The 68,880-nt window shown below is 27.3% G+C and overlaps 5 protein-coding genes across 9 annotated transcripts; all 5 read right to left on the reverse strand.

Annotated features, from left to right (window-relative positions):
- Positions 1–3,910: 3,910 nt before the first annotated feature.
- LOC112599752 (decaprenyl-diphosphate synthase subunit 2-like) lies at positions 3,911–11,284 on the reverse strand. Of its 4 annotated transcripts, none has more exons than XM_025346810.1 (5): positions 10,392–11,283; positions 8,253–8,583; positions 7,312–7,653; positions 6,437–6,601; positions 3,911–4,157 (listed from the first exon to the last, which is right to left on the reverse strand). In XM_025346810.1, the coding sequence occupies exons 1-5, from the start codon at positions 10,706–10,708 to the stop codon at positions 4,092–4,094; spliced, it is 1,221 nt and encodes a 406-aa protein (XP_025202595.1). In that variant the 5' UTR covers positions 10,709–11,283; the 3' UTR covers positions 3,911–4,091. The 4 variants fall into 4 exon arrangements, 2 of the variants coding, with proteins under 2 accessions (XP_025202595.1, XP_025202594.1); XM_025346809.1 differs by having other exon boundaries at positions 3,911–4,179; positions 10,392–11,280; XR_003114963.1 differs by having other exon boundaries at positions 4,072–4,157; positions 7,338–7,653; positions 10,392–11,284.
- Positions 11,285–17,822: 6,538 nt separating this feature from the next.
- On the reverse strand, positions 17,823–22,247 carry LOC112599663 (alpha-(1,6)-fucosyltransferase). Of its 2 annotated transcripts, none has more exons than XM_025346665.1 (9): positions 22,011–22,247; positions 20,182–20,406; positions 19,530–19,926; positions 19,273–19,459; positions 18,955–19,192; positions 18,678–18,854; positions 18,462–18,612; positions 18,138–18,398; positions 17,823–18,066 (listed from the first exon to the last, which is right to left on the reverse strand). In XM_025346665.1, the coding sequence occupies exons 2-9, from the start codon at positions 20,385–20,387 to the stop codon at positions 17,980–17,982; spliced, it is 1,704 nt and encodes a 567-aa protein (XP_025202450.1). In that variant the 5' UTR covers positions 20,388–20,406; positions 22,011–22,247; the 3' UTR covers positions 17,823–17,979. The 2 variants fall into 2 exon arrangements, with proteins under 2 accessions (XP_025202450.1, XP_025202449.1); XM_025346664.1 differs by lacking the exon at positions 22,011–22,247 and adding an exon at positions 21,362–21,616.
- Positions 22,248–25,952: 3,705 nt separating this feature from the next.
- LOC112599781 (alpha-(1,6)-fucosyltransferase-like) lies at positions 25,953–34,324 on the reverse strand. The gene is given in 10 exon segments (XM_025346842.1): positions 25,953–26,027; positions 26,123–26,383; positions 26,475–26,625; positions 26,712–26,888; positions 30,844–30,875; positions 30,877–31,082; positions 31,167–31,350; positions 32,797–33,144; positions 33,618–33,642; positions 34,122–34,324. Coding segments are annotated over 10 exon segments (1,662 nt in total).
- A 6,847-nt stretch (positions 34,325–41,171) lies between these two features.
- LOC112599738 (alpha-(1,6)-fucosyltransferase-like) lies at positions 41,172–47,290 on the reverse strand. Its single transcript, XM_025346788.1, has 9 exons — positions 47,211–47,290; positions 47,096–47,117; positions 45,485–45,835; positions 44,257–44,458; positions 43,585–43,849; positions 42,752–42,915; positions 42,537–42,694; positions 41,322–41,585; positions 41,172–41,249 (listed from the first exon to the last, which is right to left on the reverse strand). Exons 2-9 carry the CDS (start codon positions 47,114–47,116, stop codon positions 41,172–41,174), a joined length of 1,503 nt encoding a protein of 500 aa, XP_025202573.1. The 5' UTR covers position 47,117; positions 47,211–47,290.
- A 7,687-nt stretch (positions 47,291–54,977) lies between these two features.
- Positions 54,978–58,197, reverse strand: LOC112599701 (extensin-like). The gene is made up of 3 exons (XM_025346727.1): positions 58,050–58,197; positions 55,879–57,741; positions 54,978–55,485 (listed from the first exon to the last, which is right to left on the reverse strand). Exons 1-3 carry the CDS (start codon positions 58,059–58,061, stop codon positions 55,267–55,269), a joined length of 2,094 nt encoding a protein of 697 aa, XP_025202512.1. The 5' UTR covers positions 58,062–58,197; the 3' UTR covers positions 54,978–55,266.
- Positions 58,198–68,880: the final 10,683 nt, after the last annotated feature.

The following is a 68,880-nucleotide window of genomic DNA, read 5'->3' on the forward strand; positions in this document are numbered from 1 at the left end:
TAGTTTGGTCAATCATAATAAACTTAAATACTTAAATATCTGATACCAAAAATTATCTATTTTGATATGCTTTATAAATCTGATTTATTTAATTAAAATGTTCAAATTTTTTCCACGAATGAAATTTTAAACTTTTTTCGGTTACCAAAAAAAAATTGATTTTAATCGTTATAATTTATTTAAAGGTATACATAACTTATTGTAAATTTTATATATAGAGATCTAAAATGTTTAATACGATGTTGATAAAAATATTTTTTATGAGTGTGAACGTACTATTTGTATAAAATGGTTAATTTATAGTGATTTTTTTAGAAAACAATGTTCGACAATCGGCATCATCTAAAACTTGCCTAGAGACTTTCCCTTTATATCCGTAAATACCTATATGATTAGTATAGATAATTTTTTATACTTACTTACTTTGAGTATTATATATTTTAAAATACATTCGTATACTGTTGCTACTTATAGTATTTAGATGCCTACGCATACAGACTACAATTAACTGAAACGATAGTTATAGTTGTACTCATAATATGTATTTTTATTTTAATTTATTTTATGCGTGTTTATATTGTTATGAAAGCGTATAATAATTATTATGAATTGCATTGCACTTGTATCCAAATTTCTATAATAATACGTGGTAAAAAAAATAATAATAACAACGTTAAAACATTTTATTTGCACATATATGTGATGTAAACGTGACTAAAGCATGTTTACACTTTCGCTTTTCAGTTTTATTTTTTGTTAATTATTTTCATATTTTTTTTTTTTTTATTTCATTATTTAAACCACATATACTTTCCCTCCGGTTGTAATTCGATCGGCTGGCGGTCTGACTGACGACATTCGGAAGGATTTAGATCTATATAAAACATAACACGTTATTAGTTCCGCATATAGCGAACACACGCTATAGCTGTAAACATTGTTAGAATCAAAATGTATTTTTACATATCTATAAGTTATAGGTACCTACTACCTAGCAAGAATTTATGAATAGAAGCTTTCATCATTTCTAACGGTAAATATTATTTGGCATTTATGAAAATAATTTCTTAGGACTCTATTTCTATATTATAACTTATTGTATTTTTCTTATATTTTATTATAATATGGGTAAATATTTGTTTAATGTTTATTTCTCAAACTTTTAGTATAATTTACTGAAAACAAATCGATAGAATAACATTGGGTTGTTATATTACGTCTTATATGTAATAAGTTATTACTAATAAATAATAAGTAATAACTCTTGTATATCTGTTCAGTTCCTATAAAATACATTGTAATGTATATAATGTTCTATCTAATTAATTATCAGTGATTATAAGATTCTTACAAAATATTTTCTTAAAAAAAATATTAGATACCTAAGTACTTAATAAAATGTAAAATCGTTCAATATTCAATTAGAAAATAAAAATAAATATAAGTACTAAATATTTTACTAAATATATTACTGTTTGAGTATTTAAAAAAAATATATGTTATTTACGCATTTCCGCATTTATTATAATTTTTGCAGCTATTAATTTATGATTATGATTTTGTTAATTATAATATATAAAAATAATACTTCTTGAAAATAATCCAATTAAATTATTTATGTATTTAAGGAATTTAAATTTATTTCTGATAAATATAATAAGCTAATGATATTAATAAAAATATACTGATAAATTACATTTATTTTATTTTATTCCAAAGAACTTTTTCACAACATACCTATTTTATTTTATTCAGATAATTTTTTCGCGGTTTGTCTCACAAAATAATCAAGCCAAGTAAAAGTGATAGGCACCTACCAGCTATTTTTCTCATACCAACGAATATGAATGACAATCGTTCTAAATAAGGGGGGCTGCATTCTTCATAGTACTACGTTTAAAAAGATTGTTCACAACGGGGAGACAATGGCCTTGAATATATTACAACTGGTCTATAACCTACTTGATGAACGAAACCAGCTTCTTTTATAAAGAACTAAAAACAACGTAAATGATGATCAATTCAAATAGTTTTGTACACATAATATTGTGTTTATTTTCACAATTAATAAATATTTATCAAAAGACAAGGTTAATATTTTTTTATTTTCAAAATGTTGCTAGATTGAATAAAAAAAATATTTTCTTCTTATAAGTTATCATAAAAAATGCATATTTAGCTAACTGTACAATTTGAGTCATTGAAATGTGATGGTAAAGGTATAGTGATACTATGTATAGAAAGTAGGCGAATTGAGAACATTGTTGTAAGTCTACATTGTACATAGTATGAGCTTCATGTGTAATAACTGTATTCCTATTGTACTTGTAATTTGTATGTATCACAAGAAAAAATATATTCAGGTCATGTATATAATGAAAAAATAGTTCATAGGTAGAAATAATATTATAAATGGCGATGTTAAACAAAACTACTATTTCATATAAAATAAACGAGAAAAAGTTAACAAATTTTAAGTTTCCTTTTCAATACCTATTTATTTAGGCATACTTTTATATTATATCATACTCATTACTTATTTAATATATAGGTATTATAAATACCTATGTAATTTTCATGTTTCTAATTTTTTAAATACTTATGTAAATAATTTGTTTTTACTAATATTATGTGTGTTCTATGCCACTCATTTTTGATGTTATGCGTAAAACAAAAATGTTTATGTTATAAACTTATGTTTATTGTATATATGCTGTGACACATACCTTATACAACATGCATAACGAGTTCCAAATAAAATTAAGCAGTTTTGATCAAATGTTACTTAATTTTTAATTGCAAAAATATTACATAATTCCTATCATAAATCATCATGCTTATCCATAAATCATTGGTGCTAATGCCGGAAGAATATATCAAAATACTTTGCCAGTCATCCGCAATTATTAGTGAAATCCTTATGACCTGTCTTTTAGTTGTGTTTAGTATACGAGTATACATTACACTTATCTACTATTTAAACGTCTCTATATAGGATGTTTATTGATGTGTTTTAAGATATTAACTATTTCAACATTTTTAAACTATTCTATTTAATGCATGGATATTATGGAATTATACATTTATGCTTTTCAGATAGTTAAAAAAAATCAAAATTATATTATTTTATTTTGAATATTTTTAAAATACTTATCTCTTCTTTTATTATAAATAATACTTTATCTTAAAAACAAATAGCTAATTAATTTTAAATTTTAATCATTTTAAGTTTAAGGTTATGATGTTGCTTAATAATACAACATATTTTGTTTGTGATGCAAATATAATTATATTTAAGACGTGTATGTCTTACCTATGGTTATTAATTATTATATTATATATAATAATTATTACTCAGGTATTTACTTTCACATTAATACAACAACACTTACAATGAAGTATATCATATTCGACATTCTGAAATGTGTAAACATATTAAAATTTTAAAAATTAATCGATTCATTTAATATTAATATATCTACAATAAAATTATTTTAAGTAAAGTATAAATAAAAAAGATGAAACATGATTTTTTTATCAAAACAATTTTTAATGTATAAATACAAATAAACAGCCATTTATTTAAAACTTAAATTTTAGACAAAATTTAATAAGTTTGAAAAAAGTTATTGAATAATTTCGAAAACGGAACAAACACTAAGTACTTAAAATACTGTAATCGTAAATCAAGGATAGTTAAAATACACTTTATAAATATCAAAAATTGATAAAGTTAAGAAATTAATATAAAATAATTTAAATTAGAAAAGTAGAAAATTACTAAAGTAATGGAAAATTTCAAAATAAAATTTAATGATAGATGTTTTAAAAGTAATTATTCTAATAAATAATAAGGTGTAAACATACAACATTCTATAAAATGTATAACTACAATTAAAATTTGTACAGCTCATGTTTATGTAGGTATTATAAAATTTAGTATACCTATAACTATAGTCTATAGTTATATTTTATATTATTTTCCACAGATGTTCAAAAAATTTGAGTCAGTTTTAGAATACCTTATTCGCGGTCCATAGCAACAATTATGTTAGATAATGCTGTTTTGGCATCACTCTCTTCGAAAACGTTCAACATTTCCATAGCTTTTTCTGAGTGCTCCTTTTGTAATTGTTTTGTGTAATTAATTCCTGGACCTTTAATCACAACATCATGTACCTAGTGGTTTAATATATAATACATTAAAAATGTTGATTGAAATACATAAATCAAAGTACCTAGTCATATATTATTGTAAATCGTAATTTTTTTTTAATTCGTAAATATATGCGGCTAATATGTAGTATTAGTTATTTATTATTACTAATAATATGCTGTATGAAGCACATAATAATAATTTCAATGTTTTGAGGTGAAAATCAAAGTATCATAGACTATGGTTATAAAATATATAATAGTGTGTGTAATACAATGTATTCCTAAGTTCTAAAATGGTTTAAACTGTTTATATGTTTGATTATACTTACAATAAATTAAATGACCATTAAAAATACATGCGTAGTTTTATCAACAATTAAAGTAGGTAAAAATAAAACAAGTTGTTACAGTTATACTCTGTATATAGGAAAAATTGTAGCATGTAATATATTTTTTTAGCTTTAAAGTAAAAATACCTAGTATAGTGTATACATACTTTAATAGTTTAAATCTATTTATGTTTAAATATAAAAAAATATATAAATAAAACAAAATAAAATGAAATGTTTTGAATTTTATTACAATAAATCAAACACTTTTAAACGACTGACAAAAAATATGTTAAACTGGTTGTAAGTTGGAGTTTAAAAATTGTTTTTTTTTTTTATATATATAATGATATATACTGTTATTTGCTCTATTCGAAAATTAAAAAGAAATAACTACGAAGAAAACGTTTGGTTAACTTTTCCTCGATATAAATATACCTATATTAATTATTAATAAACTAAAAATTTCTATAGTATTTAAAAAAAAGTTATTAAGTTATAATAGTAAAAAAAGTTAGTTATAATGACTTTTTTTTTACACTAAAACACATACTTCAGACATCAATCTTTTAAGTCTAAAGTCACACAACATGTAATTTTAACTACCTATTAAATTCTTCAAAATGTGTACACTTTATTATTGATTAACCTAATTTAACAAATATTAATTATCAATAAATATCTATTTTATTTATTTTATTTTAATAGTAGGTATTAGGTACGTTTTGATGATTATATTTAGTACATAATATTATACATTATATTATGTAGGTACTACATAGGCCACATAACTTACACATGCGTGCAATTTTAATTTATATAATATTATCTTAGGACACTTAGGCTATCAAGTAATCTTAAAACAATAATTTATTGTCTTTTATATGCTGACTTATGGATATAATTTTATCTTTTCACAATATTTTTTTTTTTTATCAATATTGATAATATTTTATGAATTTGATTTGTGATTATATATTATATTGTTTATTTATTACCTATATTAAATTATAATTTTATTTTCATTTTCACTAATTATATAATACATTTGTCAAGCCATTAATAATGTTTAAATATTTATTTTTTTTTTAATGTGTCCTAAATCTTAATTTTTCGTAAAACTAATATTTTATGAAAGTATAATCTTTGTTTTATCTATGTTATCAGTATTTTTTGTATATGTGTAGATTTCACATCTTAGATCACACTTTAAGATTTTTATATTTTTTTTTTTGTTAATATTTAGCTGGTACGCCTATTTATCAAACTTCTATGCATTAGTGATCATTCTAAAAATGATAGGATTGAAAAAAAATATCTACATATTTGTTCATTTATAAATGCTATACAAATATGTTTATTGTGATTAATAATTACGTGAAATAGTTAAAAATTACTACTTGTGTTAAATAAATTATAATATTTTTAATTAATTCCAGAAATATACTAACTGTTTAATATAAAACAGAGAATGATAGATATTAAAATATGGTTGATAGGTAATTGTTATGTTTTATAATATTTTTTATATAAAATTATATTACGCAGATACCTACGCCTGGTTGAATGTTAATTTTGAATGATAATATAAGTTATTTCATAGAATATTTAGTGGTTTATTTAATTTAATAAATGCAAGTAGGTACCTAATTAATATTTTTCATTTTTAGTTTAAAAACAAAACAAAATATGAGCACATAGTTGAGTTGAATTAAAATAAAAAATATTTAAATTATAATAGAAAAATTCATAACATGTTATTTGTTTAAATTATAATAATAGATTACTATATACTCGCATTAGTTGATAATATAATTTGTATGTACGAGTAGAGCGCCTGTTACTTAGAATATAATATTAATATAATTTTACTCCTATTACTTTGTTGTACTTTAATATGTTTAAGTAATTTTGTATTTAATAAAATTAATACTATATGGAAAATTTACTTTGACATAGTCGACGTCTTGAATTGAATTAATGCCCTTGTCAATTTCTTTAAATAATGACGAATCATGTTCGAGGTGGAATATAACTGGTGCTGAAGTGAGGTTGAAAGACATTCCCAATGAGTACATTGAACCAGACAAAAATGGTTCCAAATCTAAATATGCCTAAAAAAAAAAATCATACACGAACTTTTAATACTTATAAGTAATAAGTTATATTATCGTTTTTTTTTAAAAGAGACAAAATAGATAACTGTTTTAAGTTTTTCTGTACACTATACAGTAAGTATCTTATGAGTGTACCTCGTTATCGTGTCTACATCATTGTGATGTATGTGTTAAATTTGAATTCAATGATAAATCGTTCGATTACTGTATACGATAGCCGATTTCATACTAATTTATACTTATTAATACTGAGTTACACGCTTATTCAAGTGCAACTTAAAAAATATAATTTTGACGTCCTACTCTGTACCTATTTACTGTCAGGTAAACTTTATACATATTATTAAGTATTGTTTATTAAACTGTTAATTCTATGAGGTTTTATTTAATTCATTGGCGTGTATATAAAACATTTACAGTTTTCAAATGTTATGCACGCTTTGAGAAGGCCACAGTCGGTGTTGAACAACGTCCAATTGGCAATTAAACGCATATTTTATACGTAACGAATTTACCTTTAAACTCGATTGTTAAAGTTTATCGAGATAACCATAAACTAACGAAACGTAAACTCGAAGCGTTGAACGTAAATCGTTCGCTTTACGTGCGGCCCAAAGACAAAATCGATTATAATAAACACGAACGTGACATACACTCTCGACAGAACATTTCGAGTGGTGGTTGCATTCAAGCCACAAGTAGTTTACCTGCCAGGCTAGCGACAAGTGTTTACCGAACAAAAAGCCCTGTTTCTGTAGCTGCTCGCCGTGGCCGGCCAATAGGAGCGCGCCTTGACAAGATTTTCCCAGCAGGCTGCCCACTGACAGTACGTTGCGCCTGGTCCAGTCGTGCAGGGCGGGCGTGAGTGGCAAGTCGCCCTGCAGTCGTTCGGACGATGACTGGAGCGGGTTGAACCGCAGCCGAGTCAAGTCGTGCACACGGTCGAGCGGTTCGAACGGTGACGGCAGTGGATTGTTTTGCGAATCTCTGCGGCCCAAAAACTCGGCCTCGGACAGGTCGCGTAGGGCGCTGCTGATCAGTTCCATGAGCTTAAGGCGAAACAAAACAATTGTCATTATATAAAAGCCATACCTATACATAGCGATATTATTTTGATGTTTTTATGTTGCAGACAAATAAAAAAAAAACGAGTGCACGTATACCACGATAAGTTCACTTTTTTTATTCCAAAAACTATATACTTAAAGTATCCTTTTTAAAAAAAAAAAAAAAAAAATGTAAATTTGAAGTCTGTCAATTTATAATAATAATAAATGCTCTCAATTATTTTTTAGTTATTATTACTTTAAAATGATTATTGACATTTATTATAATAAAAAAAAATAGCCATTAAAATTATTTTAAATTCAATGAAACTTGCTAAATCTATAAAAGTATTTTTGAATAATCTTATGACTTGTAATAAAATGGCGAGTCGACTGTGCAGTCGAAATTATATTTAACGATATAACTACATTGTAACATGGTAATTACGGCCGTAGCCGTTAAGTCAAAAACTATGCTGGCTTAATTTTTTGTGTTGGGGATCGGTTTTTTCTTCTAGTTTTCTAGTGTTGTGGTCTGAAAACGATTTTCACGGTTTTACACGCAACAAATTAAACATATTTTCTTTTACGGAATTACTCACGTTTTGATTTTTGAGCATCGACAGTTCGTTGAAAGAATTGGCCAGGAGATAGTCGCCGCTGAGCAAGCCGATTTTGTTACCGAAACTCATGTCATTGTGGTCGATAGGTTCCGAGGATATTTCCGGACATATATTTATGAGACCATTGTGCATCAGATGGCTAGTTCGGATCATTTCTGCGATCTCAGCTAATGCCCTCTGACTGCGCAATACGCCCGACTTATCTTCGTCCGCTGAGCTATCCACGTTCGTATGACCGGCTGCTTTGGATACGAGTAACACGATCAGCCCCCAAGCTTGCATGGTATTCTGGCCTTTATTTAGCAACCCTCTATGTGTAAGTATGACAATTATAAGTAGGTTATTATAATATTATACTAAAACGTATAAACATTATACAATAACAAATTAACAGTGGCCTGGCGCCGCCCGTCGGTTGGCCTCAGTCACTAATATGTTCTGAGGTCAAGCACCGGCTGGCATCGCTATAGCTCTCGGATGGGTGACCACCCAAATTCTCGGTGATGAATTCATAACGCTCACACATACACACAACACACACGTGTTCTAACCCTCTACTAAATAAACCTTACACAATAAAATAACCTACTGTTCTTATCCATAGTTAATGGCCTTAGTTACCGGGCTTAATTAAGATAAATAATGAAAAAAAAAAATAAATAAATAAATTGACAGCATTCAACAACGCTGTAGTTTGCTTCCAATACTATCGTTGTTCTATAATTAAATCTATCAGGTCACTTATTCTCTTTTCATATATTTTACTCAAACCTATCACATACTGGTTTTATTTGATATTTTAATTTTTAAGATAAATATTCAATGATGAATCGGTATTGAAATTGTATTATTTAGAAAATAATATTTTAAAGGTTTATTTTAGATACGTCCTTAATCCTTATACCTGCAGTTAAGTGAACGGCTAATATTATAGTATTTTGATTTGTTACTATATGAGTCGTACCTCAATTATTATAGTAATATCGATTTTATTTACATATAAACATATTATACGATTTATTGTACACAACTAATAGATTTATCATTATAACTAGGACCTGAATTATATACACTAAAAACGTACTAAATATGCATACATTTATGCACTGAGTATCGTTTAAATATGCGCTCTAAATATGCAAAAATATGTAAAATAAAACTTTATATTATTAGGATCTATTGACTACAAATCAAACTTGTAGCTTACCTAGCTATTTTTCAGACTATTTAGAGAAAACAAGCAAATGCATATAAATCCGGGCCCTAATTGTAACTATTGGAAGATTGTCTTACATAATCCTGTATCGCGTTAAGTTATTAATGTAATATGAAGAACGTCGAACAGATACGTGTGACGAATATGAAAAAATAAGATTATAAAATGTATAGTTAATATGGAATAGTTTTAACGGAGATGAATAATAATATTATCAAAAAAAAAAAAAAAAACGGTCGAGAAAGGTTATCTATAGGTAGGTACTTAAATTATATATTTAAATTATTACGAATCGCGGTAAAATAAACTTCAAACCATAAAAAGCCAAAAAGTCTATTAACCTTACTATATATAGAAGTAATTTAATTAAAAACAATATATATTCATAACAATTTATAATCAATGGATCATGTTCCAAACAAAAAAGTTGAATTATTCATACAAAAAAATATGTACAAAATGATCTATTTAAGTGTCTATATTCATCATTTTGAAAAATTTTAACTTTTTTGATAATATTTCTTCTACGTAATTTAATGTCATTTCAAAACAAATTTTTGGAAAAAAATTATATACTCATCATCATTATTACTTTTTAACTTATTATTCCGAAGCAGAATATTTTTTAAAATTTTTTGATACTAATTATATTTTTAAATGAGTGTTAAATTACTAGGTAGGTAGTTATTTTTTTATAAGTGATAAAAGTACAGACTATAGTCAAAAAGTGAACAGTAAATGACTATTCGGTTTAAGTAGTTATGCGAGTGGTCGGTTGGAGGAAGTCAGGAATATCAGATTATAACTTCTGAAAATTTTCAAGTTCGCCATGTTCCTGGGTATATCTGCAATCTGCATGCAGGTGAAGACGTATTACGCCGAAGTAAGGTTTATGCACTCACTTAACTGTCTTCAGTAGCGGGTGATTGGAGTTGACCATGCGGCGTAGGTGCAGCGCGATGTTGGATATCTCGTCGCTGAACAGCCATCTGAGACTCAGGAACGACGACGGATAGCCAACAATTTTCTCTGCTTCGGATACCGCACGATCCCAATTGGGTTTCTGCAGCCGATGGTTGCTGTTGAGCTGGGTCGTCGCAGTGATTGCCAACGACGATGTGTTAAGTTGCGGCGGCAGTCTATCGCCAGGACTACGGAAGCAGACGGCCGGTCCGTTTCGCAGCATCCGGATTGCCGTCGGCGACCGTGTGATCTTCATAGCGGCAGTTGGTTCAATATTTTTGACGAGTTTACTCGCTGGTCGATTTTTCCGATGTGTAAGACTGCACGCGCAGTGTACTATAATAGTTGAGTAACCAGCGAAAACCACAGGCCAAGAGTGAATACATAAATCGTTAGATTTTGAAGAAATTTTTTATTAGCTGTTCGATTAATTGATATATTTTATAGATAGGTAAGTAATAACTAATATGCGATCACCGGTACACTAAACGATTTATATATTTTCTACGTATGACGTTAAACGAACTTTTAAACGATTTTAATTTGTTAAAATTATTATTTACCTTGTATATTTTTGTCACGTTTTTGTTTATTTTTATAATTTGTTGTGCTCTACTTCTCTACAACACAATCAGCACTGTCACTATTCGGGTCTTTAGTTTTTCTGTGCTCGTTGATTTTATTTTCAGTTATCTCGAAATAAATTATGTATATGATCATAATTTTAGTCAAGATTATTTATTTTTGCGTTACGTTAACATTCCATGACTAATCAACTGAAAGATTATAGCTTTGACCTAAAGATTTATAAGTCGGTTTATCTTCAGATTTAATGATTTTTATTTTATCTATAATTTTCCTTTGTCAATTTAAACTGTTTTTAATGAATCGTTATTTAAAATAATAACATTGTACTTCTAGGCTATAATATATAGTAAAGATAAATTATAAATACGAAATAAATCATATTAAAAATAATATGTTTCAAATTTATATCAAAGTATACTACATTTTTCTTAATTTACAATTTTTAATCGCTTAATTTGATGATGAGATGTATTATGATTTATGAATTATAAAAAAACATTATATTAAGTATTTAAAATTAGTAGGTAGTATGTATATATTTATGAGTAGAGTACAGATTTTAATTGTAATAAAAAACTAAAGAAAAGCACTAAAAAAAGCAATAAAGCTGTTTAAAGCTTCTAAAAAAGTTTAAAAAAATATTGAAAATGGGTTTAAAATAAAAATAAACATATTTAACATAAAAAAGTATTAAAATTATTTAAAAAAAATTTTGTTACTGACAATCTGTAAGGATAACGAATTATAAGGTATTATAACAAAAACTAAACTGTAATTCTGAATAGACAATTTCGAAAGAGCATATTTTTGTGTTTATTGTCGTTTCAAAATAAGTTAATTTACTATGTATCATGCTGTACGTAACAAACTGAACACACGAGGAAAGGTTGTTAAGAAATGATTGAACAAGTAGGTACTTAGGTACTTTTAATACATGCAATATCATTATCTAAATTACATCGATAAATATATCCATGAATCAAACATAACGAGATAAAATCGATTGAGCCAGTCATGACCTTAGAATACATCATATAATATAAAAATAAATATTAACATTTTAAATACGTTTTTTTAGAACATATTTTGAAAAAATATAACTTAAAAACAAAAAAAAAAAAATTCCCAAAATACCCCAAAAAGCATAAATATACAGAAAACACAAAAAAACAAAATAAAATGTCATGCATTTTATTTTAAGTATGTAGTATAAATCAAATTTGTAGTTGACATAGCTTTATTAGAGCAATAGAAAAATAGCAAATGTCATCAAAATCCGTACTCTATGAATTATACAGGTAGCATAATATTATAGATACTCATAAAAAATTTTTTTTTAATTTCTAGCAGTTATAAAAAAAAACATTGAAAAACGCAAAGAAACAATTTCCATGCGATAATTTACAACGATGTTGCTTTCAAATTAAAATATATCTATCTTAGTAGGTAGTAGGTACCTAGCTGAGTAAATAGCCCATTAAACTCTAGTGCGTCATCATTATTTTATAAATTATGAGTACAAATTTTTAAGTTTTATGGATAAATTCATTATTAATTATTGTAAATCATCAATAATGAATAAATTGTATTGAATGTACACATTTAAACAAAATATTATTGTGATGTTAAATTTGATTTGTCCTGCGTTTTAATACAGTGGACTGACTGGACTGTTATGATTACGCTACTTAAAATTTGTTATCGATAGAATTATCGTTTAATTGTTTTATAATTATAAATATTTTAAATTAATCATCAATACTGATGTACTATGAAATAAGTAGTGTAATTTAGGATCATAAACTGTTATAACGTTGTTCAAAACATGTTACATAAAATGACTAAAAAAAAAAAATGCGTTTTGTGATATACATGCGTACAGAGTGGTTATAGCGAAAGTGTATAAAAAAGATTAGAAAACATGACCATCGTAGTTCGTCCGTAGTTCTACGGATCCAAATTTTCACATAATAGAATCTGAAAAATAGTAACTAATTGAGTCCAAACAAAAAAAATAAATATTCTTTCCACTTCACAAACTTAAGGTTATCGTGTTAGTACATAATACGGCAAATCATTAAAATAGGTAGTTATCAAAATTATTAGAGTATTAAATGCTAAAATAATAATAATTAATTAAATACATATAGGTACTATGTTTTAACTTTTTTTTATTAATTATCATTGTTACTATAAATATCTCATAACTCATATTATTATACTCAGTTTATGAATGAATAGTTCTAGGGTAAGATACAGTTAAAAAAAAAACCGTACCTCTCATTTTACTAAGCGAATTATTTTTGCCCTCTTTGAGCGATTGAGAATAAATATTATAATATTTATAACCATAGTTACAGATTGCTTATAGATTTGGTATACAAATTTATAATTATTTTCTCAAATATTAGATTAAAATATCATAATATTATGTCTGTGAAAAAGCCTTTATGATAAGCACAGTAAACTCAAAATATAACGCAGTTAGATCTATTATTTATTTATTTATTAGGAATAAAGGTTTCAACTATTACTTATTAATTTATTAGCTTATATTTACATTAGAGATGCATTTTTTTTTTTTTTTTTATATCTTTAATTATTTACTAATAATAAATTAAGAATTGTGATTTGTAAATTAATTTTTTTTAAAACTTAATAGAATACTAGGTATAAGCATTTTAAACATAATATTTAATTATATATATATATTTTTAAAATTAGTTTCAAGTAATAAACTATTACAGCTCAACAATTAGAGAACAACTTAAGAATAGTAACATAGCATATTAATTTATAGATATTGAAATTAAATTTTGAATATGGAAAGTGACGTGAACATAATAATTTAAACAGTGATAAAATATAGATACCGATAACATATTTAGTTGTATATGATTTTAATGAGATAAAACAAATTTGGACTGAATCAGTTAATTATATTTATTATTATAAAATTTGATATACAATTATACATTAAATTATTTGATTATTATAAATTATAAGTACCAGCATGCATAATATTTTTATTTAGTGTTTAAGCAGGCAAGTTAATAAATTATCTTGAGTTGTAATTGGTTATTACCAACTTTACTACGAAAATTCACATTATTCTATGGTATATGATTCTGACTTAGGTTAAGTTTAATTTACATTAGGAACACTAATGTTTTATATAATATTACAATAATAATTAATATAATTTATGCAGTGTTTTTGGATAAAATAAATTCAGCATACTGTAATACTTATTAGTACCTAACAAAATACATTTTTAATACATATTTAAAACGAACTAACTATAAAATATTCTTAGAAAAAGAAATTAATATATCACTTATATTCAGAATCATTTTTTGTATGTAATTGAATTCAAATTTAACACATCTATTATTGTGACCTATTCAATGCAAGGACCACTCAAAACTTACTATATAGCAGTTATCTTTTCTGATTATCATTAATTTCAAAATTAAAATGTAAATACTAATTTTGAATTTTGAGTCTAGTTTCTTTAGGATTCTCTTAGATTAGTTGCAGCCTTATTCGCAAGTAAATAGATGCTATGCAGGAATACCTAAGATGGTTATAATAAAATTAAGCATTTTTATTATACAAGATTATACTTGTAATTTGCAACATTGAAAATAAAAATATAATAAGGACATAAAAAAATATAAGCAAAATATGAAAAAAAAACTTTAATACAATGTAATACACGTAATATAAACAATTTATTTATCATAATACATAAAATACTGTCATAGTTTAAAAAAGTAGTATTGATCAGTAAATGTTTATACAATTACAGTAATAGAAAGTAAAATAAATTACATTATAATCAATTATTTTTTGACACAAAATATTAGTATAACAGAAATTATTTGTTCGAGAATGATAAAATTAAGAGATCAGATGTATACAAATGTAAATATTCATAAATATTATAAACACTACAGTTTCAGTAAAATCAGAAAATACAATTTTAAATAAATTTATCACATAATGCGATGTGTATTCATAGATTGACATTTTAATTATTAAATGGGTAGAAGATAACTTTAAGAAAATAAAGATGTATTTATAAAAAATTATTGTAATATTTTAAACAAAGAACTATCAACCACCCATTTTAGTTATAAATAAAAACATACAAATTACATAAACAAAAAACATCTACATAAATTAAATTTAAGAATAAACTAAAATTATAAAGAAAAAATATTACTGAACATGAAACATAAAGTCAATAATATCAATAATATGCTTTTTTTTATTTTTAACACTTTTAACCGTGTTATACATACATAATGAATATATTTATTAAAGTTCATATTTTCTCAGTGTTTTATTAAGTCAGATTGAATTTTTTAAAATAAATAAATTTAGCAAATTAAAAAAACCATGAACTTTAGCTAATACAATATAAAAATAACAGTACAATCTCAAAAAAAAAAAAAAAAAAATAAATAAATAAACATATCATATTCAAAAAGCAGAGCTTGTATGTTTGTGTTAAAGATATGATATGATGAAATATACCAAATAGTTATAGTATATTAGTATCCAAAAGTTGTAGTTAGAATAATTATTGAATCAATAATCACATAGTGATTTATATTTTTTTTAATTTTCTAGTAAACAGAACAATTTAAATATGAAAATAAACAAAATGAGTAAAAAAAAAAAATTACGTTAATTAGAAGACATTCCTGTTTATCACAGATTATTATTTTTCTTATTAGTACAAGAATACACAATCCGTATAATGAATTTTATTAGACTGATATTACAAGATGCATGTCTCTTACGGAAATTTTTAAATTAATACAGTTTTTTATATTTAGGGAAATAAGTGTTTAGGGAATGTGGGTTGAATCACATTTATGTAAATGACACTATTTATTACAAATAGTAATAGTTTGAAAAATAATACTTAGAACTGCGCATTGAAGTAATTTTTGTCAACTAGTTAAAAATAACTAACTTTAACATAAATTCTAATCAACTTAGATAAAATATTAGATCTTGAAATGTTACTTAGCTAGAAGTTAGTGAGTGAAAATAATAACTTAAGTTAGAAGTTACTTTTTTTATAATTTAAATATCTGTTTCTTAAAATATTAAGTGTAACTTTAAATTAATAATTAGGTACTAAATATTTATAACTATAGCTTTGGATTAAACTATGTATTACAAAAAATATAGGGATTGATAAAAAATGTATATATTTTAACAAAATATAAGATATTAATTACTATTTAGTTGGCACATGGCAGTTTTACATTTTAAAGAACATTGAAATTTTTGTAATAAAAAAAAAAATACAATACTTAAATGAGTTAGATAATATTACTTTAAGCATTCATTTGGAGTTATCAAGTTAGGTAATTATTTTTAAAACAATTTTTTAACTTAACTTCAACTTTCTTATAAGATAGTGCTAAGCTTTGATAACACCATGTCTTGTATATAGGTTATAAAATAAAGTATAGAAACTGTATTCTACTTTTTCATATTTTTTAAAAACAATAAAAGTGCTCATGAAATAAAAATATAATCAGGTCAAGTATTCATAAACAAATCAGAAATTATTCAAAAAATGTTTGGTAGTTTATGTAAATTATCGAAACACTATGTCAATAATTAATAATATTGTAGCATAATTAATTAAATATATTAAGTTAATCGACATTTAATAAAAATAATTAGGTAACAATAGTTTATGCACTTTTATAGTATTTGCACTAACATACAAACTCTGTTTAAAAACATTGAAATTTGGCAAATATTGTTTTTATAATTGAAACATATTATATTTTATAAAAAAAAATGTATATTAAACTATATACAAATACAAAATAATGTAAAAAGCATAATATATTTTCTAAAATAATACTTGGTTAAAATACTAAAGATTAAGAATAAGATAAATAAGCTGCTAATAAATTTTTATTTGAAACTTAAGTAATAAATTTTGCTTCAAAAGAATATAACACGTATAAAATAAAACAAACAAATTAACAACAAAAAAAAAAAAAAAGAAAATATTAAGTTGTTATAATGTATTGATCATGGTAAATTGTGTAGACACTTAAGTATATGCTACTCTACCATCAATTTAGGGTGATATGTTATTTATAAATATTAATGAGTCACAAACAATGATATATTTTGTCAAAACAGTTTTGATAGATTGGCAATTATCCAAGTATTAAAGTAAACTATCAAGCATTTCTTTATTACAATATTACTATTGAGAAATTTCTTTAGCTAAATTTTTTTAATAATAATCAATATTGGGACTCAAAAAAACAAAAAAAAAAATGAGATCAGTATTCATATAAATAGGTTAGTCAATCGGTGTTGGATATTTTCTATGACTGTAAGATAAGTAGTTATCACAAAAAATAAATGTTTGATAGGTTACTTCAGATATAGATTACTAGAATAAATTAATATTTATTTTTACATGGATTTAAAAATTTGTGACAATTTAAGAAATAAATATCAAATATAGTTAACTATTTTTCTAATGGTTTGTTAGGGAACAAATAGCATATGACCATAATAATTTATTGGTAGATAGCATAACAATACAAGTGTCATTTTAAGTAGCATATAAGGACTAGTCGATACAGTAGAGAGCAAAAAATAATTAATATTTAATATTAAATCAAGAAACGATCACAGAAAAATTGAAATTAATTTAGCTGTAATATATATAAATAACATTTAGTTAAACTTCATTGCACTAAAATTATTTGTACCTAATTAAATAATTAAAAATGTTCAAACATTTTTAAATTATTCTATAATACATATATATATATATAATTATGTTACTTATCTGGTAGAATATAATTGTCCAAGCTTTGGGCTATATGAGCACATAACTGTTACCTATTTGTGTAAGTCTATATATTATCAGTATTGTAGTTACCTTTTTTGTTCTTGTAATTCGTTAGTACTTAGAGTTATACCTGGATAACTGGCGAAAGGTGCGGTTTCAATTTTTGGAGACACCTGAAATGAGAAATTTATTTAAATATTTAAATACAATTTTTCATGAGGAATTGTTATTATATAGTACAAACCTTAAATGTAGGATACAAGCCACTTTCTTTTGTTCTTAAATTTGTTCCTTTTGAATAACCATCCCAATGGTTACCGGCAACAGCAATTTCATCGCCAACTAGTAAATTCATTTCATGTGGTCCATTTGCCTTATGAGGTAATACAGCTACATGAAGTCTGCGTTTTTGACCACCATAATAATATATGTCGTCTAAAGATTTATACAGAGTTGACGCATCAGGATGAAGACTGTTCATTATTTCATAGGCTACTCGACATACCTGTAAATGACAGGAATATAATTTAAAATCAATTTAATAAATAATCTCTACTCTGTCTATTACCTGTGATGAAAAAGTACATACTAAGTAGTCACTAAGAGACAAAAAATGTATGTCAGTTATGATACCACTTAATGATTGATCAGAATAGCGTTTGCTGATTGATGCAGTTTTAGAAATATCTTCATCACCAACTATTTCATATTCAGGATACCTAGAGTATGTAAAAAGTAATTATGCAGATAATTATTTATATACACATTTTAGTGTTTTACACACTTGCGTTTAGCTTCAGAAAATAGTTTTGGTTCATCTGTAGCTAAATAAACTCTTTTTTTATCGACTTTATCAGTTAGTTCTTTATATTTATAATACTGTTCAACATGGACCATATATTCATCTAGTTTATGGAATGCAGCTTCAGTACCAACTTTGTCGGTTCTTCTAATGTGTACTCTATACAAAAATATTATGTATATAATAAAGACAACCACAGTAAACAAGTTTATAATAATAATTAACTTTAAAAAACATTAAAAATTAAATAAAGACTTACCCAACAATTGGTTTTTGGAACTTAACTTTTTTGGCATATTCATCTAGTTTATTACTTGTAGCTGGTTGTGGTCGGAGCATATACTTAAGAAATTGGCCTATCCACCAAACTACAGGATCTCCATGTAATACATTCAATCTGGGGGCTAAGTCTTCAGGTAATGCAAGAGGAAGAAAAGGAGGTCTTGGATTGATTGAATCAATTATAGGTAAAGTAATAACTTGAGTATTTTGATGACCTAAAATTTATGATATTAAGTTATCTTAAGTTAATAGATAATTCAATGATACAAATTCAATAATTGTAATTATTAATTACCTGGCCACCTGTTAGTTGTTTCTCCATTTGGTAAAAGACACGTATCACTCAATGGTAAGAATACATCTTGCCATCCTCCTTTGGAATACCTCCAACCTTTAGATCTCAAAATTAATGTTCTTTCTGTCGCATATGCAACGATAAAACAATAAACTACATGATGTAATTGACAACCATATCCACAACCCTGTAAACATAAAATAAATTATTTAGATTTTTAAAATAAAAAAAAATATGAAGAATTTAAAACAACAAACCTTATTTAGGTCGCAAACTAGTTTTCTTGCTTTGGCACAATCTGAAGGGTTTTGTAAATGTTTTAATCTTTTTTGAACTAAATTACTTAAATTTTCAGATTCATGTTGTCTCCATACAGCATGACCATCAACATCAGCTAAGCTTGTTATATCTTTTAATAAAGATCTATAGTGTTCACCAATAATATCTTTTATTTTTGAAATGTGTTCTACTCTAACACCATCACTTTCTTTGACTAATGATTGTAATTCAGAGTTAACATAATACCAAAGTTCATTAGTGTTTGAAAATATACGGCGACGTGAAAGTTCATATTCTTCAGATGGACCATTTAACCCACTTCCTTTAGAATTTTGGAAATAAGACAAAAGAATTTTCTTATTATCTATTCTTGGACTATAAAAAAAAAAAAACAAAAACTGGAGGTTAATTTTTGATAATAGTATATTGAATCTGAAAAAAAAATAGTTAAAGTATAACAATTATATTAAATCATATGCTGTAAAATATTATTACAACTATTGGCAACAGTTCAAATGAAATTTAAACATACTTATTAAAATATAGAAAACAAAAATAAAATAGTTTCAATATTGCTTATTAAATTTAAGATTTAAAACGTTTGTTATATATTATAAAAATAATTAATACTTGTAATTCAAATCCAATACTAAAGCATTGAGCTCAGCATTGCTTTTATGTAATTTTTCAAGTTCTCGAAGAGCTCTGGCCAGTCTTTGAGATGAGTCTGTATCGGTTGAATCTTGTTGTCTAACAAGCTTAACAGTCACCAAAAGAAATGCTATCCATGAAAATGCTAAAAACGCCAAAATGCGCAGCCATCCCTGCTGTCTCATGTTTTAATAATTATTGATCCTGTAAAATATTTAATAAAAACGAACTAAGAATTAAAACTAACTATTGATAGTATACAGTAATAAACATGTAAGTTTATAACAATCATTTAAATAAAATGAAAAAAAAAAAGGTTTATAAATATTAAAACAAATAAACAAATTTTAAGTGTTTAAATGGTATGTACTCAATGGTTTTATTAAACTGGTCATTAATATTTTGGTGAAATTTATATTATGGATAGTTAAAATAATTCTAACTATCCATAGTAAAAAAAAAATCTAGAAATCTTTTATACCAACTAAATATATATACGTAAATGAGATATAGTTATTTATATTAAGCAAGGTGGGTATAATCAAAATTGTCTTTAATTATATATCATTGTAGACATATTTTTCTAATTGCGTTATTATTGAGCTTACTGAGGATAATATTATTAAATAAATAATAAATTATTTTGATACAAAAAAAATATTATAGGTATAAGTGCCTACATATTTATTCATAGATATTAGCTAGGATTTAACAATAGAAGTATTTTACAAATTTTGTATTTAAGTACTTAAGTGTTAATAATTAGGAAAAAGGTTAAGAATTCACAAATAATCAAAACTATATGAATAGATAAAAAAAAAAAAAATATGAAAGAAATACAACTTCACTTTACTAATAATATTAATCAGTCATGCAATGGATTTCTGATTAACAATAATCAATAATTTATACTTCACTGTTAAATGATATAATTTATTCAAATATTAATTAAAGACATGTCTACTATTATTAATTCATACCCAAATAAGCTAAATATGGAACATAATATACAATATAATAATTTTAAAATATGCACGGAAACTTTAATGTTACTGTCTTACGGGTAGTCGGACTATCACCGTTCGTGCCCCTACGAACACAAATCATAGGTTCACTTGTTGCCTACAGAAGAGTGAAAAGAAATTTTCGTTTATTTTACCTGGACGATCATCACCATGTAGGCAAACTGGAGATGTCACACGACCGTCGTCCGCTTAGCTGTTGAAAAGTCGTCATTGGAGGACTCGAGTAAACAGAGACTTGGATCGGATCAGACTCTCGCGAGTCTTAACGATAAATTTATACTTGAATTATAAATCGTTTTTCGCCAGCGGACGACGTTCGGAAGACCGGCGTTCGGGTCACTGCAATTCCAACTAGCCAGTAGTGACTAGTGACTTTTTTTTTATTTATTATGTATTATCTCGGGGGCGCGCGTGCGTTATCAGTTTCTTGTGTTATCACCCTCGCTAAGTGTTGCCGTAGTAGATAAAGGAGGAAGAAAATTAGAAAACGGAGCCGAACTATCGTCTGACGGTAGAAAAGTCGATGATTGTACAATGTACATTTATAAAATAATTATATTATAAGATATATTATCGGCGTTCAGCATTGGCCGCCCGCGTCTGCCGTTCTTTTAATTTTTTATACCCCGACGGGCGATTGTGGCGACCGGCAATAATCTTATAATATAAAATTAAAATATAAATTTAAATCTGTTATCTGTAGCCTGTAGGACTTGTCATTCAGACGAAAATACTTATTGGCTACCTACCATTAATAAATATCAATTATCAATTACTACTTACCTATTTATGCGGTTATGTTGTTGTCGTCGTCGTTATTTTGTCGCAAAGCGAAATAAATTTCATTCGATACGTAGACATAATATCATATTATGTGCAGTCTTGCGGGACGTTAAACGATAATAATAATATTAATAAATAATATAACAATATTGCTGCAGTGCATTGTTGTAATGATGTGTACACATGTAGTATGAACTACGAAAACGAGTTTAATAATTGACTCGCTAAGGACGTCATCATGGTCGATCGTCTCTGCGTCGGTTCGTCCATTTAATACTACATAATATTATTATTATATTATTCATTCGCGCTACTACCGCGACCGTAATTGACGAGGCGGTCGGGCGCGGAGGTAATTATATTATAATATAATAATAGTAATAATAACAACGACGCACCGTTGAAATCAAACGAAATAAAAACCCCACAAAAGTACAATGGCACCGGATGCGTTCGTAAAAAACCGTATCGCGATCGTCGAATATATTAAAATATCAAAATATGTGTATTGCGTACCTACTCTCACGCGTTTATAATTTCCTAGTTCCTTCCGACTGTTTTTGTAGTTCAGCATCGTAATTATAGAGCTTGTGGGTAACAGATAGGGAAAGGTGCGTGAGGAAACATGAGTACATGATGCGATGCGATACAATTTTTCAAATAGGATATCTCAAAAATTTGTTTCACTTGTACCTACTTGAGTGTTAGATAATTTTATTATCCCGTCGTATTCACATTTACAATTTATAATAATTTTTGCGACTCAAGTCACTATCGCTATAGTATTATTATTTATTCTTGACATAATTCATTCACTTTATTATTTTTTTTACATTTATAGCTAGGTATTGGGTTTATCGTACCTACAATCAAATGATAATAAAATTATAAATAATTTATGTACCTATTGGTAATATGACTAGTATGGCGATATTATTTTATTTGGTTATAGGTACTCAAATATACAATATAGGTATACCATAAATACAACGATTAAGGGGAATAGGGTTTGACACTTATACCTCCCCATTCCATCGTGGGTATGCCACTGATATCTATATGGCGGAAATCTATCTATACTATGCGTGACCGTGCCGTTGTCCTCAAACCAATTGCGTTTATATCTATATGAGAATAACACCAATCATCTCTATAGGTGTATAAATTATTAGATGATGTCATTATTTATTGTTCTGGTTGTATTGTCTCATGTCCGAAATACAGATGTAGATTCCAAAATAATATAAAATATTAATTATTATTGTATTGTACGTGTGCACTGGTTACAGCCCGTTAAAACTATTTGGGAGAAAAATCGGTTTTTAAAATAATGATTTCGTTAACTGATATTTTGTTATACCGGGTATGTAAATCGACTCTCAGTGGTTTTTTCCTGTTTGTAAAAATATTCGAATGGGTCCAATGTCGAGACCACCTCAAGGTTATGTATAATATATGAATCACATGTGGTTATCATTATAATAATATAATTGTCATTATTAGAGGTCGAATTTATACTCTCTTAAAATCTTTTAAATATGATGTTTTAAATACTTCAAAGTGCAAAATATTATTTTAATATTCTGTAAAAAAGAATAATTATTCAAATTATTCAATATTTTTAATTTAGTTAATTTTGTTTACAATAACAATTAATTGGTGCATAAATTGTACATAACAATAATATGTAATATTATTATTATTTAATAATTTTTTTCGAAAAAATATTTGCAAAAATAAAAACATTGTTATTCTCATAGTAATGTATTAAAATTTTCTAATCCTTGAAGTATGTTTTTATGAAAAATAAAATGTTTTTTACGAGTCGTAAGTATAATATTATATTTTCATTTAACTGCAAACACTAGAAATAAACATGTAAAATCATAAAAATCCGACCTCTAGGTACATTATACTATGATAAAAAATAAACTTTGCTACATTGTATACTCAGATATTAGGAGGTAGGTACATACTACATAGGCCTGGTGGAATATGAGTGTAAAGTTATATTCTGTTGATCACGGAATCTCATTGATTACAGTTTTCTCAACTATGAATTAATCACCTTTAAATTGAATTTTCAAGATAAATTATTTAAGAATCATATTAAATCTTTAGATTTAATGTAGATTATAATTCAGTTATACGATTTCTTGGATTTTTACGATGACACATTAATAATCTCAATTTAATACCTACCGGCTACCATGTTTTTTATAACATTTTATTCTACTATTGTACGTACTGTGTATTTTTGAGTATGACTTGATATTATATAAAACAGTTATTTTCAAATTGAAATAAAATTAATTGAACAGATTTAGAGAAAGTTCATAAGTTATATAGGTTTCTTATCAAATATTTATTATCCTTGTAATTATTATGAATTTGTTATAGTAGTTTTAAATTTTAGTTCTTTCAGGAATAATAAGCGGCTAAGGACAAATTAAAACTTTTTAGTAAAACTACTCCACCTAAAGATTGATTGATTCATCTAGGTTTCCTTATTCATAAATAGGGACCAGATTAATATGCAAATGTATATATGTATTGGAAATTGGAATTAGGTAATGGAAATCTAATGAGAATAATTGTCTCCGATTTAGATCATTCTTATTAAAATAATACTAGTTTAATTGTATTTTGCATATTTCAACGATTTTACCTATTAAATGTATATTGAATTCATATTAGTAGTTGTATAGTGTATATTATTATCTATACTATATATTATATTTATTTTTTGTCGAATTTTCACGTTCATAGTCACAATATAATATCAATAAAATTACTACCGGTTGTTATTGCCAAAGATAAGACGACATATTTATTACTTATATGCAATAAATGTATAAAATATATTAATATAGATTAATTTTTGTTTTAATTTTTTATTAATATGGGCTAATATTTTTTACATTGAAGATAAAGAATGTAAAATGACGAAGAAGACAAAATACTTTTTATACCCTTTTTTAATATTTAATTAATTAATACTTATTTTTTACATAATTTTAAATGAAATATTTTCGATTCAATTTTTAGAAGCATATTTTAAGAATTTTTATGAATATAAATCCGGTTCCCAGTTATAAATTATATTGTCTTAAGTAATGATTAACGATGTTTATATATTATTTTATAATTTATGACATAAGTAAAAGCCGATAAGAATTTATACCTATAAATAAATAGATAAATATGATAGTTAATCGAAAAATTCATAAATAACTTCAAGCATTATCCTTCAAAAAATATATACAAACGAGTAAATATAATACGTATGTGTCATAATATTATGTTAAAAAAACATGGCAGACAATGTTTTAAATATTTGCTGATGCGAAATAAACAATATAAACGTAAAACGTAATTCGCAACTACCTATATGTTAACCGTTTTTAATTAAAAAAAATGTAGGTACGATCTGTTTAATTTGATACAAAATACAATACGAGTATAAGTCAAGATTGCCAAGTATATTATAAAGACAAAATATGGTAATATAATTTTGACGAAAACAATAAGCCAATAATGACACTTTATTTTTACACTACTAGACAAGTATATAGTTTATCTTAACAACATTTTTGTTTCAGATATCTTTGATGACTATCATTTGCCAGATTTTGAATCAGAAGATTTGATTGTTTTAAATTAAAACTAATTTCTATCCTTTGTATTAAACGTACTTAATTTTATGCATAATTTATACTATATAGGTAAGTAATGTTGACAATACTCATGTTAAAAAATATTATTGTTTTGGTTGAATTTAGCAAACATTTCTAATGGAATATAATAGGATCTTTGAAAAACATTAGTTAATTTTTGTCTTTTTAAGTATTTTAATGTATACATATTATATATTTATTTAAAAAAATTTTACACCATGAAAAAAAATAACACATTCAAGTATTAATTGACATTACTTGCTGGTTAGCTAGTCTTTCGTACTTCATCCTTTTTATTTTTGCTATCTGTAATTGTTGCTGTTTCGATTTTCGAAATGACCTAAAACATACAGTTTTATTAAAATTTATATGGTATAATATGTAAAAAATGGATAAATAATGAATAATGATTTACACATGTATCTATATAATTACTTTATATGTAGGATAAAGTCCTACTAATCCCGTTCTTAAATTTTGGCCTTTTGAATAACCGTTCCAATGATTACTATCCACAAAGATTTGATCTCCTACTTGTAAATCTATTTTGTATAGTTTATTAGCCTTATGGGATAATACCGCTTCGTTTAACCTATGATCTTGACCATAAAAATAATATATATCATCTAATGATGTGTACTGAGCTGATGCATCGGGATGAAGACTGTTCATTATTTCATAAGCTATTCGACACATCTATAAATTATAAAAGAGTTTAATTCAAATTGATATAAAGTAGTTAAATTATGGTAACTTGGATACTTTTTAATTAAATAGTCATAGGTACCTGTGACGAGAAAGTACAAACTAAGTGGTCGCTAAGTGATAAAAAATGTATGTCAACAATTCTACCATTTAAAACTTTTTTAAAGTTTTGATTTTTCATGGTCGCTGTTTTAGATATGTCTTCGGAACCAACTATTTCGTATTCGGGATAACTAAAAAATTTAACGTATAAATGTAGAATACAGTGTTCGCGGACAATGGATATGCTATTTAAATATTATTTATTTAATTTACATATTTGCGTTTGGCTTCATCAAACAATGTTGGCTCATTTGTAGCTAAATAAATTCTTTTCTGATTAACTTTACCACTCAGCTTTTTTCGTTTATAATAATCTTCAACGTGAACCATGTATTCATCTAGCGTGTGTATACTAGTTTCACTGATGAGTTTGTCTGTTCTCCTTATGTGCAATCTAAACACATACGGTTTACACATACTTAAATTTTAGGTAATCTATTTAACGCGTAAAACACAATATATTTTAATATTTTCTCTATCATTAATTTTTTTTTTAAATGAATTACTTTTTTAACTATAAAAATATGTGTTATGTATAATTCTTTATTGCATAATAGGAGTACAGTAGAACCTCGATTATCCGAGTTAATTGAGACCGTACTTTTTCGGTTATGTGAAAGTTTGAATATTGGAAATTATATATATTTATATACGTATAAACGTATAATGTACATGTGTTTATCAATATTTATAGTTATAAATATTACCAAAAATTAAACAAGTTTTATTATTGTATATAATTGTTATTATGATAATTATTTATTATTATATTTAAATTTTAAAAACAATTACATCTTTTAAAAATATATAAGAATATATATTTGGTATATATTTATGGTAAATCCATCGCATCTCGATTTTCTACAAAACGTTCATGCATCTATTATATTATGTATGTTATAAAAGTAACCCTCCACTAATCATAAGGTCACTAAAGTGACCAGTTTACTTTATTTGTCTTTGTGTTACTCAATAATAGATAAAGATTTGTACTTTATCATGATAAATCTACATTATCAAATATATTATTATTTGTTTTTAACAAGGTTCTAAAATTAGAAATTATATAAAATGAAAAATAATTTCATTTGATAAATATTTTTGATGATATAAAATTTTATTGTGACTAAGTGCTTTTGACATTATATTGGCAACATTGATGTAATTTTTTAGTTCGAAAATAATAGTTACACTGTTCGAAAACTACTTGGGAATCTATAAATAATATTCGATATAGTTTTAAAAAAAATATTCTTGAACACTCTTGTATTTATATTGATTATAGTTATGAGGTCATTTACGACCTTCCATGCTGCCTGTTATATATTGTATTATGGCATATTTGTCCGTATAGCGTTGACGCTGATTAAACGATTATTATTATTTATTATTTTGTTTGACGTAAATATTTTTATTATTATTTAAATATTTTTAACTTTAAAAAATAGAAAAATTAATTGAAAAAGATATTGAAAATCTTATTTATAATATTCTTGATGAAATTGATGATGAATTTAGTGATGAAATAAATTATGATGAGTTGTTTATATCTTTGATTAACCATGTAAGGATATTTCTTTATATTTATACAATATACATATATATTTTAATACGATGTATCTAATTAAATATGTATTTTAATACGATGACGAACCAAATTCTGTTCATTATTTACTCCCAAATAGTCAACCCGATAAATCAAATGAAGTTTTCACTTGTCGACTTATTACCGCGAGAATAGTTCGCTACCAATTGAAATAGCTAACGATTTCACAATTGAACTTTTTAGCAAGTACAATATTGAAAATATTTGAGTTGAAAATAATCCCGAGATAATAGCAGATAATAATTTATCGTCATTATCAGCTGCTAGTTCTAACATTTGTGTGTCTAAAAACGTCTCTAAAAAAAAAAAAAAATTGAAAGCAATACTTACATATTTTAAATACATGATTCTCGTTCTAAAAATATATTTCTAATCTTAAAGAAAAGCTCAAAATAGTTTAGAAATAGAGTAATTTTGTGACAAACTTTGAACACATAAAATTCATTAAATCTGGTTGTCTAGCAAATTACATTTTAAACTTAACTTTTTAGAACAAACTAGAATTTTTCATGCGCAACAAAATTCTATGAAAAGTGTCAATATTAATAAAACTGATGACGAACAATAATTAGATTTTGTAATAATAGTATTGATAGTTCACATCCTAAATTTAAGGAGCTACTGGTCATAAAAAAACATAAATAAATTCATATAAATACATAAACACATGAGTGGCGTTGATATGATGCATTCGATAATTAGTTGTTAAAAAATTAGTATAAGAACTAAAAAATGGTTTATGAAATGCTTTATCATTACCCAACTGGACATGAAATTAGTAAGCTCGTGGTTGATTTGTAAAAAATTTCATGGGAATAAATAAATTTTGGCAAAATTCAAAACGGAAGTTGCTGTTAGTTTTTGTCAACAATATAAAAAATCAACAAGAGGAAGGCAAGCTTTTTTAGAAAATAAAAATAAAACCAACTGTTTATGTACCAAACTTTGAAGTACGAGTGTACGATTGAATGGACAATATAATTGGTCTTGCTGAAGTATAGAAAGACGTCAATGCAAAAAACTAGAATGAAGTGACAAGACATATACTCAATATGAAAAATATAAGGTTTATTTATGCAAAAAAATAGAAAAGCCATGATTCAAAATGCCCCATACAACTTAACTTATTGCTATAATATAAAACTATAAGTAAAAACATTACAATTATTTGTCAAAGCAAAAATTTTTATTTGTATATTTCAGTATTTATTATTATTCTATAAAGAAAAGAGTAAAATGTATGTAATTATTTAAAAAATTAAAATTAGTGTTTTATATTTAAAAGTATTAAAGTATTCTTTGTATAAAATATGTATCTATGAATACACGGAAGTTCATAATTATTGATCTCAATAACAATATTGCCAATGTGCTTGCAAATTTTGATAATAGATGATTTTTTTTTAGATGAAATCCTTGTAAAATTTCACATACGTTAGAATTTTTTTACGGAAATCTAACTTATCATGCAGTGAAGATGACTTTTGAAGCAATTTATTTATAAAATAAATAAATTAAGATATTAATAAAATCGATATTATATTTTAACGTTCGGATAAGGCAATTGTAATTCGGATAATAGTGGGTTTGTATAACGAAGGTTTGGATAATCGATGTTCTACTGTACTTAAATGCATACAAATAAAATTTAGGATGAGTAATTTATGAGTTATGAGTATTTACAATTTAGAAGTTTAGAGTGGTGTAAAAATGTTGGTTCACTACTTAACTAATAAATAGTTTGTCTAGAATTTTTTTTTTTTGTATAGATTAAAATACTCTGAAAAATATTCTGCTTAGTAATATGAAATTATAAATGCATATTGTATAAAAAAGTAAACAATTAAACATTTTTAACAGTAAATATGTTAACGATATAATTTTTCTCTAATCAAATGTTTTAACATCTAAAAATATGTAAATGTTTTCAAAACATTAGTATTTTATCTTGAAATTATGAGTGTCTTACGTTAAAATTTAGCGTTTAATGGATTATCCAGTATTATAAGCATTTTAACGCGTACATTATATATTGTATTAAAAATAAATATTTGTTTAGTTAATAAGGTAGTGTTTTGTCTGTTATGTACATTTAAAAGTAAAAAAATTTTATTTTAAATTAGTCTTAGTATTTTGTTTAAGCATTTGTATTTACTCTATCTGTATACTTATATAATATTATTAGATAATTATTATACAGAAAAGTGAGTTGGCAAAAATACTATACTATATTAGCTTCAAACTTACATTAAGATTAAACAGCATTATTTTAATATTTAAATTTCGTTTACAGAATCACAAGTCAACAAAAAATGTTGTATTCAATGTTGATATTTTAGTTGTGGATCTTTTTTTTTTTATTATAATGTAATTGTAGATATGAAGCATAATACTTAATGTTATTGGTAATAATGTAACATTTATTCGGTGAGAACAATTATGTTTATGTAGTTAGTATATTAAATTATGAGTTAAAATAATAATACATGTATATACAATATGTCAACTAGGTATTTAAATGTCTAAAAATATTAAGTTACTGTATTTTTTAATGTATTTCATACATATAATATTTTATTTTATTATTATCTTTACTAATGAATGATACATATTTTTTTAAGACTTATTTTGTAGATTTATACCTGCCAAAAAGTTTAGGGTGTTTCTTTATACATAGTACAATATTAGAAATTAATAAAAAAAATACTTGTTTTTAATATTAGTGGCATTATTAAAACGTTACCCAACGATCGGTTTTTGGAATTTGAGTTTTTTTTGCGTAATAATTTAAAATATAATTAGTTGATTCTTGCAGTCGGAGCAAGTATTTAAGAATCTGACCTATCCACCATACAATAGGATCTCCATGCAAGACAGTTAACCGCTCAGCCAAGTCATTAGGTATCACTTGTGGCAAGAAATAAGGTTTTGGGTGAATTAAATCAATTGGGGGTAAATGAATTATTTGAGAGTTTTGATGGCCTGTATTGAATATACATATTATTATATAAAATAATTGGAAAATTAATTTTATAAAATTACTTATTGAAGATTAATTTAAGTTACCTGGCCATTCAACAACTGATACATTTTTTAACAAAGTATTCGAGTCACTCAATGGAAGGAAAACATCTTGCCATGCTTCACCATATGTCCAATTTTTATAGTCTAGAACTAGCATTCTTTGAGTATTGTATGCGACGATAAGACAATATACGACATGGTGTAATTGACAATTGAACCCACAATTCTGCAACATTATAATTTATGATATTTATATTATTAATATTGGTTTTATAATATATTACAGACAAATGCCTATAGTAAGATATCATTACTATTATTACTGAAAGCTTTGTAAAAATCTATTATTACTAATAACGATAATATATAGTTGAATAATTATTTAGGCATACGATACACTACAACATCCCAATATTTTTAAAATATTGTTTTTGCAATACTAAAAATATCTAAATACAGGTACCTAATTATTGAAATATTTTATGCTTAATATTTTTTATTTGTAGATTTGTTGCTATAACAAAATATTAAATAGAATTATTTTATTTGGCATTAAACAGTTAAATTAAAGAAACAACTTTTTTGTTAAACAGTGGGTAAACGCTAATTGTGACACTCAATATTTTTACGTAGCGCTCTAAAATTTGAATTCTGTTTTTAGTTGGTTTTGGTTGTTATGACATAACAATACACATTTTTATTGCCTTTGAATTTCTTAACTTACATAGATGCGCGCATATACATTAAATCTCTTTTTTTTTTTTTAATGAAAACTACCTATTTTAACTACTTATTTTATTTGCCTAATATTTTTAATGAACTTTGGTACTTCAACTAACTTTCTAATTTAAAAATTGACCAATTAACAGAAATCCACAAAAAAATTTGCAAAGTGCACACAATTTTCAGGTTTTTGACTGTAATTCTAAAAATAATTATTCTAGGATTAATTTATTTACCCCTATTTTTTAAGATACTATTTACACGTTATTATAATTTTAACTACCATATAATTTTCACTTTAATTTGTGTATAAATTTTAACTTAAAGAAGAAAAAACGAGTATTATAACTATAAAAATTCATTAAAAATTTAGGTGAAAAAAATAAGTGGTTAAATAGGTGATTGTCATTAAAAAAAGAGTTTTACTGTGTACGCGCGTGTTTAAGTAAGTTGAAAAAATTCAAAGACTATAAAAATGTAAATTTTTATGTTATAACAATCAACTAAAAAACAGAATTTAAATTGCAGGGATCTACGCAAAGATATTAAGTGTTCTCAACATTAAAGTTTACACTGCACTGTATATATAGGTGCTATAAGATACTGAAAAAAATTACTTATTGATCTTTCAAAATTCTGTGATTAATTTATTCCAGATTAAACAATATATTTTGAAAAGAAACGTAGATTTTGTTTTTAATATTTGTTTTATTTTTGTTTGCGTTTATGGTAAAAAAATCCCAATATCATTATTGTATAAATTTGTTTTGTAATATATAACTATGAAAAATATTAAACCTAAAAATTTGGTAGTAAAATGTATTTTGTATTCAATTTATTTCATAGAGTATAGTTTATATTATGTAGATATTTGCTGTTTTTATTTCAAATATGCATTAAATAATTTCGACCAGACTATCCGAGACAGAATAATACTGTCGCTACAAACCTTTTTAAATGTACAAACTAGCTGTCTTGCTGTGAATAAATTGGGCGGGTTTTGTATTTTTTTAAATCTGTTTTGAACTAAATTACTTAAACTTTCAGATTCTTGTTGTCTCCACGTCGAATAGTTGTCGACTTCAGCCAAACCGGAAACGTCTTTTAATAAAGATCGATAGTGTTCGCCGGCCATATTTTTAATTTCATGAAGACGTTCTACATTTTTTATTGATTTATTTAATGATTCTAATCCAGAATTGATATAGTACCAAAATTCTTTGGTGTTTGAAAAAATACGACGTCGTAGAACTTCGTAGTCTTTTGATGGGGTGATTGGTTCAATGTCCTTCAATTCCTGTAGGTTTACAGATTGATTTATTTATTATATTATTTAAAGCCCTCATTACTCTGAAATACTCAATTATTTTATTTATTTAAAATCAATTTTTCTTCAATTAAAATAAATGTGTTTTTTAAATAGAAATTTATCTTTTTGTTATCTTTATAAAATGAAACAGTGCATTTCCTTAAACAGTGTAGAATTAACTATATAATAACTATATAGATTTGTGCAGATTAGTGTGAGAAAATATGTTATACCTTTCGTTGATGACAAGTTTTAATCAAGTATGTTGCCGGTTTTCTATTTATTTAACACTATTATGAAAATTTATTATATTTAAAACGAATAAATTGAAAAAAAAAGAATCAAAAGTTTATTTACATAATAGTTAATATAATATTATAATATTATGAGTAATTCAAGACAACGAGTGTTTCATTTCGTTAAAAATATCACCCTGTGTATATTTTATGTTAAGTACCTACTTTTTTACTTTGCTGGATTCTTATTCTAAAACAAAAATACAAACAATTTTTATAATTTCTATCATCAATCCTAATATTTATATACTCAGAGCTCTGAAGATATTGTTTTGTCATTAATGCTCATTTAAAAATGTTTTTTTTTTTTAAATTGTAAAAATGTTCATATTTTATGGATATATGTAGACGTAAGGCATCTTAGAATTAGATTAATTATATTATTATACGAGGGTAATATGATAAATATTATAATGATTTCATAAATTAATTAACACTAACAAATCATACTGTTGTGAAGAATAAAAGCCTTTGAAAATATAAGCGCATATATTCAATGAGTAGGTATCATTACAATATGTAATGTAGTGTACTATAACTGTAATACTGTAATAGCTAAATATAAATAGGTATAATGGAAAATTCAAACAATTGAAAATCTTAATAAAATCTTCAAGACTCACGTATTTAGAATATTAGTATATTATTGCAGTAAAAATGTAATATTACTTTTCATTCAAGATGGCCAATTCAGCATTTAATTTGTCATTGGCCAACTTCAGATTTTCTAGTGTCTGTAAATATTTGGTTAGTCTTCGGTTATTAATTTGAAATTGGCAGTCATCTTGGTTGTATTTAAAAATTAGAACTATAAATAATATTAATACAAATGCGACAAATCCAAGTATGTTCATGGACCACTTTATCCTCATTATCCTGGAAGTACACGGTTTCTGTTTAAATAAAAAAACCGCTCAGGGTTTCTGGATTACGTGTATTATAAGCATTCTTTTTAAATAAATAAAGCAATTTACAATATATCAAGTTTAAAATAATAAGTAAATTTGCGTGAAATAACAATAAGTATTGAATGACTTCAGTTAAAGTATTGTATGTACAATAATTAATCACGGTTGTTAAAAACAGTAATCATAAAGTCATGAAATATACTTCTGTTTTTATGAGATATATTAAATATATGTGAAACCCGACTTTTGCTTGAACAAAAAGTTTACATTCATAACCATTTGAATTGGTAGTATATTCGTCTTATTTTAAAATCAATTATTTAACTTTTAATAACAAATTCACATAAATAATATCAATATGTAAACATCCGAAAAATGTTTAAATTGAACTTTTAGATGTATGTTAGTTGTGCTTAACAAAATGTAATACTTACTTATTTAAAATATAAAAAACGTACACAAAGTATATTTATATATATATATATATATATATATATATATAAGTACTTAAACTCGTAAACGAAATAAAAAATCGTTAAGAAACTACATTACAAAATGTATTGGTCGCGTATACGTTTTTTATGATTATAGCAATATTATTAAAAAAAACCTTTGAATATAATATTAATTTATTGCCAATTGAACGAAGGCATACATGGTTCTGTGTATTGGTAAGTAATAACAATGCCAATGTTGATATAACGTGATTCTATGTACTATTATATATATTATCTATAAACAGTGCAGTATAATAATTATCACTTACAAGCTTATTTATAATATTATGCATGCATATTTTTGGTTAAACAATGACAGGTCCGTACAATAACAATTACACTGCACGCGTAAACATGATTTTACAAAATTATATTATATTTAGGCACCATGTACAATGTACATGAAATAATAATAATTTATATTTTATAATGTACAGCGTGCATCACGGTGATCCGACACATTAAAATATGATATAAAGGTATAGTTGTCATATCTTCCTGATACATATTATATATATTTGTTTATTTATGTGAATTGAGTAGAGGTGGTACCTAGATAGGTACGCTGTGCACATAATTTTATGATTTATATTTTTAGATCGCGTACAGTGCGATTTGTTTGTTTTGTTGATGTACATAATATGATATTATAATGGATATTATTACAATATGCACGTGGCGCTGTATATACACTATTAATTAATGATGTGGTTAATACTTCATTGTGGCAGAGTATTATGTTATAACATAGAGAATTTAACGAAATACTCGTTCAATGACCTAAATAATATAAAATTGTTTGCGAAAAGAACATAGGTAATTGTATAGCCCGATATTCTTCGAGGTTAGATTTACTAGTTAATGATCAGTGATCACACAATAATGAGTATTGAATTGCAAGTCTATCTCGCAATTTAAAACACTTTCCCTTCCCTCTTCACGCACAGATAGTCTAAAAGTTTTAAATTCAAAAAATGGAGCGAAAATATGGTATAAGCACTGTATGTTTATTTACCTAAATACGTTCATATATAATACTATGTTGGCTTATGTTTAATTACAGCTTCTATTTTTGATAGCCAATAATAACACAAAGTGTGTACCTACTTAGTTCAAAATTAGAAGTGTGCTGTACGGATTTGAGAATAGTATGTAATTGTATTATAGTGAATAATGGTTATAAATATAGGTAAACCCAAATACTCGTATTAGGCAAAATAAAATTCATCCGTTCGGATTAAAACAAAAATAATACTGGGTATGATGGATATGTTTTCCTGGAAGAAAGTCTAAGCTAGTAGGATAATGAAAGGTTTTGGATTAATTCATTTTTAAATCAAATAATTTTCATGTAATATAAGTATCTATAAATTATTTTATATTTCCTAAGTATATTTTTTAAGTTTTTGTTGATGGTAAATTGGAAAAAGGAGGGTTATGAGAGATTTATATGTTATGTTATTATATGATATCACATTTTATTTACACACAATTTATAAGATTGTATCCATGCAATAGCAGTGTGGTTTTTTTTTTATTTTGAATGTATTTTAAATTTTTTAACAATTATTTAATTTTTTAAATATTTTATAGGTATTTGCGTTTGTGAAAAAATTGGTTTTGCTATTAATTAGTACCTAATTATTACGTATACTGTAGATAAAGTCTTTATCTATATAAAGTCAAAATTAACCATAAAATACCAGCAATAGAGCTACAATACGTTACAACGAATCTAGAGATGGTTTGAAAATGGTGCAATAAAATATAGTGTATTTAATTAAATTTTTTTTTCCACCTGATTTTAGTTAAATTTAATTAGTGTTGTGAAAGAAATTGGAAGAATTTTAATCATGATTATTATTCTAGTTAATTGAAAATTAAAATTATACATCTTAGTTTGTAAATGATGTCCTAACTTCATCAACATATTATGTTATATACATTTAAACCACCTCTAGGCACATCAACATAAAAGTTTGATTTTAGAATAAATTATACTCTAAAATTAATGATATAACTATATATGTTCTTATTTTTAAAATTTTTTCATTACGTGGACTTAATTTAATCACAATTGATCTTATCCGAACTAAATATGAATGCGAATACGGTAAAATATAATTGGTTTCTATTTACAATATGTGGTGGGTCTATGTATCAGTTATCAGTATTATATAATATAGAAATGTTTACCCCGCAATTGGTTTTTAGAAATTTATTGATAAGCTAAATTCGTTAAATACATTGTTAGTGGATGGTTGCGGCTGAAACTTATACTTGAGGAACTGGCATATCTATCATACAACGGGGTAATTGTGTAAGACGTTTATTCGTCTAGCTAAGTCCTCAGGCAGTTTAACTGGAATATAAGAGGATGAAAACGTTTGGCAGCGAATACCTGCGTGGGCAGAATAAGATTTATCACTTGAGTGCTTTCGATGGCTATAATATATAATCAAGTAATTTTGTGAAATAGTTTATTATATGTTAGCGTGGTTTTGGTATATATAATAAACTCAAATATGAATACTGTAGTGGGGCGAGGAGACTAAATTAAACTTCACAATTTTTCTGAGAAACTTGTATTAAATCAATCATTGCACGATACGAGTTAATGACCTTAACAAGATTTTTTTGCAAAATAGTGGTTCAATCAAAACAATGATTTCCATTTATTACCTAGGAGTTAGGTTAGTAAAATAAAAAAATATTTCAATTACAATTATTTTTATCAACATAGTACCGTACAATAAATATTGGAGAGGTGAATTTTAAGTTCTTAATAAATGAAATGTATAAAAAAAGGAATTGAGTAATTTTATCATACTTTTATAGTTAAAAATATATGAGAAAAATATTTGTGTAATATGAATGGCTCATTATAGATATTTACTCTGAATTTGTGCCTGTTACGAAAAACGAGAGATTTATCACGATGAACTTATCTGGCCAGAGTAAAACTGTTCATCAACAATAATTTACTGTAAGTTTCTTTGGTAGTTATTAATAAATATGAGATTGATGTTTATACAGTGAAACCTTTCTTAACGGACACCTCTAATTAGCGGACACCTCTCAATAACGGACAAAATTTCCGGTCCCGACATAGTCCCGTTACATACATATTATTTTATCAATTTTTCCCAATAGCGGATAATTTGGTCGGTCCCGTGAGTGTCCGCTATTCAGAGGTTTTACTGTATTGTATTTTTTTGAGGAACGTGGTATAAAAATACCATTTATATAAACTATAAGACGTGTAAAAACGAAATGACCATTTTTTGTAAAACGTAATTTAATTAAATAATAAACATAATGTTATTTTTTTATATTTGGCTTAAAAATTAGATAATTAAAGTAGTTTTATATTAATTATACGGCTAGTAAAATGACAAAGTGTCTGATAGTAGGTATATTAAATGTAATTTGTATACATAAAGTAACGTATAAATTATGCCCAAGAGGTCTATTTGGCCACAACCACATGAGGGTACAATATTTTATACATTTATAAGAAATGTTTAAAATAGGTACAGTTTTTAAACATACTAAAATATTTTTTTAATTATGCGTATTCATGTGTAAAACAAATGTTCTATTGATCAATGTGTATTAATGGTTTATTTAGCAGCTTCTGTTACTGTAATATTTGTGCCTGTATTGGTAACATAAATCATAATTACGGTGATATTAACGTTTACAAATAAATGGAACGGTGCGAAATATTTATTATACTTATCATTTATTGAACATATTATATTTATTTGAAAATTATTTCTTTACATTAGATTGGATTTAAGAAAAATTGAGGTTTTTTTGGTAAGTATAGATATTATATACTTATACAAAGATTTGGAAGTATAGACTAGGTCGACTTGGGCTTCAAATTGGTTAAATTTTATTTTAGTTCTATATTATCAAAGAAAATAAATAATTTTAAAATACAAGAAAAAAATGTAATAATATGTATTCAGAAACTATGTATTGGGTATAATTATTATACATTATACACATGCACAAACATAAGAAAAATGGTAAAAAAAAACAATTCAAAACGTCAAACAATGCAAACGTCTGTGCAGAATATTATGTGTGTTAGTACGATTAAAAGATAAGATAAGGAATACTGCAGTATAATAGGATGGTTTGTGTTTTTTTTCGTTAAATTTCTGTAATCTAAAAATATAAAATATAAACGTACACAATTTTATTATTATATACTATCATACTTAATAATTTTTAATATAATATAACGTTATATTTATTATTTGCGCGTTGAAAGGAGTGGGAGAAATTCCGTATAATACCTAGTTCTGTTTTATTTTTTTATTTTACATGTAAAATATACGTTTAACGTATATATTCTGTTTTAATAGAAACACAAAAAAAAATAAATATTTTTACTTGAAAAACGTATTACGCTTGTTTTTCTATGGTGTCATAAACGATTGTATGCTTTTTTTTTTTTTTTTTAAAACGAATTTTGAAGTAGGTATATATACGATAATGTCGTAGACCTCGAGCCGTAAAGAGAACAATACAATTTTGTGAGCATATCGTATCGCCATAGATTGCACGGAGAAATGTGACACGATGATTTTTCTTTTAAAGCTTTCGTAGAGTTAAAAAAAAATGTTTATTAACAGACTAAATGCAATCGACAATTTAAAATGTATATGAAATATTAATAATTTTGAAAAGCGAAAGGGACACAGAAGCTAAGTAAATATCTTCCAAATTATATATTCGTGATATACTGATATAATAATATACTATTTATTAGTGCGGCAATAAAATAGTAATTAATGCCAACTACAACATGATGCACTTTTGGTTTAGGCTATGATCTACATATTTGTTAGTTCAGGGTTAGTGTTGTGCACCTAATCGAGATTTTGAAGAGTTATGGCAAGCGTTTGTTCTAGATTGTCGTCAAAAGGTAGATCGAATTCAAAAGCTTAAAAAGTTTTGCGGATCTACTCGGATAAAAATTAAAAATTTTAAGTCTTATTTTAAAATGTTAAAATAATGTAAAAATGTGTGAAAAATTAGATAATAGTCAAATTTCAACTGTTTAATACTTAATGAATACACTTAATAAGATTTTTGTTAAGATATTGTTCACTATTTTTTTGATTTCCACATAAACATTTCTCATGAATGCTTTAAGAATATGTATGAAATGATCATCTGTTAAGCGTAGTTCGTGTTGGTTTTTATTTTTTTTTCATAAAAGAAAAGATCAATTTGCACACAATGTAAATTTTAACATACAATTATATTTTGCACCTACATTTTTAATTTTTGAAAACGATGGAGCGAGTTCAGCATAATGAAGTGAATATGATTGTTTGAATACATCTTTAAGAAAATCTCGGAATTAAAAGTTTATTATTTTTATTGAAACTCGATAAAATGGACTGGCAAGTAAATGGAAATATTGCAAACATCGTTTAAAATAATAAAATCGATTTTTAAATTTGTATTGAATTATCAAATAGATCTAAAAAATTTAAATAATGAAAATTTAAAAAGATTTTACCAAACAAAAAAATATGTAAATTCATTTTTATCAAAATGAGACCGTTAAAGTTTCAACTTAACTTTAAAAGATTTAATATACTTAATATATGACTAAATTTCAGGAATAAGTTGATTTTTACTTTGTAATTTAAATTAATTTTATTCATATATTTCAATATATTAACGAAAAACGTCAGTTCAGAAATCTAACGTCTTTTTCTTTTTTTTCCAAAAGTTAAGTAGTATAAGATCAGGGGATATAATAAATAATTGACAATTAAATTATTAAATTATCATTTATAGATACAAATATACATTTAAGAAAATGCCTAAAAATATAAAATATTCAATTTAATTGTCATTTTAGAGCGGTGCATATTGAATAGTTGCATGAGCCACCGGTCGTCAACCAATGCTGACTAATATTCATCACAGATAAAATTTGATTTTGGCTGAAAAAATTTTGGTTCTTTGAAAACTTTACTCATATTTATTGGATAAAGTAAAGATATTATTTATAAAATATTGATTTCGTAAATTATCCAGATAATTTGTACATATTATCAATATTTTAATGTGTTAAGTGGATAATTAAATAAAATAACAGCTAATAATTTAATGAAATCTTATTTTTAAAATTATGGTTTGGTTCATAGACATTACTCGTAAAATAAAAAATAAACAATTTTTACTGTATCTATGTTTTTTATTTCAGTTCACCAATCGTCATTTCAACGTTCATAAGTTATATTATTGTTTTAATAAATATAAGTAAATTATGAATGTAATTATTTTTCTAATTCTTCAGCGTCTATTTTCATATCAGGATAACTGGCAAAAGACATAACTTCGATTTTTCGGGTTACCTAAAAAAAATATTTCGTAATATATATAGGTATTTAATAATAATGTTATGAAATAAGTTACTAATAAGGTACTTTAAAAGTAGGATACAAAAGAGATTTGTTTGTTCTAAAATTTGTTCCCTTTGAATAACCATTCCATAGATTTTCAGCGAATTCGATTTCGTCACCCACTTGTAGATCCATCTCTTTCGGTTTGTTTGCTTTATGAGGTAATACAGCAATATTCAATCTACGAACTTGGTTACTAAAATAATATAAATCATCTAACGAGGTAAACTGAGCTGATACATCTTCAAATTTGGGACCATTCATTTTTTCATAAGCTAATCGGCAAATCTACAAGGAAAAGTGAAATGCAGAAATTTTATTTTAATAACAAACAAAATTTAATTCAATTGGATTTATTCAACTTTTTTTTCTAAAAAAGTCGTGAATTATGTTTCATTAATTATAATATACAGTTAAAATTAATAGAATTTAAGTTTCTAAATAAGAGTTTGGATATCATATATTCTCGTTGTGTCTGTTCATCCAATCGATACGTTGTCGTGGTTATCAATATCAATATTTACAATATATTAATTATTACTAAAATTGATTATTCATTTTTTTTTTTTTTTTTTATATCGTGAAAACAAATATATAGAATCTGTATAAAAAAGATACAACAAGTAATAGACATATTATAAAAAGAGTACAACGCTTGACGACTTGATTGAAAGGGGCGTCTAGTAACACTACTTCAACTTGAATAAATTTTTATAATTTTTTTTTTTAATTGATAACTCATAATACAGAAAAATTATTCAGTCTATACAAAAATTGAAGTTAATAAAAAATAGGTTAAATAAATGAAATGCATATTAAGTTATTGTATTAAAAAAAAAAAAAAACAAAATAATAATAAATTCATAGAGTAAATAATAATAATAAAAAAAAAATACCAAAATATGAGTACCTATTTATTTAAACTCACAATAGGAAATATTAAATTATACTAACATATGACTATAGGTTCTTTATAAAACTTAAAAATGTCTTATAGACAGGATACTGATTAAGATTTGTTGTATATAAAATTCAATATAAATAATATAGTAATTGATTTAAGACATTTATTTTGATTTATTGTACACACAAGTTAAACATATTGTTTATGGAATTATATACTTAGTTATTATTGATTGAAATATATTTATTAATCAAGAATTTAGAAATATTCGGTTACTTAAAGAATGGGATTATCTAATGTGTTATAATTGTAGTGAAATAATGATTTTGACGTACATGGGATGAAAAAGTGCAAACTAAATAGTCATACCGAGATAAAAAATGGATGTTGATATTGATATTGATAATGGAATTGTCCAACTCTCGGCTTTTCACGGACTCAGTTTTTGATAAATCTGCATCACCAAGTATTTTGTATTCAGTATATCTAAAATGTAACGCTGTTATAATTACGTATGTAAAAAAAACAAAAAATTTAACTTGTTTGTCATAGACTTCTTTAAATAACGTTGGGTCGTCTGTAGCTAAATATATTGTTTTGGAGTTTATTATTATGTTATTTAGTTCTTGTAGTTTGTAATACTCTTCGACGTGGTACATGTATTCTTCTAGCTTATGAAATGATTTAATTTTTTTGGTTCGTGTGATGTGCACACTAAAGAATGTATAATGACAAATGTCAATTATTAAAGTGTTCTTGTAATTATGCAATTAACTTAATACTTTTTGTATTAATTGTGATAAGTATATTTTTCTATCATATCATTGATGTTTATCCGACTAACTTACGGATATTTTTTTACGTGTATTTAGTTAATACTTATAAATAATAATACTTTATTTCAGTTACACGGCGTATTGTATATGCAATTTTAATACTTCATATCACATAATATCATTTCAATATAATATTATATAACTATTAACTATAGAAGTATTTTACCACGTTATAACTATTTTAGTAAATTAAAAGTAATAAATAGAATTTATATAGTACATGAAATATGTTATCGGTTATTGTTTGAAAATAAAATAAATCTTCATGTTCATAAATATTTGATCGAAAACTACAATTTAAAGTAACGGAATACTATTTAGTTTTATAATATATTATTTCACATAAAATAACCCCTATTTTTAATTATATATATATATATATTTAATTCTTCTTTCCGTTATATTCGTTGCGTATGGAATTTTTAACACATTTTGAATGAAGGACACATTTTTATTGTTTATAAATATTGACAATCAAATTTATTTTATACAAACGACATCTTGCGTCAAAAAATGTCAAATTATGTTATACGTAGATAATATGTACCCGACGACTGGTCCGGCGAATTTGAAAAAGTCTTCGTAATATTCAAAAACGTCGATAGTTGACATTTTTGGCCGAGTTAAATAATTGACGAATTGTCCTATCCACCAGACGGCAGGGTCGCCGTGCAAGGCATTTAATCTTTGGCTCAAGTCTTCGGGTAATACTAGCGGATTGAACGGCGTTGGTTGCGGCTTCCACTTACGATTTAAGTCTCCGGACGCTATGATGGGAAGACTGAGATTTACCACTTGAATACTATCGTTACCTATATACATAAAAATATTATTTAATAATATAATGTGTTTTATACTAGAACTTATTTGTTATTTGCTAATCTTTTAAAGTGTATGAATAGATACAATTATTTAAATAGTTTTAAAGAATTTTAAATATTTCTTAAGTATTTGTTTATTTTATTCATAAATGCTTTTTCTGAAACATTTATTTCGAAATACAATAGGGCTTATTTTTCTAAACAATCGTATCTAATATACTTTGTAATAGAAAAATGTATTCAAATATAAAGGCACTGTCGATAGAAAATGTATGTGTCTGGGTGGAGCGATAATAACCCAGTTACAAGTAAAATACAAAATTAAATTTCTCAAGCATTATTTTTTTACAACTCTAATGGTGTTGAAAATCATTGTTGTCGTAAATAAATTATATTACCTGGCCAAGATAGAACTGTTTCGTTCTTGCTTAACGATGTACATGTATTGCTTAGTGGAAAAAACAGCGCTGTGAATCCACCACTAGTGAATCCCCAATTGTGGGGATTGTTTAGGATCAATGTTCTCTTGGTAGCGTATGCTACAACCATACAATTGACGAGATGGTGTAAGCGACAACTATAGCCACACGACAGACAGTCCTAAGTATAAACATTCAAATAAACGACTCACGCTTTCGTAAGATCCGTCACACTAGCTCTTTGACTTCAAAATTTTGACTACAAATTAGCTACTATTTTTTCATATGTCTAGAAACATTTTGTTTCTAATCTTGCTATTAATATCAGCTAATCTCTAAAGAACAAAAAACAAAATGTTTCTAGACAATTGATAAAATATTACGTCTAAATTGTAATCGAAATTTGATTTCGGGGTCTTGGTGTGACAAGCCTATTTTTGCATACAATTTTACAATTGAAACCTCGTGTTAAGGGTTTGTGATAAATATTTAGTAGAACCTCATTAATTTGAATTTCATTAGACGATACTTTGCTTAATCTGGACAGCCATTTAAGGGTGTTTTCATTTTTGTTTTGAAATAATCCATAATATTTAATTTGGCGTCTGCTGTCAAAGATATAAAATCATTAACTTTGATTAATTTACGGAAGAAACTTTTAAAAACTCAGCTATACTATAAAATACTGAGTGTGACTAGAAGCAAATTATGGTGATCTAGAACATTACATTTTAATTTTTAAATGAGAAGAATATTGTTGAAAGTATGATTGCTGAAGAGTGTTTTGAATGAATGAATATAACCAGGATGAAATAAACGTTATTATTAACCTAGAGCCAAAACTTAGTGGAATAAAAAACTATTAAATATTGTCATTAAATAAATCGAAGATAACAATGATTTTAATATATCACAGCATATTACGAACATTTAAGGTATTTGCAAGAATTAATTAATAAAATAATTGATTATAAAGAAAGATAACTTAATAATGATTTTTTTGGGCCTAATAATATGTTTGTATTTTTATATTATAATTTATTACATATATTTTTAAATAAATCTCTAATACTCGTTTTTTTTTTTTTTTTTGGTTATTTTGTTTAATTTGGATTTTCATTAAACCGGACAACCTAGCCCCAATTAGCCAGATTAATGAGGCTCTAATGTACTTATATTTTGTATGTTTGTATGCATTTATATTTACTGAGATTAAGTTGCACGCGAGTTTTTTCACTTTGGAGCAATCTTGTGGATTTTGTAAAATTTTTATTCTTTTGTTGACTAAAGTACTCAGATAGATGTATTCTTTTCGTCTCCACTGTGAGTAACCATCAACCACTGCAAGTTTGGCGATATCATTCAATAATGATCTATAATATCTGTTAATAGTTTTTTCCATATAAATTATAAACGGAACTTTATTTTTCATTGATATCATTAACGATCGTAGTTCAAAACTGATGTAATTCCAAAACTCTTTTGTGTTGGAATAAATACGGCGACGGAGTCGTTCATAATTTTCAGACGGCCTGTTTAATTGTTTTTGTTTTGAGTTCTGTAATAGATTAAATGTAATAAATAAGTACATAAATGTGTTAATATACGGTATTTAACAAATTTTATTATTATGTTTTTTTATTTTTTTATTGACCACTAAAATATTTTAGATTCTAAGCATGGGGTTAAATGCATTAGATTTAAAATGACGTATTATTGATCATGAGATGAGTCGATACATCGGACATATCATCTTTTTTAGAAGTACCTAGTAAAAATATTTTAATATTCAACTTTAAAAGTGGTATCTAATAGACAATATTGTTAATCAGTATTTTGAGAGGTTGACAGTGAAATATTCTAAGTACTTTTTAAAATAATAAATAATTTTTTATACTTTTAATCAATTAAAAAATTATTAAATAAACAATAAATTTATAAATATATTTCAAAAATGTTTAAAACAATCGTTTTTTTTCCAATAAAATATATAAAAATAAATATTGGTAAATAATTTAAAACTAGTAATAATACTATAAAGTGTGTAATTAATATATTTTTTGATTAGCAAAAAAACATACATAAATTTAAAAAAGCTAAAAAGTAAGTTAGTAAATTTTAGATTATTTATTTATTATTAAGTACCAATCTATGCATCTATTTTATCTATTAAGTATATAATTATTGAAATAAAAGGTAATGTTCTTAATTATTAGTTCTTTATTATGATAATCATTACAATAATTAATGAGTTACATTTTTTTGATTTAATAAGCAAAAAATATTGTCACTTGTTTGATAATTTTGTAGTTATTAATGAAAAGAAGTTATTTGAGAACATAAATCAACGGCAGTCGTGCTATATCATGGTCTTAGAATAATGTTACAGTTAATGGTTAGTGTATGTTCTGATGCTATACTACTATAGGGCACAAATTATTAGCGTTATCAGTTATTAAAAAACAATAATTGTATATAAATGCACTTGTGATATTATAATAGTGAACTTGGTTTTTACTGGATCATCCTAATTCTAATTTGAATAAAATAGGTGTATTTTCAACGAATTATTATTATTCTATAATTAAAACTACATAGAAACAAATATTTTGACACAGAATGCGTTGGAACATATTATTCTAAAATTGATTTATATTGGATTTTTGAATTAAGAGAAACTATTTGAGTAAGATGCACGTATTTTTAGAATTTTAATTTTTTGTAATAAAAGCTATCATATAATATATCAAAATAATATGAAAGTCTGTCTTTGGTTAATGAAAAAAATGATACTATAAATACACATATGTATACTTACATTTTTTTTTAAGTTTCTCATCCTGAAAATATAAAATATGTATGTAAAAAAAAAAAAAAAACACTATATGATATTCATTCAAGGTAGAAATATAATAAGTGTATAATAAGTTTACCTTTTATTTAAGACGATAACTTGATGTTTTAGTTTAGCATTTTTTTTATGCAGATAATCGAGCTCGGAAAGAGCATTGGTTAGCTTTTCATTTAAACTTTCTTCGGAGATATTATCTACTTGTTGTTTTTGATTAATAATCACCAACAGAAAATAAATATATAAAAGTATTAAAAAAATACTAATTTTCTGCCAGAATTGATAAATTTTCATTTTTTTTTTTCTTAATAATGGTTTCTGTTGAAAATTTTATGAATATTATTTAGAGATTTATTATATAATATAATAAATGAGCATATTTTTTTAAAGATTAATGTGTCGACAATTTTTAGAAACGTTGATTTGCTTATAAAATGTTGCGATAAATAAGAATAACATTTTTGTGTTTTGATCATATGGATTACTTTTAAATTAATTTAAGCTATAATCAAATCTCTTAGTAAAATTATTAGTGTTCTTAAAATATAAAAAAGACATTTGAAATAGTTATTAAATATGTTTATAATAATATTTAGTAGGTATATAAATGTATTATATAATTTAATAATTTCGGTAGATGTATAATATAATATATTTTGTAATAATTATTTAGATAATAATTTATTATACAATATTAAACTAAACAATATGTAAAAAATAAAATAAATATTAAATTAATGATTACCTGATTTAAATTTTTTTTATTTGAACAAAATTGAAATCTTTATTTGAATTATATTAAATATATTTAAACTATTTTGTCTTCAGACATTACTGTTAACAGTCCGTTGGTTTTTTGCCGTTTCACGTAACTGTTTATTTTCAATTTTCGAATGAATTCAAATTACAATAGAATATTATAATAAAATAATTATTAACTGTCATATTTTATAATATTTTTATTATTATTATTATACTATAGATTGTATCACAGGTGTACTGCCACGTGTGTCAACATACAATCACTTTGAATCGACGAAGGTAGACAAAACACACATAAAAAATTAATTTTATAGAATAATATTTTGAATGGATATTTATAGTTATTTTTTTCATTATAATATTTAATAAAATATAACTAAAAATAATATTATGTTTTGGACATGGTGATAAAATTAAGTAAAAAAATCCGTTTGGTCGGCGATGGTTACTAAAGAATCGATTTTGGCGATTAAAACCAGCAGGTGTAGGGAGTTAGTAGTTACTACTTATGTTACTTTAATTGATGATGTTACGAGAGGTCCGTTGAACCTCGATTTTTGCATCAGAGACGGCAGTCATACGCTGTAATTACTTGTCACATTTACCTAGCAATGTTACGTGTTAGGTTGCTGTTAAAATATATGATAGATGTTGCAGTTATAAACCTAGCTTCAGCGTTATCGAGTTACGCCCATCGATAAAAATATGATAATGTTATTATCATAGAATTTATGTGTCTATGAATTTAACTGACACAACTTATTTCCGTTTTATTTCAAATTTCATCAAGAACATTTGTTTTTGTTGTGTTTTTCATCGTCTGACAAACGACCAGAACATTTTGGCCATTGATTGAGGTCAATTTAAGTAATGTGAATTGTGTTGGTTGATGAGCGTCAGCAGTAAAAAGAAGCAACGTTTTTATAGTCGATATTATTTATGACATCTGTTAGACGAATTAGGTTGATTGCCAGCATAATATTTAGTTGAATTTTTTTTTTTTTACTGTCCATTTCAGCAAATTATTTAATCACGAGGATCTAGTAAGGTTATTAAATGCTAAACTTTTTTTACTGAAACATTTTAAATACATTTTTAAATTAATTGAAAAATTTTTTGTTTATAGATTTCAACTTTTGATCATATATGTATAAACGTATATAATATATAAAACAGGTACTATTTATGTTTAGGTTAGTGTTTAGATTCAATCACTTTTATTTTGATCATCTACGTATCTAAACAATGTAGTTTATATTTTTTAAATATGAAGTCATATGCATATCGTTTGTCTGAGGAATTTTTTTTAGCTACCAACATATTATATGTATACTTAATTGGGGCGAGCGTATAACAAATATAAAAAATAGGTACTAAAATATAAAATAACAATTTTTAATATTTAAATAAAATAACATTTTATCAAACTCTTATAATTATATTCAATGCAATGTATTACATGTTATTTTTTTACATATATTATATATTTATAAGCTTATTGATCAATTTTAAAATGGTCAAAATACGTATTAATTAGGCATAACGTCTACTGTATAAGAAATATTGGCCATTTTAACATGCCAAATAACGTAATAAAGTATTAATGATAATGGTCAAATAAACTCAAATTCGTCCAAATGAAGCATTGGCCTTCCTCACACAAAACCAACGAAATATATATACCTAATATATGAAGCTAGTATACATCTATTTTTTACTATATAATTTGTATAAAATATTTTCAGTTTATACTTTCTTTGCAATATTATTAAAATAGTGATAATATTTTTTATTTTACGCATATAAAATATTTATTAAACGATTTCAACTCGTTAAAACTTTTACTGAATCGAATTATTATTATTTTCACTATTTACTTAGAATACAGGTACCTATATAAATGTATATTATGCTGTTTAAACTACAAAATGTATAATTTATTCCTATATTATTAGGTATCTACAAATAGTTTCGAACGTAATATTCTACATAAATAATAATTTAAATTATTAACGCTACTATTTGTATGAAATATTTAATTATATTTAATGAAAGTATTCTGACACGAAGGTATACAAGAACACTAATTTACACGTGTCCAACGTCATTTCACTTTACATTTTCGAAGACTTATAATGACGGAAATCATTTAACTGTATACTATATATATGCGGATTTAAATGTTGATTATTACTGTACTATCATTTTTAAAAATATTGATAAATAGTTTGATATGACGTAAACTGGTTTATTTAAGACAGATTTCAATTGCTCCATTCATCGAGCCGCAATATTATAATATAATATAAACGTTAAGTTTTCTTCCATCGCTTTATTACTATGCAATATCGTCATAATATTGAAACTAATATTATGATATATAAGTATTACATTTTTATAATCACACTCAAATTTAGGGTAAGGTTGTTCTATCATGGGGTAATAATACATCAATATCGATGTATATTAGTAACCTTGAGCGATTTTAAAATATAAAAGCTACTCGTATTATACATATTATATAATACTTAATATCATATACTGATATTTAATAATATATTATATTTTTTATGATTTTGTACACATTTATGTATATAGTGTATATTATAATACATATGTATTCGTTTTTACTTTCAATTATATAACTTAACGTAATTTACTACAAAATTGAATGAAACCTAACAATCGATTTTTGAACTAATATTAATAGTTTACTTATTTTTTTAACAAGTTAGTTTAAAATCGTTGGTATATGAGGTATATTTTAAAGCTCTAATAAAGATTGAGATTAAAAATTGATTTAATTTAAATTATGTTTTTGCGAGGCCTATTTTTAATTCGTAAATTTTTTAATATTATTACTCTACGTGAAAGCCAAATTCTATAAAATGTACTTAACTTAGAAATATGAATTTACTTCATTTAAAACCCGTTTGATACATCTGTAAATAAAATAAAAACAAACTTACGTACCTATGCATTGGCTGAATATATTTTATTATATATAATTATATTATCGGTATTAATATGCATTATATTTAAGTTTTTTATTCATGGATGATTTTATAATATAGAATACTTTTTAATAATAAATATTTGATTATAAAATCAATGAATGTAAAATACGTAAATTATTGAGATACTTATGATTTATAATAAAACTACTGTACTTGGTATCTGTGTCATCTTGTTTTCAAGCTCTTAACAATGCAACGGACACTATAAAATCTCGTATTTTAAAGTAAATATTAGAACGTAGATATTAGTTCAAATTTATATTATTTATTAAGCCATTTAAGTTGCTCTATTTTTTTAGTAAACACAATTTTTTTAAATTATATTTTTATGTTATACGGCGTATTGTATAGGCAATAGAGGCGCATTGTTAAGTACTTATAAAATATTAATGAATCAAAGGTTATGATTTGATTATCAAAAGTTAAATAAATAAAAATTTAAAATTTAAAACTAATATGTTTTAAAAAAAGTTAATTTATACAAATACATAATAATAGACATGGCCAGCAAAAATTACTGAAAAAAAATGGAACCTGCATGAAGTTTATGAAATAATGTACTTTTGATTGTTACTAATGTTCTTTAAAGCTTAAAGTTATTATGCTTAATGATATTTTGTATTTACTAAATTTTACTTATTATAATTAATCAGACCTGTATACTTAATTATATTATATAAAAAGTTGAATATGATCCATTTAAAATACGAAAAGTTGTAATTTTTTAAAAGAAACATAATTAATTATATTATAATTGTAAAAAAGTATTTTTGAATGCTTAATATTATGTTCGTACATAACAATCAAATTACGAAGGATTAGTGAACTATAGTAACACTTCAAAACAAATTTTGCTTTATAATATAAAATTAAAAATATATGTTGTAATTTAAAAAAAGTAAAACGTTAAAAATGAAAACGATATAAAAATTGAAGTACCTACTTATACATTTTTTTTTCTTAAATGTTATTTTATAGTTATTACAAGTACATTCGATTATGTAATTATGTAAAAAAACTCTGGACTTTTCTAAATAATGAGTTTAGATACTTAAATGGATTACCTTGTACAAATAAATATATATGCATTTTTATAGTTTCAATTATGTAAGATTATTTAAATAATATAAAAATAGAATTAGTAATGGTTTAACTATTTTTAAAGTTTGAAAAAAAAAAATACAAGGTGAAATAGCTAATTGGTCTAAATACACAATTATTTTTGAAATAACACCAAATAGTTAATAGTTATTACTTTATGGTTTTTATTATGTAAGATTTAATATATTTTTATTAATTTATAGTGTGTAGTACATAATCTATTCTCATCGAGCGTTAATCTGCATAATAAAATAAGTCTTAATATCTGTTAGTGACTCACGGTCGTATGCTTATAATTTACATACATATTTGATTTATAAATTGTCATAAATATCATTGTTATAATTAGTTGTTGGGATATAATATCGTACATTAGTTATTAACAAATTACATTTTTTAAATTTGTAACGCTTATCAAAATTTAAAATGTTATGAATGACCTTAGAGCTTAGTATGACTCATCAGTCCCTAGGTATGTTATTTTAATAATATTATAAATATTTAAATCAAGTACTTAATGACGAATATTATATTGTATAAAATGAATTACTCCGGTTATTTTGATATTATGTTATTATCACGCGATTTTAAGCGCTATTTTTAAATTATAATGTATAATATAATATTATTGTTCAGTTTCAAGTAATTATTATTTCTTGACCATTTATATTATATTTACAAAGAGTACACATGTATATCATATAATTACATTCTGATTTCATGTATTAAAAATATAATTACGTAGAACGGATACCTCTATACGTACTGAGCTGAAAGTCTTGCATCGAAAGTAAATATTTTGTTACGTGTATCGGCGTACCGGATGCGTAACAGAAATTGAGAGTTTAATTACTCATAAATTAATTTTTAATATTTAATCATCACGAGTAATAATTATTACACCGTATACTGATATTCATACATGTATAATGTATATATAACGTATACATATATATTTTACACAACTATCTTAAACTCGTTCTTAAATACCATGTTATTAACGGTTTATTATGTACTTTTTGATATCATTACGCGAGCAATTATTTATTATATCAGTTGCAGTACTTACATACGCAGTATGACTTCTAGTACAGTTGGATATTATTCATATTTTCGCTAGCAAACATATCAATTATACGTGTATTTTTAAAAAAGATCACCGTAAAAGACGTTTTTATTGCACCCACGATTACGTACATTATTTAAATAAAATATCTGTAACAAACGAAACGATAAGTGCTTATAATTGTTTTTGAAATTAATTGAAAAAACGTCCATTTTGATCGAAAAATGTATGATTCAACATGGTGCATACGCAATAAATCATTATTACAATGTATTAGGAAAGTTTTTATAAATAAACAAAACACGTAGGTGGCAGAACATTTTTGGATTTCCATAGAAAAATTTACGCGGTACAAGTGTATACGTTGGCATAATATATTTTACCTTGTGCGAGTTGATAATATGAGCTTTGTCGACGCTTTCTCCTCAACTGTAATTATAATTTCTAAGATTATGAAAACATTATTTAACCGTGTCGTTCGATTTGACTTAATTAACGTTCTCAAGCCTTGAGTGATCGAATTAAAATATTATATGTTGCACCGGAGCCGCCTTATACTTTGTCGTCGTGTGGGTACGTTTCATTTTTTATCTCGCGGCCTCTCGCCGACAGCTCAAGGACGAAAAATATAACGCGACGTGTCCGCGCGTCGGTCAACCGCTGTGGCGGACGACGTGCTTTTTCGTGTCACCGTAACATTCGCTTTTGCGGTCCACTTCAGTTTTATCCGGCGGGCATTTAATAATTATAAAAAAGGACCGCCGAGACCTCGTCGCACGAACACAAGTCTTTCGGCCGATGCGCGATGACCGCGACATCGACGAGTCATCCGATTTCCTCGTCGTTTTCAGTCAGCCATATCTTCACGTAGTCCTGTCCGCGCTACCTACTGGCTACTACTACAGGTTAGGTTAGATTGGTTTAAAAAGGAACAATTTATATTTTACTATAAACAGGTACGAGTGCGTAATTCGCCTTAAGTGTGTATATGTGTGCATGCGTGCCTGTGTGTGTTGTGTGACAGTTCCAGGTCGATCTCATTACGTTGCATAACTATGTTACTTCTCGTTTTGGACACACGCGTCTTGGTTATAGCAGCTATGTACCTACGCTGACGCCGCCACAACATTCTCGTCGGAATAGAAAATAACGCACATAAATACGCGCTACGGCGGTTGTTTGCACACACAGTTTGCACAGGTATTACATATTATCTCTTGCTCCCACATTGGAGAGATTAACATAAATAACGAAATATATATATCAGCCTCGGGGGCGCCTCGGACCGGTTTCCGAAGACCGACGCCACCACACCGCCACGGTCGCCTCACGACGACGCGTTCGGGTCACCTAAATCTTGCGGATAAGATCCCTAGAGGCTATTTTTGTCCCCCCTCATCATATACCCCGCCAATCGATTGCTGACACTGCCAAAATAAAAACAAGATATTGTGTATTGGTAACTACGAAATTTTCATTTATATAAGTCAAAAATTACTATTAACCTATTCTATCGTCACGATACATAAAATAATAATATATAAAAATTAAATGAAGATTGTACATGAAGATTAATAATCATTATAATAATAATAATAATAATAAAAAAAAAAAAATATAATAATAAAAATTTTACATCGAAAAGTATAAATATATACAATTGCATTAGGTAAAGAACTAGGAAGAATATAATTCTATTATAAAATTAGACAATTATTGTTGTTGGTTTAACGCGTTTGATTGTGTGCTTTCAAAAAAAATTAGATATGAAATCATCAGTGACGGCAGTTAATTGTATAGAGTTTAATATATTATCGTTGATTAATTGTATTTTATTCTTAGGTACTTTTTTTCGTTTAATTTTAAATTAATAAAATAACGAAAGTATGAGCATGTTGATGTTTATGTATACAAGTCGACATATATTTGATTTCGATATGTTTTTTAATGTGATTGTGAGATCGTTTTTTTATTTCGATTTGAATGAACTTTTTTGATCTCAATCTATATAAAAAAATATTAATTTAAGGTCTAAAAATATATATGCAAAGTGCAGATAATATAATATGGCATTGATGGGTTAACATTATATGATTTTTGCAATGATGGGACTTACGTTTTTTAGCATATTGATACCGTAATATCCGTCGTATAAAAAAGAATTAAAACATATATTAATTATACAATTAAATTTAGTATTTAGCTCCTGCTGCTGGAGTTTTGGAGACATTGGCGAAAAATCCGTTGTCCCAATCGGCGTAGTAGGTGACTGTTCTTATGGAACCGTCGGGCTCGACAAGGCTGTATTCTCCTTTCACGACTTCACCATCACGTTCTTCTTTTTGGCTCTTCTTGTCACCAGTGTATGAATCGTCAACACTGTATTCGTAGGCGTATCTTGGGTTCTCATCCTGAAATATGTATACAAAATACAATAAATCGCTGGGTCATGGAATTCGTAATTAGGTTATAAGATATGTACGCGTAATCTTTGTGTATTGCTCTCGGAAAATTACATAATACGATTTTAGCATATGAGAGCCGGTTGGTGCGAAATAAGTTATTTTCCTACACTAAATTACAAATATTTGTTATTTGTTTTAATTTATGTTTCGAAAAAATTTAGTTTTCTCAAGTTTATCTAAAAGTCACAAATAAAATATTTTACAACGATTTTCAAATTGATAAGAAAATAAATTCGAACACGTAAAATAATTTATTTTAATATGAAGTATGTAGGTACATTGTATAACATGTTGTTTTGGTAGTTAGCTTATTATTTATTTATTTTTTATCATGCTTACGTAATTTTCCAAATGAGTGTTTACGACGTTCTTAGTTGGTCCAGTTTTTGGTGGTGTTACATAGCTTGAGTAGGTCTTAGCTGGTGCGTATGACGAAGCTGCTGGTGCATATGATGGAGCCGCTGGTGCGTATGATGAAGCCGCTGGTCCGTATGTTTGGGCTGCAGGTGCGTATGACTGAGCTGCTGGTGCATATGCTGGGGCAGGTGCAGCAGCGTACGACTGTGATGAGTAGCTTGGGGCAGAAGAGTAAGATGCGGACTGGTAGCTCTGGGAAGCGGAGTAAGATGGAGATGGGTAGCTGGGAGCTGCTGAGTATTCGGGGGCTGGACCGTAAGAAGCGGCTGGAGGAGAGTATACGGCGATTGGGGCAGATGAGTAAGATTGTTTTGACGTATACGCAGCTGGTGAATATGCTGGTGCTGGTGCGTAAGATTGTTTGGACTCGTATGATGGAGCTTTGGTAACATATTCCTGTTCGTGTTCGTCACATTTTGGTGGGGCCACTGCAACGTACGATGACGGTGTAGAGTAAGCTATGGACTTATGTGCTGGTGCAGAGTATTCGGGTTTGGCGGCCTTGTAGCTGCTGCTTGAGTACGAGTTGTAGCTCGATGGTTGGTATTTGGGTGCGGGAGCAGAGTACTTTGGTGCAGAAGCGTATACTGGTTCGGGAACGGCGTAGCTTGGGGCTGGTGTGGAGTAGCTTGGTGGAGAGTATTTTGGTGCAGACGGAGAAGCGTACACTGGTTCGGGAACGGCGTAGCTTGGGGCTGGTGTGGAGTAGCTTGGTGGAGAGTATTTTGGTGCGGATGGTGAGGCGTACACTGGTTCAGGAACGGCGTAGCTTGGAGCTGGTGTAGAGTAGCTAGATGATGAGTAACTGGACGAAGAGTAACTAGATTTTGGTGCGGATGGTGCAGCGTAGTTTGGTTCTGGTGCGGCGTAGCTGATGGCTGGTGCAGAGTAACTAGATGATGAGTAGCTTGACGAGGAGTAGCTGGGTGCAGAGTATTTCGGTTGAGAGTAGCTGGCCGGTGCTGCTGAGTAAGATTGGCTAGGCACACCGTAGCTTGGGGCGGGTCTAGAGTAGCTAGATGATGAGTAGCTGGATGATGAGTAGCTGGGCTTAGAATAACTTGAAGGTGCTGAAGAGTAAGATGGGTTGGGTACAGCATAGCTGGGAGCTGCAGTCGAGTAGCTGGATGCAGAGTATGCTGCAGGTGCCGCGGAGTATGCAGGTTTGCTGGCGTATGACTTTGGTGCTGAAGAGTATGAGTAAGATGGTGCTGGGGTGGTGTACTCATGTTGAGCAGCATCTTCACATTTTGGTGTGGTTACTGAGTATGGTGCAGCTGGTTTGTAATCGCCTTTGTATTCATGTGGTGTGTACTCTGTAGTACTAGAAACGTATTGTGGAGCTTCGTATTTGGGTGTAGAGTACACTGCTGGCTTGTATGCTGGGGCAGAGTAAGCAACCTTTGCTGGCTTGTAGTTGCTGGTGTAACTCGGTGAAGAGTATTTTGGGGTACTTGGCGATGCATAGCTCGGGTCAGGAACTGCGTAACTCGGAGCCGAGTAGCTGGGAGCCGAGTAGCTAGGTGCAGAGTAGCTAGGAGCCGAATAGCTAGGGGCAGAGTAGCTGGAAGCTGAATAGCTAGGGGCTGAATAGCTTACTGCTTCATAACTGGGCTTGAAGTAAGTTGGTTTGGGTGCCGGAGTGTAAGATACTAGACTCTGAGTGTAATCAGATTTGCTAGGTCCATATTTTGGTGGATGAGAGCACCCATCATCGTGTTGATGACTTTCTGCTTCATATTGGCAGCTGCAGCTCACAGCCAATAACAGCGTAACCGCTAATACCTTTTAATTGTAAAAAAAAACAATTTATTTAAAATACGTCGTAATCAATTTATGTAGGTAATATGATAAGCAAATAATAGATATTATACATCTTAGAAGTGTATATAATTAATGATGTATTAAAAAAGCTCGACTAATTACAAACAATATATACTTCGTATTAGTGTTTAGAAATATAGATGTACTAATTTGTTGATTGATGTACATTATATTGTTTTGTATTTTTTAAATTGAATTCATAAAAATAATTTTATATTTTGAAAATATAATTTTAAGAATTTTAATATTCAAAAACTGTTTTTACATACCTTTAATTCCATAGCGGTAATTCTCTGGATGCTTGAAATATAAACACTTAAACTCACGAAGAAATCGAATTTAAACTAACACCAAAACCAACACACTGCGCGCACGATTCGATGCGGTTCGTTAGACGGACACCAATCACTAGGTGCAAGCCCGCGTTTAAGATTTTATACATAATACATCCCACTTCTGTCATGAGGCTAAAAAAACATACCAGCGTATGGTTATCCCCTACCCGTTCCAGATTACTATCACCTTGTCACCAGTTAAAGCCCCCGAGGCGGTTTTTTGGTCCAAACGTTTGGGTGTGGTTACTAAGGGGGCCGGTTATGCGCTGGTGTGGCTATAATATGCAACAGCGTTGCCCCCTGGTCAATATCGATGTTGTGTAGTTATTTAATATTAGCCATCGTTTTTATCGTCAATAATTATAACGGCCACGATATATCTATTTTGAAGCGGTCCATAACCACAAGACAAAATATCAATTTACAGATATTATATAGCCGCTATAACGGCCTGATGAAATATTATGTTTGTTACGAACGGCCTTGAAAACTATTAGATAACTGCCGAGAGTTCGACTTTAAAAACGAAATTTCGTTTTGTTTTGGAAAATGTTGACAATGTACATATTGTTGTATGTTTGATCGTTCAAAATATTTAGCACCCATTTTTAATTAAAATCACACCTCATTTAATTAGGATTTATTTTTGAGCGCATTAATTTTTATGCGATGCTAATATGTCGATTAATTTATTAAATAACGCCTTCGGTTTCCATGTTCATTAGTGATACATAAAATGATACCTCGGGGTACTTAGTTACAAGCCCATTATACGATGTAATGAACAAAAGTCATTAACAATTCAGTCAACGCTGACATGATATACCGGTTTTTTTCCCCGTTACCTACTATTAAACAAAACACAAGTATTTGACAGTTAACATTTGTTCAATGCGTGTGGGTACGAGCAAATCATCGGACAATACAATAATAAAAATATTAAAATGGAATTATACAGAATTGACTATTTAAAAAACGTTTTACTGGCAATATTATAATATTATTGTAATATACGGCCGTGACTGCGGGCTTTGAATTTAATTACGACCAGTCACGGTGCGGTGATTTTCGCGATTTATTGCACCTTCGTACAGATTTTGTTGTAAATAGGTGCTCCGTCATATGCGGTATTGGCGGTCGAATCTCGTGTTACAGTTATCGTTGACCGAAATCAAGGGAAAACCGTACCAAGTACGGTGAATTGGTACATATATGCATTCGTAAGTATGGGGTATGGGGAGGGCTTAAGAAGAGATAGCCTGCTCTGAACCATTTCAAGCCAATACATATAGTATGATAATTTGTTCTATTTAGGACTTGGATATGATTATTTTATTACTTAAATTTGATTGTTATGACTTATGAGAATATATTTAGTTAATTTGTATTCTATATATTACGATCCAACAAAGTCCGATTACAAAACATTACTGGAAATCCACTAGAATCGAACCTATAGCATTTTTGAACTCTATTCGCACGTTGTACGTATATGAGCACGTAGGGATGCATGTGCAAATATTTTGGCTGTCGTTTTGCGGCGGCGGATATGAGTGGGAAGACACGTGGATCTACTGCGCGGCCGGAGAGTGCGCAAAAAAACATTAATCACGTGGAATGACACTCGTTAAGAGTGAAAAAACTCCTATATGAGATAACATAATATTGCACAATCTCCGAGGAAGAGAGAGATAGAAACACTCGACTTTATACGATCACAGAAAAGATTCGTTCGCTTGTCTGAAGGCACTGTCTAATAAATATTATTGTTATTATTATACTATATTATTTTTATGTATAAAAATGATTGTGCGTTTGTAATAGAATTTGTTCATTTCCGAAATCATCTATCAAATTAGCACAACATTTTGTATATACATTTCTTTAGACTCGGAGAGTGTTTAATGTGTCTATAGCTCAGTTTATTAACATGCTAGGTAATTAAGTCGCTATAAGATGATTCACGCAAGACTTTTGTTTTGGATCACAAAAATTGAATATTTTTCTGTTTATAGATAAGGTTTCCATTAGTTATAGAAATAAAAGAGATTTTATATAATTATACATTTACCAAGCAAGCTTATCCTCAATTTTTTCATTATAAATTAATTTATTAATCCTGAATTTTAAAATTTTTGTATAATATACTTAAGCACCATATTTAGAAATTCGTGAAATGGTTTGTACTTCTTAAGGAGTATTTTGTTATTTAATCTTGTACTTATCAAATGAAAACTACCCTCCCGTTTTCTAATGTAAATTATTTAATGGATCATTTTTTTTGATATATTTAATCTGGAATTTTATAGAATTGATTTAAGTTATTGGAATATTGATAGGTACCTACTGAAAATTATTTTAGTGCTTAAAAATAGTATTATGTAACATATTAAGATATTTGATCTAATATTTATTTTATTTGGTCTATTTTTAAAAACTTTAAATGAATGATATAAGTATTCATTAGTAACATTTAAAAATCATTCATAAGTCATAACACCCACATCTTTCTTAAAAAACATCTTAGAACATCAAGTTAAACAACTCAAAAATACTCGTTTACTCAAATTTTTCATGAAAAAAAATAATCTACTAAATAATTTACAGTAGAAATAGAGGGTTCTCATTTGAAAAACGGAAGTTGATATTTTTATATAACATTCCAAGTAGGGCAAACAATTTCAAGAAATTTATAATATAATCTTAAAACATATATTTAAAAAATCCAAAAATCAAATTTTGAATAACTGCATTATTGAAAAAAAAGAGGCGCGCTTATTTATATTTAATCACTCTGTATAATATACAGATTTGTGTATGTTTATAGCTCATATATTCAAAAAAACACTCGACTGATTTTAATGAAAATTTCAAAAGTTATGTTCAATAATACTACAAAGTTTAGAAAGTAGTTTTAACTTCGTTAAAAATATATCAAGTGCTATATATTATCGTGGTCGAATTATATTCACAAGTATATGGTATACCGTCAATGATTTGCCCGTGAACTAAGGTACACTAAATTCGAGATAGTTCTATTATACATCGCCATATTTTGTATTAGTTAATTTTTTTTTCCGATTAAAGTCGGGTTATACAACTAGTATTTTATATTATTCAGTGGCGTCGAATTATTATTACACACGTCACACGACGCGCCTCGGCCGCCGCCGAGATAAAAATCGGAGCTCGTGCGCGCTCACAGAAATACATGACCAGATGGCAGATAACCCAAACTGTCATCGTGATAATACATAATAATAATAATAACAACAACAACAACAACAACAATAATAATAATAATATTAATATTTATTTTTTTCGCGTGCCATCTGACTGGCGAGTGGCGGCATCGTGTTGCCCCCCCCGGCGTGAACCCCTCCACGTCTGTTGGTCCATTAACATGTCCGCCGCACACGCCAAAATTTATCGTACCATGAACTCATATATTTAAGTCCACACACGCTGCCGCTCATCATCCCCGGAACGCTATAATAATTGTCGTCGTTGCGGTTCATTCTTGCGAAACGCAGGCTTAGGGCACAGCAGATTAAAATCGTTGCGGACTCGGCGCAGAGTTTTCGCCATTTCCAATTCAAACGTTACTCGAGTACCTGCATACATAAACATATACCTACCTGATAATAATATAACCCGTTTAGAATATATAATAAATAATATTATGCTCGTGATATTCCGAAAAGAAAAAAAAAAAAAGAACATTGTGTAATTAAGTTGAATAACAGCCAAACATGTTCACCCAATCACGAGCACATTATTATATTGTCGGTAGATATATGTAGAAAAACGGTTTTAATTGAGCGCACAATTTCTGTACGCGTGTACATTATAAAATCGTTATGTTATTATGCATAAACATTTTTTTCTGTGCTTTACCGTATGACGCCCAGTGAACTGGTTCTGAAGTTTTTTAGTGATCTAACATTCCGACCGTTTTATAATTGGAAACCTACGCACAATTGGTACTGTCCGTCTATAATACGTACATGTAAAAGTTTCCATGCGCTTTATTTCACAAAGCAAAATAAACACTCTCAGCTGGTTATACACATTATGCTGACTGATGTGTTTTTTTTTTTTATGTAACGGATTAAAATATACAATAAATATTTTAAGATTTTAACGGGCATTTGGTGTAATTTGTTTTTTTTTTACTATTATTGTAAATCTATAGAAACCGTCGAGGATTATCTTATAATAGATCGAAAACATTGTTGTATAACATCTGTGATAATTGTTGATATTTTATTGTTACCGCGTTCATATCATTACTGAAGTTACTACAGAAAATGTTATACCATGACATTCGGTTCTGCATGCAGAAAAATCATTAGAGCAATGATGTAGGCGCACTCGCATACAAAGGAGAATAGTACAATTTGATGAAATAATTCAATCGCGGTACTATTATTCGCCGATCTCATTTTGGTTGTCAAATAAAAAAAAGGATGTTTATTTGTTTACACATATAACAAATAATAAATTATTATTGGATTTTACGTGAATATCAAAACTTTTAACATAAGATTGTATACTCAATTATTTGATTCAAATGTTACTGAATTGTTGAAATATTAATTTTTACTTCTTTTCAAAAATATAGGTACACATTTTATAGATATTATTATTTTAATAAGTAAATATTTAATATATGTGTAAAGCATTTTTTCTATTGACGTCAAGGTGAAAGAGTAAAAATTAAATATCTTTAACGATTTGGAATGACTGCAAAGAGTCATTAAACTGTTGTTTTCCGATGACTCAAATTAAATTTATGGATTTGATATAACCGTAGGTGTGTGTTGTACCAATAATCATTGACAGATATCTCTTTGTTTGAAGATCGATCGATCATTTAAAATATATAATATGTAAGAAAGTTAAATTAAACAATTAAAAATTAAAACTAATCATATTATTTTTGTAATATTTTGAATGATTGCACATTTGTAAATACTAAACACATGTGTCACAATATTCAATGCCAACATTATGTAGTAAAATGTTCTTACTGCGTATAATAATATGTCGATTTATATAGATTATGAATCATAAATCATAATAACTGTTAATTGTCGTTTTTACGTACAAAAAACCCAATTTTTTCATATCTCAAAGCTCTTGGTAGTATAATTATATCTATATAGATATTATATTATATTAATATGACATACCTTTACAGAGACAATGTTGTCATTGTTGTACCTCACATATAATAATGATAATTGATAACATATTTTCTGTACAGGATTGTATTTTTATCGTTCAAGTTGTTCTTATTTACAAGGACGCGAGTGGTATATGACATGCAACTATGCGAAGAATGAGAATGTCAGAAATTATTGTTGTAGTGCTATAGTAAAAATACTAAATCAAATTATTTACGTTTACATTTTTTTTTTTTTCTTTAGTTAAGTATTCAACTGGTGGTAATAAAAGACCCTTAAGATGAGGATATATTGTGTATATAATAATTTTATGAACACGATGACCCAAATACGATGGTAATATTGTTGTGCGATAGCGTTGACAATGGCCACTCCGTGTGTCCAGCAATAAAAGATTTTATAATTTGTCCTTTATTATTTTTTTTTTAATCGTTTCGGAAAGCGCAACAGAAATTTTTATTGTGATTATTCAATTTGTATATTCACGGCACTTCGGCATACATGTATTAAATGAATTAGCGCGAGTCCTGTGTGTCTAAAGTAGAGATTATACAACATGTGTAATTAACATTATATATTTTTATTTTTTATACATATTGTTAATATTTATTACATGTGCAAAATGTCCTATATTCTATTTAATGAATATCCATCACTATGAATATTTTATTCCCTAAACCCTTCCACGTCATAATCGTCGTCACAATGAATATGTAATAAGTACTATAAATAGGTATGCCACGCGCACGCATATCTATCCTATGTGATAATGTGATAATGTTATGTGTTAATTATTTATAATAATGAACGTGTGAAACTCAAATAGTTCTGCGGCCGTTTGTCAACTTGTTGGTTATTTATTCCGGACTAATGCGGACGACCAATTTAATAATTATTACAGTACGAACAGATCGAGATGTTGTTATTATACAGTCAGCAGGTCACTAACATAACTGCATTGTACGTAGGACGCGTGTAAATATACGTTAGAATCGTATCGGTATAAGTAGTAGATATTAACGCGATGATGTGTAAAATATAGTGATACACGGTTTTCGAGTGGTTCGCGGATATTCGTGTAGGTATAATAGGTACGTCGAGACGGCTACCGCCCATATGTGCCTACCTCATAAATTATTGTACGATGTTACAAATATTTTCGATTATGAAGACTCCATTAGTCGGGCGTCGATAATATTATGCCTGTGTGCGTATGTGTAATGAAATCATTACCCGCATGATCGACGGAGGCTGCGGCGCGACAGCGTTCGTGATTATTACTTATACCGAGATAAATTCGTGACTAGCAGCCGAACGAAAAAACAACCGGCAATTTGTGTGACCCATTAAATTGATTTGCATTTTAAATTTAACGATAACATTTTTGTCTTATGATAGAGACGAAAATATAGCGTCGTGTATCGTAATAATTCACTGTGGTGATAGATGCCAATATATATGTAAACAGTGCGACGGCCGCAGAAACATTATTATGACAATGGAGACCTCCGCTGGAGAAGCGGACAGCCTCGAACTTTGAGGTCAGCGCTTAGTGAAATATATTTTTAGATTATTGTTTCACGACAATTAACCCGTCATAGTTATATTATGGTGGCGGTCACACCAAGAAATTCTTGTGCTTTATTGGATTTGTGGACCCCGGGCGTTTGCTATTAACGCTGTGATCCGACGCAAATTGAATTATGATTATTATTGGCAAGTATAGACATGTGTGGTTAACATCAAACATGTTATATATACTTATGGGCTATAGCTAAATTGTATTCAGCCACAACGCAAGAAATACCGATGGGTATACACTATACAGAGATTTTAACGAAATGTCTGTACGCCGTGTGCTGATGGACACTTGAATGGTGCGTATTTATATGTTAAGAATAATTTTTAAAGTTGTAAAAGAAAGAAATCAAAACTTTTAATTTTTTCCTTGAAATAATTATAAATGTGTTATTTAAGTGGTTTAAAATAATAAATTAAATTTCAAAAAATGCTTTTATTTAAAAGTTTTACAGATACGGGTTTTTTTAAATCAAAATAAATCATAATAACTTATATTTAGGTACATAGTTCTATGTTTGCACCCCTCCTCCAATGTGAGTACACGTGCTCGTATACGAATTGGACATGTATGCCGTCTCGAAACTAACGCACGTGTATTATTTACGTGTGGTTGTTATACTATACGTACGAAGTGTTACAAAACATATCTAATAAAAACAGGGTTCGACAGATTGGGGTCGTGATTAACGTAGGCCGTTGCTCAAACAGTAGCCATCGGTATCTCTTATTGACCGTAAGCTAATGTCACATTTTTTCAAATCTCGTTTACCGAAATCGAAACGGCGGCTCCTGGTCTGACCCAGATACGACGTGATGCGGCGGTGTGCTGTGTGGTGTGGACACGCAAAAACTCGATGGCTCAACGACTGACGCTGTACGCATATCATAATACTTTATACAACAAGTTGCCTAACTTGCGTGTACGAGCTCACAATAATAATAATAATAATAATAATAATACATATAAAAATATTGTAACGCTAAAACCAGTAATAATCGTTTTATAATTCGATAAGCTCTGTGCAATAACGAGCGCGATATACACTAAATCTAAATCTATTTCTATACCTAAAGGTATTTTTATTATTGTATTCGGCTTGTAAAATGTACATGATCGTAACAAGTCGAGGACGGGCGGTCACCACGCACCCATAAAGCACACACGAACGAAACGGGACGGACGACGGATGGACGGACGGACATTCGGGCCGGTGACTACGCGCGTAGTCGGACAACTGAAAGGGGGCGGGGTGTGGGAGGCGGTACCCGGACAAGAAAACGCACGTTTCAATTAGAGACGGTACACAACAGTCGTATTTTACAATCTACGAGAGTAATAATAATAAAAAAAAATACGTTTTCCCGCGTAGGAGTGTCCGACCTTGTGACAGTTTTGGCTTAATGATCCGTTCCTAAAGCGCGCGTCGAGATATTATTATTATTATTATTGGTGTCCATCGGCCAAACGACGTTCTATGTACTTGCGCGCTCCCATTGTACTATGTACACGAGCACCGACGCGACGGCGAAGGGTTCGTTGCACAAGTCCGACATCCTCGTGTTACAATACAAATGATATTGTTATTAATAATAATTATATACAGCTCACTCGTTAGTCGTTTAATATCGTTATAATTTATTGCCGACGAAATTGTTTTCTCGATATAGTATTAGATCCACGGTAATGGGATAATACTATGTTTATTATCAGTATATTTCAACATCTATGTATCAGAGTTTTAATATACTAATTACTAAATATAAAACGGAGGTAAGTATGCTTGGTGAATCACTCCGTATATTACACTCTGCAACTTTGTTGTTAGTTGTTTTTCAATATTATAAACGTTACGGTACGTTGTTATGAATCGTTTTAAATACCGTAGCGCCGCGTTCGAGTATTTATAAAATTTAATATAACCCACGTATATTGGAAGATAATAATATAATATAATGCTTGTGACTAAAATGTGTTTATAATAAACGAACGTGGGCCGTATTTAACCTTTTTAAATATATGATTCATTCGTGAGTATAATAATATTATTATTATAAATATTCACGTCCTCGCGCACTCTGTCTAGGTATTTAGGAGATCAGAAAATCGTGATTCTTATGGCAATCCAATCGCCCTTATTTTAGCAAAGTTCAGACAAAACGATGGCGCCGGTGTTGATAGGTATTGCATACTATATTATATATGATTTGCCAACACATATAACGTATATAGAAATGTTATAAATTTTTATTAATTGACGTTGCGCAATACTTTATTCTTGTTTACCAAAAGTGGTTCGATTTTTGGGATATGAAGCAGCTCCTTATTTTAACGAATAGAATCGATTAATGCGATTGCCGTGATTAGACCGTGTGTTAAAGCAAGTATTACAAAAATAGTAACAACACCCGGAGCGATACGCGTGTATTGACTACAAGACGTAAAGTGTATTCTTAAATTGTCAACGGAATCATCATCGATCGACATTCAATAAATATGTATTTCTATATCCGTTTTAGTCGTTTTAATTCATTTTTATTATTTTTTTTTTTTTTTGAATTAAAAAAAAAACATCAACATCAGAGGTTATTAGTTTTTGTGTTAAGTACATATTATTTGGTATAGCTAAAATTATACAATTAATACGTTGGTAATTATATGTAATTACTACTAACATTAATATTAATTTTCCTTATTATTAAACTTTAAATACAAAAAATAAAAATAAAATGATTTAGGTACAATAAATGCATATCATTACGAAAACCATTTTCAGTCAAATGTATGAAAAACATTAAATATTTACTATAAGTACGTCTTTTTACTTAAAGTTAATACGTTATTCGTGTACATTTATTATTATAAAATGCAGGGAGTTTTCGCCGATACACAAAGCAATAATATTTATAATGATAACAATAATAATAAAAATATAGTGATGAAAATACAACTAGAAACTTATCTCTCGCTGGGAAAGATATTATTGGATCATACGGTTCATGTCTTTTGAATTGCAAGAAATTGATCACACTATAGTAAGTATTAACGAATGATGTCGCCGCAGTAAATGATAAGGAGTTTATCAAATGTTAAATTATTTACACGTTAAATGCATGCAGTAACGAAAGATGTCATCACAGAAACTGATAATAAGTGTAACAAAAAAGCATCTTAGAAATATTTAAGATAGACCTCCAGCTAAAATGAAATGTTCATGTCAAAACGGATATAATAACAATGACGACTTATGCACGAATGACCGTTTGTCGTCGCCGTCGTTGTTGTCACAGTGCTATTATTATAATCTAATATACAGCGGTTGACCTGGTTATAAAAGTGCATTTAATCCGCGCACCCGTGCTTTGAGAAGAAAATGCACGTGCGTGTATGTGTGTGCATGTGTTCTTATGTATTATCGGCGGTCTGACAAATGATTCATTGACAACCAGTTGACTTCTGGGACCTTCAACTTTTCATTAAATCACACCGAACCTTGGCAACAATAGCACATAACTAGGGAATTTAGAACGTAAGGAGATCGGTGGACACGTATACGCGCGTGCGCGCAAACTCATATGTAATACACTTTCCGTAGGTACAGACTTGTAAAATTCCAATATATGCGTGTGTGGGTGCTATAATACTGACGCCTTTGGACAGTCGACAGTTGCGGACCATGGGGAACACCGGTAGCTAATTTCGTAATACGATCATACTCACCGCACACTAACTCTCTTACACATTCATACACACACCATACGATGTTAACTGTTTAAGTGCCCGGACCACACAGCTTATAAGGAGATAGTTATTAAGCCGCGCGCGGTCGCAAGGTCTTGCCAATCACCACCACGCGAACCACCGCAGACACGCGTATATCATAACAGGTTGACACTGTACGATTATTATTGTGTGAGATTTTCCCGCATGGCACCGGCCGGCTTACGAGACTTTTGCAGTTGGGTATTATTAATTGTTATTGTGTTTTTGGAAAAAA

Source organism: Melanaphis sacchari, unplaced genomic scaffold (genome assembly GCF_002803265.2).
Source record: "Melanaphis sacchari strain LSU unplaced genomic scaffold, SCAv2.0 Contig54_pilon_pilon, whole genome shotgun sequence".
Lineage (NCBI taxonomy): Eukaryota > Metazoa > Arthropoda > Insecta > Hemiptera > Aphididae > Melanaphis > Melanaphis sacchari.

What these genes read in the sequence shown, in the direction of transcription:
- LOC112599752 (XM_025346809.1), bottom strand. Translation starts at nt 10,708, where the DNA reads ATGAAGATCACACGGTCGCCGACGGCAATCCGGATGCTGCGAAACGGA. An exon ending in CGATGCTCAAAAATCAAAAC is followed by an intron (nt 7,654 to 8,252) that starts GTGAGTAATTCC and finishes TTTCGCCTTAAG; the next exon opens with CTCATGGAACTGATCAGCAG. An exon ending in AAGACGTCGACTATGTCAAA is followed by an intron (nt 4,180 to 6,436) that starts GTAAATTTTCCA and finishes TTAAACCACTAG; the next exon opens with GTACATGATGTTGTGATTAA.
- LOC112599663 (XM_025346665.1), bottom strand. Translation starts at nt 20,387, where the DNA reads ATGAGACAGCAGGGATGGCTGCGCATTTTGGCGTTTTTAGCATTTTCA. An exon ending in AACAACTAACAGGTGGCCAG is followed by an intron (nt 19,193 to 19,272) that starts GTAATTAATAAT and finishes CATAAATTTTAG; the next exon opens with GTCATCAAAATACTCAAGTT. An exon ending in TTTTCTGAAGCTAAACGCAA is followed by an intron (nt 18,613 to 18,677) that starts GTGTGTAAAACA and finishes TACATACTCTAG; the next exon opens with GTATCCTGAATATGAAATAG.
- LOC112599738 (XM_025346788.1), bottom strand. Translation starts at nt 47,116, where the DNA reads ATGAGAAACTTAAAAAAAAAT. An exon ending in TGAGAAACTTAAAAAAAAAT is followed by an intron (nt 45,836 to 47,095) that starts GTAAGTATACAT and finishes AATCTATTACAG; the next exon opens with AACTCAAAACAAAAACAATT. An exon ending in AACGTTATTTAAAGAAGTCT is followed by an intron (nt 42,695 to 42,751) that starts ATGACAAACAAG and finishes TAACAGCGTTAC; the next exon opens with ATTTTAGATATACTGAATAC.
- LOC112599701 (XM_025346727.1), bottom strand. An exon ending in ACACTCATTTGGAAAATTAC is followed by an intron (nt 55,486 to 55,878) that starts GTAAGCATGATA and finishes TACATATTTCAG; the next exon opens with GATGAGAACCCAAGATACGC.